The 72089-nt window shown below is 28.6% G+C and overlaps 1 protein-coding gene across 1 annotated transcript; it reads left to right on the top strand.

The window, feature by feature from the left end:
- Window positions 1–18774: 18774 nt before the first annotated feature.
- Window positions 18775–69157, top strand: LOC135963828 (uncharacterized). Its single transcript, XM_065515821.1, has 7 exons — window positions 18775–18958; window positions 32009–32710; window positions 55183–56036; window positions 60953–61190; window positions 61258–61469; window positions 61690–61795; window positions 69051–69157. Exons 1-7 carry the CDS (start codon window positions 18775–18777, stop codon window positions 69155–69157), a joined length of 2403 nt encoding a protein of 800 aa, XP_065371893.1.
- The last annotated feature ends 2932 nt before the right edge of the window (window positions 69158–72089 follow it).

Below are 72089 nucleotides of genomic sequence, written 5' to 3'. Positions count from 1 at the left end.
CATAGCTTCTTTCATTCGTGTCTCAGAGACAATATTTGAGTTAAAATCCCCCGAGATAACTATGTCTCTGTAAGGCAGCGTTAGACTCTCAAAATTGGATATAAGATTAGTGAAATCCATATGTCGGCCCGGTATATAGACAAACCTAACAAGCAATTTAGCTTCGTAAGAAGAGATTTCAACCAGAATAAATTCGATTTTATCTTCCTCATTATTTTTGGAGATTATTCTGCAGGATATATTATTTCTTACGTACACAGCAACGCTACCTCCGCTTTTAAGTATTCTGTCTGACCTAAATACCTTATATCCATCAAGACCGATAAGTTTATCTGGAATTGAAGCTGGAATCCAAGTTTCAGAAACACATACAACGTCGACACCAGAATTTTTAAAAATAAAGCCAAATTCATCAGTTTTGTTAATTAGCTTTGTGCATTAATGTGACAGATCTGAACACCGTTTTTCTGCTTGGCCAAGATTCTGACCATATTAAAAGTAACGTCTTTGGAAATTCCACGTAGATCATTATTATTATCTTGCATTAAGATTTTAGATCAAAATACAATAATCCAAACAGGCAACGCTAGATGCATTTACAAACAAATTTATTTTAACTAATTTGAAAAACATTATATACATATTTACTTTTAGATATGAAAGATAATAGATATAAGCTTAAAGATATAAATAAAAATAAGTTGGAAAATAATATCTTCATATGAATTTGTAATTCCGCTGGCAAAACTTTCTGATAAACTTCATCAGCGTTGCGAAAGAAACTCTTTAGCGCATCAATATGTTCGACACATGTTGGCTTATCTGAAGTTAATAGTTTTACATAGCAGGCCACGATAGCAGTATGCTGATTGGAAAAAATTCTGTTTTTTTAAACGAACTGGGGGCAAATCACGGCATTCGATATCGAGTGCACGTTCGTGTAGAGAAAATTTTCGATGGCTGCAATGCACATAGGTCTGGCGAACCAAATTTTTTGGCCAAAACTCAAAACTCTTTTTCCTATATTTGTTGTTAGGATGTAGTAGCAAACACTTCAGATAAACAAAAAAAATATTTTGTTTTTACAAACTTCAATTAACCCTTATTCTATGAAGGGAGAAAGTTCAATGTTTTAAGTGCAGTGGTAAACTGAAACACGTGGTGTAATTTTTTGTTTTCTTTGAGTCACATATTACACGAAAATAAATAAACCTTTTAAGTCAGTTAGTTATGGATATTAATGACGATGGAAAGTAGTTAAATTTTTAATAGTGAAATATTCAATAAAAATTATGGTAATAATAAATTACATAAAAAACTTTCATAACCTAAAAATCAGTGATTTTAACTTTTTATAAAAAAAAATAGTTATAACTTATATAATTTCAACCGATTTCAACCAACCAAAAACGCACAAAATTACAGTGATATTTTGTGCTTACGAATCATCAATAACTTTCTGCTAGTTTTTGCTTATTTTGAAGAAATCAATTTTTGTTTCAGGAAACTTTTGCTTCAAAAATTATAATTTACTCATAATTATATAATGTATATAACATACATAATTTCAACCGATTTCAACCAACCAAAAACGCACAAAATTACAGTGATATTTTGTGCTTAGGAATCATCCATAACTTTCTGCTAGTTTTTGCTTATTTTTAAGAAATCAATTTTTGTTTCAGGATACTTTTACTTCAAAAATTGTGATTTACTCAGAGTTTGGCAGAGTGGAAGTGAAAAAAATAGAAAAAAGTTAAATTATTAAAAACTTAATAAAATGTATGTTTTTTGTTATTAATTGTATCATTTGTATGAATTTATGTATATAAGTGAATATTTTAGTTTTGGCCAAAAAAAGTGGGTCGCCAGACCTATGTGCAATGTTTTGGATCACGGTAGTCAATCGTAATTTATATTACATACTACTATTTTTTACATTGCTGAAGCATATGACAATAAGAAAAACAAAACAAAAAAGGAAAACATAATAAATATATTTGTGATAAATTGTTAAATTGTGAAAAAAATGCATAAAACTTTTAATACAAATGGATCTAAATGTTTTTTTGTATTCCTCATCATCGGCCAGTGGCAAATTTCTGAATGTTTTTTACTTTGATTAGCACAAAGTACCATGTGCAAAGTTGTGAAAAACGTAAACAAAATACAAAACAAATTGTAGCCCAAAATTTTGCAATTTTAAATAAAATATTTATATTTTTTACACTAATTTTGAGCAAATATCAGAAAAATACGTATATTTTTGTTTATTTATTATTTTACTTCATTGTTTTGGATGATTTGTTTACTTTTAACACAAAACGGCAGTGTTTGTTTGTTTTCGATAAGAGATTACCAATCGAGTATAACTTCGAGTAAATACGTTTCGATAACGACTGCCGTGATCCACGTTAACTACATTTCGATGACAAAGTACTCGATTTCGAATGCGGTGATTTGGCCCCTGCTTCACGGAGTATTTTGAAGTTCTCATTCGTTATATTTTCATGGATGTAAGTTTTATTATGATTACTGCAGCCGGCGAGTTATCATTATATTTATTATTTTTATTTTGAAGACGATATATGGACTGTATAGGAGGTGTAGGTATTTTAATTTCGTTATAGATGATTTCAAAAATGTTGTAAAGGTTTTCACCGATCTCAAAGGGAATACCATTGATGCGCAGATCACACGCAACAAGAGAATTAGAATGCTTTTGTGATTGAATTTTTAATTGCTTAATTTCGTTTTTCAGCACAACAGTTTCATCGTTCACTGTTTCAAGCTTAGTAAAACGCTCTGAAATGTCATTTAACTCTTCCCTTATATCACAGAAACGTTTATCGAATTCATTTAATATACGATTTTCCGATTCCTGTATTAAGGTTTTTAACATATGTATCAGTAATTCTCATTTCACTTTCTCTTAAATGATTATCAAATTTAGAGATTTGATCATTAATATTTCGATTTTGTTTAGATATCCGCTGCCGTTGACCATGAAATAACTGCAATGTTTGCCGAAAATCACCTGCCAACAGAATCATCGCACCACCAAACCGGCTTTGATTGTTTCATAAATCTTGCAACGCTTTGCCTAATCCTCCAAAGACTTTTTATGCGCTTTGCTGCAAAACTTTGCACCATCGCACTGTTCTTGGAAATGTTGCATGTTGGATTTTCGTTGATTCCAAGTACGTATAAGATATTGGCATTTCGGAGCATGGAAGCGTTAGGGCTAATTCATCATTGCAGCTCATTTCAAAAAATCTGGTCAATGTTGAGATGGCGGTCGATCAGTTCGTTGTAATATATTCGCTCAGTAAAGTACACTCTTTTAATATTTTCCAGATGTACGGCTAAATGAACAAAAGTTGGATGTCTTTTATGAATGGCAAATGAAAAAATATGCCAAATTACTTCGGAATTCTACGCACTAACTCCAATCACAGCCATGTCACTGCCATTGGTAACATATTTTCAGATGTATTTGATGGATTTCACGGAATGGCAATATTCGACGTTGATATGTGCTTTGAATACTTTGGAGAGTAGTGAGGAGAATACGGAACAATCCAACGGACAAAATTACCCGACGATTTAATAAAAGTGTGCGTATTAATGGGCGTGGACAATTTTTCTTTCTGTAAGAATCAAAAATTTAGCCAAATCGCTCTAGGCTTTCTTCTATTTTAGATATATCAAAAAAATTGGGCGTTGTAAATTTTTCTTTTATTAAAAACTTAAATTGGATTGCAACGAACATTTTAAAAAAATCAGCTAAATCTGTGCAGCCATTTTCTGATTTTAGATAAATCGAAAAAGTGGGCGTGGTTAATTTTTCTTACCGAAAAAACCTAAGTTGAACTATGACAAACATTTAAAAAAAATTGTCCAAATCGGTTCAGCCGTTCTCAACTGATGCAATTACCAACGAACGACATTTGATTTTTAATTATATAGATTCAGACGGCTAAAGGTAAAATTATTAATTTTTTTATCTAAATAAATTTCCTCTATTATATTATTGGGCTTCAACTAGGGCTATAAATTAACATTAATAAATTTAATTGATATGTTATTAAAACAAGTAATTGAAAGATTCAAAAAAATGAAACTACTTTAAGCCACCAAAAATGATTAAATACGTCATCATGATTAAGCAATTTTTTAAAATGAAACTACTTTAAGCCACCAAAAATTATTAAATACGTCATCATGATTAAGCTATTTTTGAAAAATAATTATTAAATTTTATGATTTCTATTATTTAATTTATTTTGAGAAATTTTAATTTTTCTGTATATTTTTTCTATTAGACTGTCAGAATTTAAAATTTTATTTTTTTGATTTATTCAAAATAAAAATAATTGAATTAATTAAAAAATTAATTAAAAGAAAATTAAAACTGAAATAAAGTTTCAATTGAAAATATTTTTTTGGGTATCAAATAAAAGACGACAATCTCTAGAAATGAAAACAATTTTTTGTTGTCAGTAAGTAAGTTGTGTAAGTGTTATTATTTTTTATCAGATCCCAAAATGATTTCTGTAAACTTATCCAAACCTTAAATCTTATCAAAGGATACTATGTGTGTCCGTGGAATATATTTATCAAAATACTTTCACTTAACTAAACATTCAACATTAAATGCAAACCAAAAGTTGACATGCGCCTGGAGAATACCAAAGAGAAAATATATCCCAAAAACAAATGGCAATGAAACGAATAAAATTTTTTTATGGAAACAGCTGGCAGCATCCTAAAATCACAAATGATGTCAAAGATGATTTTACTCCGAAAATCTTGAAATGCGCATTCGAGCTTTATTTACAATACAACATGTATTGCCAGTTTTGTTAATGCTATGGTTTGGAAAACACGTGCCTAACTTATGAAACGCGTAAAAATTTCAAACCATTAACAAGTCAAATAAATTAATTTACTTGAATCTGAATAAAAAATCTAATGTTCTTAAATAGATGAAAACGGAACGAAATGTAACATTTTTGTAACCAAGTGCGATGTACGGACATAGTGTTTGGTGGCTTTATGAAAGTTAAAAATAAATGTTAATCTAAGCATACTGTGCCAAGTGTAACAATTAAATACAGCCATATAAATATATGTATATATGAATTAAAGAGCAACAACTACAACAAAAGTTATTTAAATGTTAAATGTCAAGTATTTAATTGCAATGTTAATGACATCAAACAGATGTTAGAAAGCAACACCGTAAAAAATTAAATTAAACAAAGCAAAATTTTATTCTAAACAAAAAAAATAAATAATTATTTTAAGCATATAAATTGCTAGCTTGATATTTAAAAATTTACACAAATAGAAGCCAATAAAAAGTTATAATGTGAAAAGTGTTTTTCAAACAAAGAAGCTAAAATTGAAAAAAAAAATCATAAATTTAGTAAACTTTGCATAACAACAAATTTAATGCAACCAATAAGGAATCAAAATATTGAGTACAGTGAAAACTCTTAATGAAAAATTAAAAAATATATATAAATAAAATTATAAAACCTACATTAAATAGATATTTATAGGTAATTCCATAAAATATTCTACATGATATTAAGAAAAATATAAATTTAACTAATCAAATAAAATCAAATCATGTAATAGCATAAAATATCATCATACTCAATATCATTAATATCACAATGTAATATCTCAAGCTTCGTTGACACCCTTGCGGCTTTTGTAATGTATTAAAAACGTATAAATCATTTTAGCTGGTTGAACAATTTCAACTGGGGAAATTATCAAAAGTGTTGTAAAAAAGGAATATAAAAAAAAAATAATAAAAAGTAATGGAATTTACAATTCCAGTAGAAGTGTGCAATGAAAAAAATATTATGTCACATTAAAAATATGAAAATGGCAGTGAATTTTGAAATGAACTTTGAAAAAAAAATAGAAACAAATTATTTTAATTTTAATGCTGTCAATTTTATATGAGAAAAACTAATGAAATTTGTGAAATAAATGAATGAAACATTTTTTTACTGAATTGTACAAAAAAATGATTAGTTTTTCATACAAAATAAATAAATTTTAAAAAATTCTTTTATACGAAAAAAAGTTTGTGAAATACGCAAAATTAGTGGAGAATAAATTTAATTTTAATTTAAGAAATAATTCAACAATTTAATGGAATACTTAACAAATAAAAACTACTTTACAAAAAAAAAATAACTAGAGTGGCCCTTACTTTACCCTTTTTGGGTCAATGCTCTTAAGTTCTAGAATTGTTCTAAATCGTCTAAAAACCAAATGCTGCAGCAAAATTTAAAAAATAAGTGTTTTAATAAAATGAATTAAAAATTGTTTTTATATTTTATTTACCAATAGATGTTATAACTTGATATCAAAAAAAATCATAAATTTTCGTGCATTACCCAAATCCAAAATTATGCATTTTCAAAATTTTTTTAAAGAAAATTTCAGAAAATAACGGCTTAAAAATTAGTAACGTTTTAATGCATAATGCATTGGGATCGATTTATATTTTTGGTCACAAAATTTGATAAAATTATTTCTTAAAAACTTTTTTTTGCCAATTTTCCAAATTTATTTACGTTTTTCCAATTTAAAACTTTTGACATCTGGGATCAAAAAATTATTAAAAATAAAGATAAAAGCTATATTATAGACTACATATGGTGAAAAATTCAGCTGCGAAAAAGTGCGAGGTGAATTTATATAATTTTTTTTGGGACGATGTAAAATCTCGTACTAAATTTCATCCTTTTTTTTAAGATTGTATATAAGAAGTGCTATTGGTAATTACATTATATAAAAATGAAATTTATGTAATTCTAACTACTTACAAGTTGCTAGAAACAAATGCCCATATACCAAATTTGACATAAAATTATGAGTCCTTTTAAACATTTGCAAAGCGTTTTATGTCAATATTAATATATTTGTTTTAAGGCTGTGTATATCCACATTGTCCAGAACTTTTTTGTAACATATAGTATGAAAATGATGGTTTTTTTGTATTTTCCATATGCTTAGTGGCCATGTTATGCCACTCATACAAATTAATAAAAACACTTGTTGTTTTGTCAACTGTTCAACTTAGGAAAAAGCTTATAAAAAAGTTATAAGCTGATAAAAATAAGTAAGAAAGTATGTTCGGTCAAGCCCGACCATCATATAATGAAGATTATTTCTGTTTCATTCTATGTTTATACCAAAATTGTTAAGAGATTTATGCTCGTTAAAGTGAAGCGAGCCTTATATGGGAGCTATGACTAATTATGCACCAATCATCACCAAATTTTATCGCAATATCTTCAAAATTGCGACTTGTACTTTGCGCCAGTCATATAGAAAGGTACAATAAAATTAGAAGAAAATTTGAGGAGCAATTTCATTCAAATGAAAAAAGTGTTCAACAATCAGGTAAAAACAGGTCAACAAGTATATATGGGTTTAAAGAGGACACTTAAAGAGAGAAAGGCTCTTGGTAGTAAAATATGTTTAACCGCTTTTGACCCTAAGGTCAAAACTGAAATTATAATTTAAATAAAATATAGTATCTGAGAAAAAATTTAATAACACAGCAGGTATAAACCTTACGGCGACACATCATACGAGTGCTTAAAGACTACTATCCTACAAACACAATTGCCGATAATAGTTTGCGAGTAATGATAATTTACTTCTTATAAAATTTACAAAAATCACACTTTTAATAAAATAACATAAAATATTTGATTTTAACACCATGCCACATCCACAATCGCATATTTTTATCTAATTTTTTTACCTTAGTTTCAATATGTTCACTAATGAATAGCATTACAACTTTTGAAATCGGAGTTAACAAAAAGTTGGACTTTTGGCCGATGAAATTAAGTTCTGAGACACCGTGCGCCGTACATCCCCAAATATAATGCATTCCTGAATGGCAGTTACGAAAAAAAATTTTGACAAAAATATTGATATATCATAGTCTAAGATCCAACTGTAAATGCCACAGATATAACGAAAAATGTAAAAATGCAACCCCAATGTTCGGCAAAAAAATAAAAAAAAATTATTCCGAATAATGCATTGCAGTAATACGTTACGTGTACGGGGATTTTATTTTTTGAGGTACGATCTAATGTACATATATATACTGGAAAAGTTTCATTTCGGTCTCAAATACTTTACTTGTTATTGAATTACATTAAAATTATATCGGTGCCCTCGCTAACCCTAAAAATGGAAAACCATTAAAGTCTGCATCTTTAATCTGCTATTAGAATCGAACAAAAAATTTATTAAATAACATACAAAAAACTATTTATAATTAATATATTACTACTTTCACCCAAACTTGAAACTTCAAATAAAATGTCGAACCTCTTAACAATATCCGATTTTGCTCATATTTTCAATATTTGATTTTAAACTTTGAAAATGTTTAAAAAGAAAACTAAGTAAGTACAAAACATACATATTTGTTCAAAAATTAATATTAATCCAAAACAATTGAAATGTGGTGGCATATAAAAAATGGGTAATTTGTACAAACTAAGACAATTCAGTGAAAGTTTGAAGATATAATTTGCTAAAATTAGTAGTTTATTTGCCATACATGTAATATGACCACATAAAAAAATTTAAAAGCAAAGCATGTGAAAGACTACTTTACGTAAAGCAATTATTGTAAGCATATCAGATAAGTAATAAAACTTCAATAACAGTTTTCTAAATTATTTAACTGTAAAATTTGTGAAAAGGGACTTGTTACGTTTGCACACTATTAGTGTTGCCAATTCATAGTGAGCAAAAAGGGCTAAATACTTAGAAAAAAAAGGCTAAAAAAGGGCTAAAAAAAGGCTAAAAAAGGGCTAAAATTTTTAATTAAAAAAATACATACATTTGACACAATAAACAACTTAGAATGTTACATTTGGCTATGCCGAATAGACAAACAAAAATGTATGAATATAACACACGTTCAAATGCAAGAAAATAAGAATATTTATTCCTGTATGTTGATCATATAAAATAACTTAATATGGGGCCACACGTATATCATATGCCGATGTTTTTAAAGCCTCGTATTTATCACCTGGCCTGCAAAATGCTCCTATGCTAATTTATTAATATGAAAGACAAATTATGTATAAAGTAATCCTTTGTGATAACTTCGATGGAGAATATTTTGATAAGTGAATATATTGCAAATATGCCTCTCATGTAATGCAGAAAAAAATATTCTAAAAATTATACACGTCGCCGGACAGAATTGATTTTCATTGGCAAAAACATAAATTTTGCCATTAGTTAGTAAACATATCAAAACTAAGGTAGCCAAAATATGTAAACATAAATATTTAGTTTAAATTTGGAAAAAGTTAATTTTCTATATTTGATCAGATAAAAATGATCATACCTAAATTATTATCGATAATGAACTGAATTTTTCTTTCTAAATTGTTTGGATTGTAGTCTTTGAAAACGGTATACTACATGTCATGTGTTATAAAATATTTATTAAAGTACTATATTTACTTCAAGACATAGCCCAGATAAAGTTAAAAGTATTCTCTTTAACCCTATATATGATTTTATAAACGCCCGGACTCGCGCGTAAAACATTAACATATTTATTAACAATTTTTATTTAAATAACGTACATTTTCTCTATATTAGTTATGGCATTTTTTTAATGTATGGAAGGTCCAACCATTTGTATGTGCTTAAATAGTTTACTGGTTCAACATTTTTAGTTAATTTTTGACATAATATCCCTGCCAATTTTTTTGAACTGATTTTACTAATTTTCAACAGCAAAAATTTCAGATCATTAGAGTAAATATATAATTTTCATTAGAGTAAATATATATGGCTAAATGAAAATAAAAAAGGCTAGAAAAAAGGCTAAAGGCTAAATTAATTTTTTTGTGGCTAAACTAGATTGAAAAGGGCTAAATTTAGCCCAAAAAGGGCTAAATTGGCAACACTGCACACTAAGCTAACAATATATAAATTTTATTAAAAAAAATATTTTCAAAATACCACTACTAACTCAGTTACACTTCAAAGACATTTCTGAAGTAAGTTTGTAGTTATAAATTGGATATTAATGTCAAAATTTCATATTACTTTTAATTCTCATTATTTTGAGATATACGAGTATGTACGTATACTTGTTATAACTTACACAAATTATTCATACGCCTACGGAAGATGTGACACTTTAACGCATTGGTAGGCGTTCATATTGTTGAGATTACGAACATTGTCGTGAATTTACACGTACACAACCTGAAAGTAAACAAAACACACAGCAAGAGCGTAAAAAATACAAATAACTCATTTAGTTGCAAACAATAGAGCGTAAAAATACAAATATTTCATTCTGTTGCTTGATGTTGTTGCGGATTTTTTATTTTTAACCCATACATGCACACAAACTACAATTTCTCTTTTTGCGCTTCCCTACTTTAACTAAAGAAAATATCAGTATATTCGAGTACAGAGCTTTGAAAAACTGGCTGGATTTATTTCTTGATATTGACAAAAATAAACTACATTATTAAAAAACGTTTTTTTTTTAAATAAAAATCTTAGGAACATTTGATTTATATAACTTTCAGGAATTTAAAATCCGGTGCCGAATTACCGCACTCGTGATCGAATGAACTATCGTATCGAAAAATAATTTCGATATCGTAATTATAACAAAATGTACTAAATTTCATGCTCGATATCGACTGCCGTAATCTCAAATAAGAAAATTATGATCGATTTTACTCGATAGTGAATGCGGTAATTCGGCCCAGTTGTTATTTTAACCCTCGAGGGTTAACCCATTTGGAAATGAAAATCAACAAGTTGTTATATAATTGAATTGATTGATAATTTTAGAGTATTATAATTGGGGTATTCACACGGTCTACTATTTGGTCATATTGTCATAATCTCCTAATCTCCTGTTGCATTTGATAGAGGTTCCCTCTGATGGTCTGGTCAGATTTCTGCAGCACATAATCGATTTTTGTTCCCACCAAAAGTGTTCTATCCCATTGTGTCTTACCGCACGAACCATTTCTCTCACATTGAAACTGATGGAACACATTAACTGTAAGCTTTAGTGAGCAATCGGTTTTTTTCATATTAAAGAAGTAAAGCAAGACTTCCTGCATGTCGATTCGTTGGTGCAAAATAAAAAAAAACTTAGTTGTTTAAACTTTAACGATCAATAACTAAATGAGAATAAATAACAGATACGTACCATTCAAAATGACATATAGTTATTAAAATAAATAGCGTTCAAAAGATACACTATCCATTGCGTATCCCGCATTTATAAGTCATACATCAATACTTATAGAATAAGAACATTGACTGTTTATTAATATTTTGCATTATTCGAATTTTACTTATTTATTGAATAAAACAAACAAGGTTTGTATAGAATCACATTTTACATTTCTCGGAAAGGGTTTTTATTATGTCGCTTTTAATCTTCTTATTGTTTTGTTTATACATCAAAAAATTATTCATTAAAATCTGCAATGGCTTTCTGCGAATTGTATTTTATTCTATATGGCTATTTTGTCCTGTAAAAAATAAAAATAATTATAACAATTTTTTATACGAATTTCTGTGAATGATACTTTGCAGTTATAAACAAGTAAGAAAGCATGGTCGGTCAATACTAGGGTATTCATTCGACAAATGATCGTTCGATTAATCGAATAATTTCTTACGAATAATTATTCGAACAATTTAAAAATGGGCATTTTCGATTAACGAATAATTCGAATAATTTTTTGTAGAATAATCGAATAAATGTTCTTATATATTTAAATTTATTAAATTGCTTAAAATTTGTCATAATTTCAAATATAAATAAATAATAATGACTCACAAAAATTGTATTGTTTCTGAAATTCGAAAAATAACTAAAGACAAGGGGACTTTCGATCACTGTAGATTAGTGTTCCGTTAGCTCCTTCTATAAATATATAAATATTACTGCAAGAGGTTACGATTCTAAAAACAAATCTTTCAACATTTTTAACTTAGGACTTGAACCAATTAAAATAAAAGGTACGGAATAAAATATTTGTTATTTAGCTGGCGAAATATTAGCTCAATCGTAATTAATATTCAAAATATTAACTTAGATTAAAGTGGTGCTGACTGTGATGCAGAATATGATTTTGAAACGGTCGTCGAAAGTGATATTGAGGATGACATTTATAATGATTACATTGAAATAGATGAAGGCCATGATCTTAAAATATATGTATATAAGTGATGTTATTAACCGCGTACGTAAGTGTTACAAAATATTTAATAAATCGAATGATAAACACAAATATTGCAAACTAACGTTTTGTTGTAAGAAAAGCATGGAGTTCGTCTTATATATGATTTTGAACATCGTTTAACATCTTTGTCTAACATGGTAATAAACTTTTTGCGTATTTGTAAATGCGTCAATCATGCACTGCCTGTCTTCAAATTAACCACATTCACTGACAATGATATCAAACTTTGGACAGATTTCCTTTATTATTTAATTCCACAAGACCACTTTATTAAGCAAAGATTCGGTAACGTTGATATAGCTTGATGTATACTACCATTTGTTATAAATAATTTAGAAATAGGGAATAATTCATTTAGTAAAGAATTAGTTATTCAATTTAAAACCCCAATTAATGAACGTCATAAAAAAGTTCTTAATACTTTTATATTGTATTTGAATTCAGGATTATGTCCAACTAGCTCAAATTTGTTAAAGCATAGCTCCAAAACAGAACAAGAGAAAAATCGAATAATTCGAATACCCTAGACAATACCCTACACATTAATTTATTTTCGTGAATGTAATTAGGACGTGTGATTTATGTCTATATGAAACAAAATTTTTTAAGAGATTTTAGCTCGTTAATGTGATTTTTGTAGGAGGGCCTTATATGGGAGCTATGACTAATTATGTATCGATCATCATAAAATTGCGCTACATGACTTCCGTATATATACAAATTATTTGCGAGGACATTTGTATGGGACTAGGTAAAAAAATGGACTAATTTCAGCCAGTTTCAATAGGATTCGGCCTTGGACTATAACAAATGCATGTACCAAATTTGGCAAAATATTTTCAAACCCGTACTTTGAGCACAAGGTTTACATGAACAGCCAGACGGACGTACATTTTTTAATCGACTCAGAGAGTGAATCTGTGTCCACTTATGGTTGTGTAGGGTATACATTTGTATATAAAAATTAAAAAGACTAAATCTTTATAAAAGATATTATATTCATTGTGTGGCCTATATAGACTACGGGATTTGCGTAAAAATTTATTACGTTATACATTATATGTAGCCCAAATATTTTAAATAATTTCTTGGGCATAAAATCAGTGACCTAATATATCACAAATTTAAGATGAAAACAGTCATGAAATAACTGACAAATAAAGAAACTTTAAGAGATATGTAAATCAGCAAATTGCAGTTTTTTTAAACTTTTAGTTGAAGTGCTTAATATGCATATTTATGCAAGGTTCAGTTTTTATAAAAAGTCTGAAATATGCAAAAACTTACTTTTAAAGAAAAAAGCTTCAAAAACTTACCCTGGATTTGATTTTAATTATACTTGTATTAAACAAAAAAAAAAAAACGACCAAAATTTATATTCACTCAATAAAAAAATTTCCCAAGAGACTTGAATTTTTTTTAATCAATGAAATTGTTTGCCTGTTAATTTAAGCCAAACAGTAGTATGGCAAATTTAATAAAGTCGAACGTAAAAAATAAGTAAAAAGCCAAATACATAGAAAACAACATATGTACATACAACTTTAAAATATACATACATATGTAAATTAGGTTGGCCCAAACAAGATTCTTTTGCAAGGATTTATAAACTTTTTTTTCGTATTTGTTTTCGACAAAGTTAAGAAATAAAACTAAAGTTCGAAACATTAAGAAAATATTTTCTGTAGAAATATGTATATGTTGATTATATTGTGTGACACTTAAATAATAACTCAAACGTATTTTTTAAAAAATTGTTAAATTCTAAAATGTTTTCATATAATTTGATGTACATTTCAAAGATCTTGTATATCATCAATATGTGACAATGAAATACTTGTCTGACTTGTTTATGTCCAATTTTATTGCAATATTATTTATTACAATACATTTTTGAATGTTCAAGACATTTTCTGAGAGGGGCCAGGGACAAATGTTGCCAGATACAGTATAATTTCATATTTTTTAGAACTAATTTCTGCAAATTTTCATATTTATGACTTTGTATGGGCGTTAAATGAAATTATGGAACGATAGTGCCCATTTTCAATACCAAACAAATCTTATCAAAAGAGAAAATTTTAGCCAGCCAGTCGGACGGACATTGCTAAATCATCTTAGAAACCTATGAGGATTCATCATTTTTGATGATGTTTATAAACAAATTTCCTATTAGTTCGAAACAGGGCTAGCCTAATACACATGCGCCCCTTAATGGAATTTGCATACATTTGGGTATGGCGCAATATTTTATGAGCAAAATTAAATTAAAACAAAATAATATTTTTTAAGAAAATTGCTATATTTTTTCAAGGAATATGATAATTATGTATATTCCTGCAAAAACATTATAAACTAATTAGTTTATGAGGAACAGACTAATTCAAAAATATAAAGAATTACTTATTGGATTACAAGTATTTTATTTTAAAATAAATAATATTGGTTGAATAAAATGTTAAATAAAATTCTTATACAATACAAATCTTTGAATTTCAACACTAGGGAAAATTTATTGAAAACAAAGCAGACATACACAGAAGAAATTTATAATTGTAATGAATTTTTTAATAAATACTATTAATCGAACATGACTTTTTTTCCAAAAATTTTTTCATTCTGAATAAGAACATGTTCATAGATATTATAAAATTGTACATGACAAAAATGTTGGCTTTCTTACGTAAATTTTATGACATTTTATAACCAATTGAACCAATTCATTAGATAATTGTATTATCTAATGAATTAGTTCAAAAATCTTGGCATAATAGCCATATATTGTTCAATATTTTAAGATGAATCAAGAAAATCTGAAAAATAAAAATTTCATCCTCTTAAAAAATTGAGTCTATTTCGCTCATAGTTTTTCATTTTGTAGTTGAAAATCATAAAAAAATAAAAAAAATTCCAAGGAAAATTTCAAACATTTTTGAACAACATAAAAATATAAATGAAATTCAAATAATATTTTCCAAGCCATCTAGATTTTATTTGAAATATGAATAAAATCATACTATTATTTATAAATGTAATGAATTGAAATCAAATCATATTTATATTGAAACTACTTTCTGTGTATATTTTTGTAATACGTATATCGGTAGTAAATTGTTATAACGAATAAAAAAAAGAGTTCTTCTATGCTAAAGAAATTTAGTATAGGATTATAAATAAATGAAGGAAATTAACTAAGGAATTAATTAAGAAAATTGTTCTGTTATTCAAATGCAAGACTTACTGAGTGGTCATCTTGCACCATCTGTGTATAGTTCGGTTCTTTGGTGATGCAGTTAGTTTAAATTTTGTTATTATAGTTTGATGTTTGGTAATGTGGTCATTCTCCTTTTACCATCAATCAAGTTGAAGTTATAGATGCTTCATATTTGAGCTGTATTTAGATCGGCAGTATTGTCTTCAAAACATAATTTAATATTTTATAAAATAAAAATTTAGCTATATTATTTATTATTTAAAATATACATGGGGCATTTCCTGTCAAAAGAACCAACTTTTGAAATCGATTATTTTGTAACTCAAGTCATACAATTATTGACTTTTGTTTTGCAAAATCGAACTTTTTTCCAAAATGGGGAATTTTTAAATAGAGAAATCAGATTCGTGATAGCAACCGAATTTGTTGCCAATCGACTACAAAATTTTGGAAGGGATAACAAAAGTTTGGTTGCTTCAACCGAAATTCTTCTTTGTTAACTGACTTTCTCTTACTTTTGTGTGCAACCGAATCACTCGATTGGCAACAAATTCGGTTGCTATCACGAATCTGTTTTCTCTGTGTATATATCAAAATAAATGTTTTGTAACTCAAGACATACAATCTAAGCCATTGGTAGGCATTCATATCGTTGAGATTACGAAGATTTTCGTGAATTTACACTTACATAACCCGAAAGTAAACAAAACACACAGCAAGAGCGTAAAAAATACAAATAAGTCATTTAGTTACAAACAATATAGCGTAAAAATACAAACATTTCATTCATTTGCTTGATGTTGTTGCGGATTTTTTATTTTTTACCCATACATGGACACAAACTACAATTTCTCATTTTGCGCTTCCCTGATCTAAGCGTTTGTTTGTGCTAAAAAAAAATAAAAATAAAAAATGGTCCATTTTGAAAAAATAAGTCAACAAAGTTTTTGATTGTGCAAAAAAAGTCAAAAATTTTATGTTTTGAGTTATAAAACATTTATTTTGAGAGATACCGAACTGGCATCCCACTAAGCTACAAAATATGTCTTCAAGGAAAATTAGATTGTGGGCAACTAAGCGTTTGAAGGAAAATATCTAAGCTTTATTTTAAGAAAAAAAAAAAATCCATTTTAAAAAAAAAGTCAAAAAAGTTTTTGATTTGGGAACAAAAATAAAAAAAAAATTTTATTCTTTTTTTTAAATATTTTTTTTCGAAACATTAAAGAAAGAACTATCTAGACTATTTGGGACACATTTTTCTAATAACAATAGGTAATAATTTACATGGATGAGAAAAAACACCTGCTAGGCCAAAATGACCCCCTCTAACTTGTAGAAAAATTGTGTCTGAGTTATTATCCAATAGAACTAACCTTTCGTGGAATTGTCATCCCGATGGGAAGACATCGATTTCAAAAGTTGGTTCACTTGACATGAAATAAAACGCTGAAACTTTTAAACTGTTAAGCTAAATTTAAAATTATGAGAATATTTTGAAATTATTAACACAAAAAAAATGTTTCACCTCTTCAATTCTCCAAAATTTTTGATTTTCTTCATATAAAGTTTTCAATATGTGCAACAACGTAGGAGTATATTTGGTATAATTAATCCATTTTGCCATACGCTGGCATAGACAATGCGAAAAATAAAATTTTAAGACATAAGACAAAAATATTTATGTATAAAAAACAATTTTGGAAGGTTTTTTATTTATTTCGTAGAATTTATATAAAAGGACTTAACACATTTACACACTAAACCGAACATACATACATATATATTTGTCCTTGTACGTTAGATACGTATAAATATATGTATATAAGTACATATTATATACTATTCAACAGTCATTTATTTCATTCAGCAATCAAATTTATAAAAAAAGAAATAAATATTTCTTTGTGTATATTTTTTCGAAATAAAAACATGTGCAATAAAAATAACAAAAAAATATAAACAATAGAAAATGAAATAAAATTTGCAAATATATGCAAAATATTTCACTTTTTATACATGTATGTATAAACATTTGTCTTCAAATTAAATGTAAACATAATGGAATTTTTTACATAGTGGTTGTAAAAAGAATAAGCAGTAATAAATATAAACAGATCTGTTTGTTTTTTTTTATTCGAATTATTTTCTATTAAATTTAAAAAAAATATATGTATTTCAAAAGAAAAAGTGCCATCAAACAAAATCAAACAGAGGATGATATAGAAGTCTTTTGTGCTTGTACTCGTATGTAGGTGGAAATAAAAGATGTTTTTTATTTTTCTTCATCCTATACGAATTGGTTTACTTTTTACAACAACATTTATTGATATATTTTCATGAAAACAATAAATAAAGTTTTTTTTATCTAACACCAGTTGTATGTTCCAAAGTGCAGTACAATTTCTGTGTTTTGTGTTAATCACGCCCAACTTAAACGTGCTTGTAAATGTTAGTGTAGGCGTATTTGTTTAAAGTTTTTCTAAAAGATAAAGAAAATCCAATTACATGGAATTAAGAACAAAAACATATAAGAAATTCTATGCAGCAGACAAATGTCATATCAAAAAAAGAATCGAAATAGGTAGAAAACAAACAGTAAGAAAGAGTGTAAGTAAAGTTTACTTAAAGTCTCAACTAAATTTTTCTTGGGGCATTGAAAAACAAAGTAAACAAGCTTCTTTTATGAAGGTACTGCTGGCTGGTACTTACACCAACGTTATAACGCTTTATCAAGAATGAAAAAAAATATAGTCAGATTAGAGTAGTTATTTTGAAAGGAATGTGAAGACTGTTTCCATGACGTCGGCTTATTGCAAAATGGATTTGTTTTATAATAATAGCAAAATTTACAAACAAGGCAGTTTTGGAAAATAGTTATTTTCCTTCTACATTCCTTCTGTAAATATTTGTATTAAATTTATATTAATAAATCGTAGATTTCCATTATTCAACGAGTTTATTTAACCCTGCTGTTAGGTTAAAAAAAACTTACGAATCTTAGGTAAGGGACCATTTTGGTCCTCTTTGTATTTTTCATAAAAAATTTTACATAAAACTCTTTGACCAGACATTTTAAATATTTATAAAAGTGAATATATAAATTTTTATAAAAAAAATTAAAAAAAATGGAAAATTGACGAAATATTATCAGTGATATTGCCGAAATTCTAAATGAAATTGATTCAGATATTTCATTTTCGTCCATATTAGATGAAAATATTGAAAGAAAGTCATATTGATGAATGTGAAATGAACAATGGTGAAGAAAATGAAGCAGATTATGCTGTAGATGCATTATACATTGCGAAAACCAAAATGCAATGGATTCCTTTACCACGTCACATTGGAGCTTCAGCGGAGAATATTACATCATTACCACCAGGTTTAACGCTTTGTGGTGTGAAAATAATCATGGATAATACGAATAAATGTGGTAGACTTAAATTTGAAAGCAAATGGAAAGATTTATTGGTGTTCTAATTCTTGCTAAGATTTTGGTCTTGTGTATACGTAATTAGGTTATCATAATAATTTTATATTGCAGTGGCAAACACGAAGATTAGTTTGATGCAAGTTTTGGCATATTGATACAAGTGCTCTCAGCTTGGATGATGTTGTCAACAGAAGACAATAAAAAAGTAGTGACAAGTTTGAGTTATGGGACAATTGGGAAACTCTTCATTCAATGTTTTATAACATCCTGATAACAGGTGATAACTTCATCTTTTGAGTAAGATGCAAAGGAGACGGACATATATGGGAACATTTCGGGAAAACAAAACTTCCACCGAAATTGTTTATGTCCAAAAAAGTTCCTTTATATACATCCGCATTTGCTTTTAGTGAAATCGCAGCACTTGTTTGCTATATATATCGGCCATAAAACTAAAGGAACTATATTGATAAGCTCCATCAATAATCATAACAAGATACCTGCAATCGTTTCTTATTATAACTGTTTCCTTTATCTATCTTAGGAGGCGTTGATACTGCTGATCAAACGATTAGTTACTACAACACTAAAAGAAAATTAAATAGATGGTAAAATGATGTATTTTCAAATATAGATGATACATCCGAGTTTTTACGCCAGTTAGCTATGTGCCTATCAGAAGAATACGTTTTGAAATGGACAGTCAAACCTAAAAATCCATTTGCAGCAGAGCTATTGACTCAACAAAAAGCTTCGCCATCAAGAGTTGATATAAAAATTTCAGCTACTAGAAAATGGGGAATTTGCAATTGATGTAAGTTCAAATGTAATGCCAAATGCATTATATCCAACATATTTGTATGCAAATCGAATCGAAAAACAATTTTTTCATCTTGCTTCGAAAATAACAATAAGCCATAATTGTTTTTTCTTACTTTTACTCATATAAAGAATAAAATATATTGCATGGACCAAAATGGTCCATAAACTAAGATTTGTAAATTTTAATTTTTTTCTGTTCTATGTTATCCTATATAGCTAAAAACTAACTAAAATCATTAAAATAGAAAAATAATACCTGAGCAGACGTTTTAAGTTGATACGATAAGCCATTGCAAATTTATATAAAAAATAAAAAAAAATTTGACCAAAATGGTCCAAACCTAACAGCAGGGTTAAATAAATAAACCCATTTTATTGGGTGTATGACATACAAATGCGGGATTTCTAAAAATTGTAGCTTTTATTTTGATACGTTTGTACAATATAAATTTATTCAAAGAATTGCAACATATGGATTGCGAGCCAAAAGAACTGCTCATTTTTTGAAACCAAGAACGAAGCAAGCCAATATCGGATAATCAATTCTAAAGTGAAGCGTATCCAAGAGAGAGCGTTCTGCGAAACAAATAGTAGTCGATAGGGACACAGTCTGGAGTATAAAGCGGGTGAGGCAAAACTTCCCAACCACTTCATTCTAAATACTTTTTAACAGATATTCGAACATGTGACCGAATCGGTTGTGCTCGGTACATGTTCCCTATGATGGTGTGGTCAGATTTTAGCAGATCATAATAGATATGACCCTTTTGCTACCATCTTTGTCTTTCGTGTCAAAATTACCACTTATGAACCGCACAAACCATAAAAAAACATGTTCAATAACTAAATGAGAATAAATGACAGATATGTAACCTTCAAAATTATATATAAGTTATTAAAATCAAAAACCGAGTTCAAAAAGATACGGCAAACTTTAGTCAGATTTTGGAAAAAATTTTAAAATTTTGATAGAACCTGAACATCGAAAAAATTCCAATTTAGGATCCACCATAATATACATATTCAAATTACTATTTTATCAAAATTATTGCAAAGAAAAAAACTACAATTCTTTACTTTCCATTTTATTAAAATTTCTCATACATTACATCCATAACATTATAGATTCATTCCATTATTTTGATGTATTGAATTTTAAATTTATTACTTATATTTATTAAAATGTAATATATAGTAGTGCACTCGAATTGAATGTTACAAAAACACACACTTCCGCAATAATTTTACCACAAAGGAAACAACACTTGGGTTCGGCTGGAATTAAGCAAATAAATAAATTCACATGTATATTCACATATTTTTCATTTATATTGTAAAAAAAATGTCACAGTTTTCACCGAATTTCAAAGTGTTGGCAAATGAAAAGTAAAAAAATAAAATTTATATGGGGGATTTCATGACAAGTGAACCATTTTTGAAATCGATGTCACCGGATCGGGATGCTCCAAGGTTCCAATAGAACTGGATAGTTATTTACATACAATTTTTCAACAAGGTTGGCCGAGAACTCTCTGAGTTAGAGGGGGTCAAAATTATATATTTTGGTCAAGCAAGTGTTTTTTTTTATCCTTGTACTTATTACCTATTGTTTTTAGCAAAATGTGTATTGTGTCTGAGCTACTATCGAAAAGGATGAACCTTGGTGCAAATTTCATCTCGATCGCAAGACATCGATTTCAAAAGTTGGTTCAATTCACATGAAATCCCCCATGTATTTATTTATATAGTGTAAATTGTACACACAAGTAGTAAACTCGACAGTAAATGTTTTTTTTAATATTTTATTTTAGCTAGTGATACAATAAAAACATTGTTTATGTTCTCAGCATGGAAAGCAAATTAAAACACCATTTAAAATTTCATTCAAATTTAAATAAAATCCATTTAAAATTTCATAAAAATGTAAATAAAAACTGCAGAATTTAAGTATTACACAGAAAAAACTATTTCTTAAACAGTTTCAATTCAAATATTTGTCACATATTGAATTGGTTTCATTTATTTCATAACTGAATCAAGTATTCATGTGCTCAAAAACAAAATTTTCTGATATTTTCTATTGAATTTTGAGTTTTGAATTTGATAATTTTGATAATTGAATATACAATTTTCGTTATTGGATGAACTATGATACAACAACATAAGGTACATCCAGTAGAAAATAAATTCTCAATTATACAATTCTTGTAACGTCAAACAAAAGAAAATATGAAAAAAATCAAAATCAAAGTTTGACGCTATAGGGCTAAATATTGAAAACTCTCCCTTATTGTATCATGGGATGAACTTTAAATACAAAAATTATTGAATAGATAATTTTCGTAATTGAAAACACATTTTTCATCTAAATCGGCCCAAAAATGACCTTTTGACCTTCACTATTTAAGGGTTAACGTTTTCCGATTTTAGTAAAAGTTTCAGAGTATATTTAGAATTAACTGGACTATAATATTCTCAATAGGTATTACTTAAAATTCATAAGAGTAAGGAAATAGAGCTCATTGGCCTAAAACTAGCCAAATAATTGGTTTTTCTCGAAAATTTAAAAATTTAAATCGCAGGTACGGAAAAACTATAAGAGATATTTTCATAATTTTTTCACATTTCCATTCCCTATTATATTCTTAATAAATCCCAATGAGATGATAACAAATTCTGAAATTTGTTTAACAAAATTTTTAAAAATTTTAAAATGGAGTTTTGAAACTGCCGTTAAAAAAATTTTATTTTTTTGTTCATACCTAAGAATAGGTTAACGGTATCCTACGAAGACAAAAACTCATATACAAGTAAATATGGACATATTTTAAGTAAAAATGAGCTTTTATTTTAATATTTCTCAAAATATGTTAATTTTGTTCCTACATTTCTTGTTCTAGTGGCCTGAGACACGTTAATGGCCTGGCGAATTTTTAATAACTTTAACCATTTTTGTCCGATTTCAGTTTTTTGTATCTCATTAGAACGACAATTACGTACACATTTCTATTCTTTTAAATTAAATTGCAAAAGTAATTTTTAAATGGCAAAGTTTTTACAAAAACTGAAAAAAATGCATTTTTTCCCCTTGTAAATGCATCTCAAAACTTCAGAGGGCTTGCAGCACGTCTTAACCCCAACCGATTTACCTAAAATTGTTTCAGGATGATTTTTTTACTAATGTTCACCAAACTGGAGGGTGAGAATGACCAAAATCCAACTTTCGTTTATTAAGGGCCACCCTAGTGTTTATACACCAGTAGATCGTGACGTATGATTGTTTTTAAATTATAAGTATTTATGAAAAATAATCACTCATACCTTCCGCAATACTTTACCAGAATTTTTCTAAAATAAATTCAAATTACAAAAGAAATTTTAACAAAGTTTTTTTAAATAATTTTAGCTATGGCGTAATCTGGTCCATCTATTTTTGACATTTTCTTCACAAAACACTACTTTCAATAACTCATCTGATCATGGCACTGTGATTTCAAATTAAAATCAAGCAGGACAAACCCGCATCCGAAAATCAATTTAACGTGCATAAATCTCCTAAAAATGTTGGTATATACATAAAATTCAACACAAGTTTTATATAGACGTAAATAACACAACCAAATTTGATGGCGATCGGTCCAAAATTAGTCATAGCTCCCATATAAGACCAATTTCCGAAAATCACTTTAACGAGCATAAATATTTTAAAAATGTTTGTATACACATAAACTTCAACATAAATAACTTTCGTATAAACATAAATAACATGATCTAATTTCATGGCGATCGGTCCATAGTTAGTCATATCTCCCATCATAGCACTCTTCCGAAAATTGCTCACGAAAATAAATTATTGAAATTTTAAAAGAAAAATAATTTTGCTCATTTACTTAGTGTAGGGTATTATATGGTCGGGCTTATCCGACCATACTTTCTTACTTGTTTATGTATAGGGTTAAGATAAACAAGTTAGAGTAATATATTCGGCAGTGCCGAATCTTAAATACCCTCCACCTAAATATGATGATATAACAATTGAAATAATATAACAATTGTTAGAAGGACTAGCTTACACAGAAGATATTTTGTTTCAAATGTAAAAAATAATTATATATTTAATTCAGTAATTTATAATCAAAATAAATACAGATTCCTACAATTTTCAACAGAGTTTGTCATTTATTCCCATTATAAAGTATGAAATTTAACATTTTATATACTTAATAATTGGTTAACATTACGCTATGACCAATTATGGGTCAATCTTCATAAAATTCGGTTCACTGATTTTTATAGCATGATAAAGAGATTTAATAGTACTTAACTGATTTTCGGCTATGGTCAAATATGGACCGATATTCACAAAATACTATAGTATGATTTTCAAATATAAATTACGGATCTGTGTAAAATTTTGGTTCGATATTGATATTTTTTAGATATTTATGCCGATTAATGTGTTTTTCGGAAATGGTCCTTATATGGGAGCTATACAAAATTATAGACCGATATGTTATAGGCGAATATGTGATAATTAACAATTTTTTTTTTAGGTTGTCCCACATTTTGATTCATAACTTTGGTTCGGCTGTACCAATTTGGCTGATTTTCAATACCAAACTGCTTAGGACAATAATAAAATTTTTTTTTGCAACTTTGCTAAGTTTGATTGCGTATTTTGGACGTGAGCGTGTTTTCAGAGACGTGAGCGTGTTTGACAGACATACGGACATAGCTCAATCGACTTAGAATTTCATAAGGATCAATAATATACTTTGTTGGGTCTCAGATGAATATTTCTCAATGTTACACACGGAATGACAAACTTATAGATACCCTCATTCACCACTTATGGTGGTGGAGGGTATAAAAATTGCTAAATTACAAACATTATTTTTAAGTCAAAATCTTGGATATAAGAATTAAACATTTATCAAATATTTGTCTAAAAAATTTTGCTGTTTTCAGGGAAATTCATTCAAGTAGAAATTTTGTCGTAAATTTTGTATTTTCTTTTAAAATTGGTAATAAAATAAAACGATAAACGAGGTAGAATGCGATTTTATAGAGGTACATTCATTACCTATAAGTTGCCTTAAGTCCATTCGACGGACTTCTGCGGTCTTTAAAGGACTAAAATGGGAATAATTTGAGGAACAATGAAGAAAAAGGTAATGGTAACTATAATTTGGATTCTATCTTTTCCAGTTAGATTTGGGTTTGGAAACACTGTGAGTGTTATCAAATCCTTTGCTAATTGAAAATACTGAGGTTTATATCTGCGTTTCCTCTATTAATTTCTTCCGCTATTTGGAGGAAGGTTTGTTCATTGTTCTTTGAAATTTAAAATTAAAATTTGTTCTTTTTCGTAACTTTTTTATTTTTTTTAATTTTAAACAACGCTGTTAAAATGTAAATATTATGGTAACTGTTGGAAACCTTATGAAACCAATTAACTATAATAGCCCTAATAAAGATGATATACAAAAGATGATATACAAAATATTATACAATCTTAACAGAAATAACTATAAGTGTCTATTAGACCTTTCTAAAAAATTAATGAATGAAAATTCTAACCGAAAGTTAACATTAAGCAAAAACAAGTATTTGCAAATACACCTTTATAAAAGCACACAATTTCATATCAAATCTTAAACCTTTATTAAATCATTAATTTAAGCAATATCAAATGGACATAATTAAACATAAAAATTTAACTAAACATAACGTTAGAATAGGATAAAATCACTTCAACTAAATTACTTTTTTTTTTGTATCCTTCTATAAACAAGAAAGCTCTAGAAAAACAACAAGCATCAAACTTTTAATATAAATAATGAAAACTTTTTCTCCCAAAGTTCTTTTTTTTCTTTTTAGGTTTCTCCATTTTAGTTTTTTTTTTGTATTATTTATAGCTTTTTGGCAACATTTTTATGTGTCAGAAATTGTTTCTGTTTTACCTTGTTATTGTTATTGTTGTTTTTATAGTTGAAAACAAATACCCCCACATCCGCAATCATGATAACATTTTACTACAAATCACAAAATGTAAATGTATTTAAGTTGAAATACTTAAGCATTGAACAAAAAATAAATGCAAATTTTCCTGTATTTTTCGTTGGTGCTCAACCTAAAAACGTTTAATGTATTCGAATGTTATAGAACATAAGTAGACGAGTATCAGAGTGATTGTGTTGTTTTATGTAAATTTACGTTTTCTTATTTTCTTCCTAACACATTTAAAACTAAAGAAAAAAAGATAAAAAACCTTTTAACCCACAAACAAATTTTAGGAAACAAAAAATCATTGTGTTAAGGTCGGCTAAGCCGAATTGTATTTGATCTTAAATGCATTAGGATTGTACATTATACCTTATATCAAAAAAGGTACTCGATTGCTTGCGAGCATTAATTTTCTGACATTACGGTGGTAGGAACAGATATTTAGTGTATAAATACTAAAACGGGATACTTATGGTCAATGGATCGTAAAGCAGAAAAGTGGTTTTCTCGAGATAAAAACATTGATGTATTTTAATTATAGATCCGACTGAAAATACTAAAGATATATTGAAAAAGACGAACTATACATTCGACAAAAAAAAATAAAAACCATTTTTTCGTAACTGCATTGCCGAAATACTTTATATTTTTTCTTAAGAAATGCTTTATATTTTCTTCTAAAGTCTTTAAAACATAGTTTATTGGCATCTATTGGCTAAACAATTAAATTACTTGAAGACATCGTTTATGATTTTTTCAAAACTTTTCCCTCAGGGTGCTGTGGTTAGATAAATATATTGATTAGAAAATATTGCAAACTGGAGTTTTTTAAGACACTTTTACGCATTCAATAAAAAAATACAGAGTGTTTATTGTCAATCGAATTCTGTGTTACTTGGTTTGCAATTTCGTTGGTTTAGTCAGAAAATTTAGTGAAAATTATTAAGTTTGAAAAACATTTATATGATACGAAGATTTGTATCATAATTATTTTAAATGCCAACCGCCACTGCACTACACATAAAACCTTAAAGTGGGGTGGTTTTTTTATGTTTCTATTATTTTTTTCGTCCTTTTTATAATAAACTATCCTTGATTAAAGTAAAAATGCAATTGTTTTGATTTTAAATATATACACAAAAATAAAAAAAATACACATAAATTTCATTAATGCCTTCATATCTATTTGAGATATTTAAACATGTTTTAGTGCGTAGATGCCAAGCATTATCGATTTCAGATAGTCAAATAAAATTAATTTTAAAAAATTATTTATAGTGTTTTATGTTGACTCATTGTTGTTAGAATGTTTCTAAACACAAAACTAATTTTATAACACCCATTCGACTCAATATCACCTTCTTATTCCACTTAGCATTTCCGTCCGTCTGTCTGTCCAATCTTATTATAATGCTCCATGCCATATGAAGACATCTAGTATTAACCAGCTCACTTGGGTATATAACTTGGTCCCTTTGTGATACCCTAAGGATCATGCTCAGGTCCTCAACAGGTCCGTGCAAAAATGGACTGCCTATTGTCGCAGTCCGAACCCCCGATAAAGCAGGGCAAAAACAGAGGAGATGTTTAACAGTTTCCTCCTCGTCCTCTTTATGGCAACTTCTACAAAAGCCATTGATGAAGTGCTTAGTCTATTAGCATGCGCACCAATCAAGCGGTGCCCAGTAAGCACTGATATCAGAGCACGCAGTCTAGTCCTTGATAGCCCCGTGAGGGACAGACCTGTGATGTTCAAAAATGGGCCAAGTGAGCCTCGATATCGAGCAATTTGTCAGACTAGACCATCTGAGCTGAGCAGACTCAAATAATTTACGCAGGATAGCGGTAAACCGACCAGAAGATCGATCTCATCACCTGGTAGACGTGAGCCTCTTTTGGCCAGTTCATCCGCGATAGCATTGCCAGTTACACCAGAGTGACCCGGCACCCAGAATAACTTCAGGTTATAATGTCTCGCCATCTCATTAAGAGCTACCCGGCATTCATGTACCAATCTGGATGTCGAGTAGACACCAGACAAGTATTTGATAGCAGGCTTACTGTCACTACAGATTCGGATATTCACACCAAATAACCTATAGTTTTTCATACAGTGTACCTTTCTTTTAATTGCTGAGAATTCAACTCTAATTACACTATATTCATCGCGTAGCCTGAAACATACCCCGCTCTGATGATTGGGAATATCAGAGCGGGGTATGTTTGGATTATTAAGGGAAAATATTTGGTTTAGTGTAAGAAATTGAAAAAAAAAAATTGACGCATCTCACTATTCGAAAATTTTCGCATATTTCTACATTTACCTCCAAATTACTTCCATTTAATGTCACGTACGACATAGCCTTATCGTCATTAATGGGCTCTAAAACACATACTTCCCTTTTAAAGTAACAACACGTATAATACAGATAAGGGACCAAAAGGGTTTTCTGGATTTTACTTGAGTCATTATATTCAGATTTTTAAGATTTGTATAATAGCTTACTTTTTTTTGATTGTTTAAATGAAAGTTTATTAGAAAATATGCTATGTAGTTGGAAATAGTAACCTTTACCTTATGACAGATGTAGATTCATTTTCCCAATTGTATATACTAAGATTCATTACAAAAAAGAAGATAAAAAATAAATAATAAAAAATAAGATATCCTTTTTTTGTTTGGTTCAACATCCTGTGTTCAAAAAGAAAACGATTTTTAGGAAAATATATTCAAACTAGGTTTAATAAGCATAACTACGAGACCAATATTTAAACAATAGTTTAAATATTTTTGTATAAATGCATTTGAATAGAAACATTTAACGGATCAATCTTATACTAAGCTTATAAAAATTGGACAATTAGTTAATACATATAGCTAAATAAATTTGATCCCATTAATCGAGCTATAGCTCATAGTTAAGGAAATAATTGGCAGATGGAAGATATTGAGATATAATTTTTTCAAGTTAAATTTTGTATGACACATATATCCCGTTTTGATAAGAAACGGATTTATTGAAAAAAAAAACTTTAAAATCTACCATTAATTAGCTGTAATACACAGAGAAAACTGATTTGTTGTGATTACCAAATATGTAGCCAATCGAATGATTCGACTATATTCACAGATTTTTTCAGTTTTAGCAAAAGAAACTCAGTTGAGAAAGAAGAATTACGATTGATATATCAAAAGTTTTGTCACCCCAACTTAACACTTTCGTGGCTACTACGTCCCAGCAATTTTAAAACTTTCGTATTTTCATTATTTTCAATGCAATTTCTTATCTAAATAACCTCTAAACTAATAATAATAACCTCTAAATAACCTCATTATAATATTTGAATAAAAACATAATGGTACATGTCAGTGTATTCATGTAGCTTCATATACCCTACACCACCATAGCACATAGGTCTGGAGTATAGTTTTTTTTGGCCAAAACCATATACTTTCTTTTTTACGTTGAAAATTAATTGAGTACTTATAAGTGAGAGGTAGAAATAAGTTTTAGCACTTTTTAACCCTTTTGGGACCAATAATAATTTTGAAAAAAAAAATTTTTAATTAAATAATTTATTATTAATGTGCTAATATTTCACACTCAACACTTTTCAAGATTTCATTTTATTCTTATTTTAAAGTCTGTATTAAAAAAAATTATAACTTAAAATATAAATTTTTGAGGTAATAATTAGCTTAAATAATGTAAATTTTGCTTTAAACGGGCGAGTTATGGTACAATAAATTGATTGCAAATATTTCCTAACATATTAGATTAATTGCGATTTTTTAAATTTTTCTCAACACTTTTCAATATTGCGTTTTATTCTTAATTAAAGTCTGTATTAAAAATTAGAACCAAAAAATGTTTATGACCAAAAAAAATATATTTTTTGAGTAATAATTAGCTTAATTAAAACGGGCAAGTTATGGTAAAGTAAATTGATTGCAAATATTTTCCACCATATTTCTCTAATGTCGGGTTTATATACTTTTCTCAATACTTTTAACCATTTTGTTCTATCTTTATTTAAAGTCTGCATAAATATTCAAACTATATTTTTAGTGCAATATTTAACAAAACGGGCAATGCATGATAAAATAAATTGATTGCACATATTTTCTTACATATTGGTCTAATTTTGAGTTTTTATATTTTTCTCAACACTTTTAACGATTTTGTTTTATACTCATTTCTGTATAAATATTCAAACTATATTTTTTAGAAAAAGTTAGTCGTTAATTTGCAATTTTCATCAAAACGGGCAAGTTATGATAAAATAAATTTATTGCAAATAATTCCCAATATATTGATGTAATTTCGGTTTTTTATATTTTTCTCAACACTATTAACCATTTTGTTTTATTTTTATTTAAAGTCTATATAAAAATTCCAAAAAAATATTTTAAGTAAAAATTTGTTTTAATGTTTTAAACGGGCAAGTCATGACAAAATAATTTGATTGCAAAAATTTTCCAACATATTTGCCTAATTTCGGGTTTTTTATATTTTTTTCAACACTTTTAAGCATTTTGTTTATTCTTAATTAAATTTGAAGTTTTAATGAATATAAATAAAATTTTTTTAAAAAAACTACATTTTTGAAGCAAAACGAATCTTAAGAAATTGATATTTTTAACGAAACGGGCAAGTTATGGCAAAATATATTGATTGCAAATAATTCCTAATATATTGGTCTAATTTCGTTGTTTGATAATTTTTTCAACACTTGTAAAATTTTTGTTTTATTCTTAACTTAAGTCTGTATAAAAATAAAAATAATAAAAACAAATATAAAAAAAATTGTACTTTATCGGTCATAATTGTTTAATCTATATATGTATCTCCACAAATTCCGCTCCAAATAAGTTTTATATATACTAAACTCATATCACCAAATTTTGTTACGACTGGTTCTTAATTAGTCATAGCTCCCATATATACCCGTTTCCGAAGTTAACTTTCATATAAACATAAATCACACGATGGTGATCGGTCCATAATTGGTCATAGCTCCCATATAAGGCCACTTCCTAAAGTCACTCAAAAATATAAATTATTGAAATTTTAAAAGAAAAATGTTTTTGCTATTTTACTTAGTGTAGGGTATTATATGGTCGGGCTCACTTGTTTTATTTCGAATCAGCCATTAAGAATACTGATTGGGATTATATGTCCAAAATATGAATTTGAACTTACATAAGAACAAAACAAAAGGTAATATCAACATTTTAAGAACATTTAGTTTTGTACGCCCATGGAAAACATAGTATGATCGAACTTAGAAGTATAAAAGTTTAGAAATAAATTTTTTTATTGAAATTTTTCGTTTTGCCCCAATATGCTCATAACTGATGTTAGGGTATAATATAGTCGGAATAGCCTGACTCCATTACCTTACTTATGTTTTGTTGAAATGTAAATAAAATATTTTTAAAACATACTATTGGAATTAATTATCGCAAATAACTGCATGTAAATTCAAATGCCTCTAACAGAATGTTATGAACATCTAATGCACTTGATATTAATATATAAAATATTTTCCAGCTTAATATCATTCAAATTCCATGCACAACCATATTTACATAAGTATTTTATACTATAAACTATTTTATGTTCTGTAAAAAAGAGAAAAATCAAATATAACATCAACATGAAAATATATATGTATATTTTCTCCTTTTCTTTGACAGATTGAATACAAAAACTACTCCACCAGAAGCATACCTAAAGAAATAATAATATAGAAAAACTTGTGCGATATAAAACATACCAGCAGAAAGTTTTCAAGATCTCTAGCATGTTCTTGCTAGGAAATACACTAACAAAAAAAAAAACAAACTGTCTCCATTACCTTGGGGAATGAAATAGAAAATAAAAACAGAATATGTTTTTCAACAGCAAAGTGTGTACGTAAATATTGAAAACAAAAAACTTCCAACCACACAAACTCTAGCTCTATTTTATAAAGTTAACAAGCACATTTAAGAAAATAATAATAAAAAAAAAATAATAAGTGTTGTGAGTGTATTTGCCATACAAATGAATTTCAATGGAAATTTAACAAGAAAAGTGAAAATAACGCCGAAAACAACAGCAATAACAACAACATCTCCATCTCCATCATCGTTATCATTATCGTCGTCTTCAGCATTGGCAACAGCATCGAAAACCACTACAGTCACAAATGTTAAAACTACAATCTGAAATACAGCAGCAGCAACAGCAAAAGTTTCAACAGCATCAGTTGGTAACTACAAAGACGACGATACCATCATCATCAAGAAACATTTTATCTTGTCTTCTCTTCCTTCCTGCGCATCTTATACAATCTACTCCTCTTCAATGCCTACGTCACCGCATAACAAGAAAATTACTCAACTTAACTACTCCATGGGGATGTGTGAGTCAACAAGAACAACAAAAACATCAACAGCAGCAGCAGCATCAGCATCAACATCAGCATCAACACCAGCAACGTTATCAACATCATCATCAGCACATGAACAAGAAAAACAAGAACACCAAACACCAAGAACAAGGACAGCAAAAACAGACAGTACAGAGGTGATGTTACCACCACTTACATCAATGTCATCAAAACAAATACAAATACTAACGAGTCGGCTATGTATAATGGAAAAAGATGTTGAAAGTATACACGTAAAAACATATAGAGCAGACAAACCACTATCATCACTATTACCACCACTACAACCAACACTATCAGCAACAGCGGCAGCAGAAGCAGTAGCAGGAACAGCAACAACAGCTACAGTAAGAACACCAACTGCCTATTTGCCAACGCTAGCAACTGCAGCAGCAGCAACAATTTGTAGAAAACAATGTTGGAGCATTAAAATGCCCCTAAGACATTTAATACTAACAATAATGGCAGTTGCTGTTTTTAGTATGGGTAAGTACGACCATTGTGTTTGCGTGTATTAAGCATGTCCTTAAAAAATAGATTTGATTTCGATGGGTCTTATTTTGTTTTTTAGTAGCTAATTTTAGCTACAAAATTTGAGGTCAATTGGGAGGCGATGGCACTTTTTTTGATTTCTTAATAAATGCTCTAAAGTTGTGGTCACTTAAAATCTGGATGGATTAAAACAACAATAACTTTTAAATGACATGTTCTTATGTTCTTAAAATTTTAAATATCGCTCTCGTTCAACAATAGTGTATCAACTCAAAATTTTAAAATTTTCAGTAGAGGGCAAAAACTGTTTGTGATTACATTTTAAAAGAATTTGAAAATCCGAATACATCGTAGAAGCAAATTCCATTTGAAAATATATTTACATTGATTTTACTTCAAATTTGCAAAATAAATCTATTTTTTGAGTTACTACCATTTTTCTGGAACTTCTCGATATTTTTTTATTATTTTATCATCAAAACAGTATCAACTCAAAATACAACCAAATTTAAATAAAACAATTTGATTATTTTTAACTTGAAAATTTTTCTGTTAAAATTATCACGAAAATGGTTTCAAATGTGGGTTTCAAGATGAAAGAGTAATCGGAATACGTTGAAATTTTTACAGTAGATAGATAGATATTGATGTTGATAGTTAATTTCTTGTAAAAAGTGAATTTTTAAAAATTTTTACATAATACAGTATTGTTGAAAGAGTGCGATATGTCTTAACTTTTGGAGAAAAATAATCGTTTTAATCAGGTATAAAGCATTAACATCAAAAATTACCCATATCCCTCTCTATATATTCAGCAAAAAACACATTTTTGCTTTGTTTACCCAAACAATTATTTTTTATATGGAAATGTTGGTAAAATATGAGCAAATATGCTCATCTCTCTTCAAAGTGAAGCGTATCCCAGAGAGAGATAATTTCTGCATCGATCGAAACAAATAACAATCGGACAGGCCACGTGGCCAGATAAAGCAAAACTTCCCAAACACTTATTCTCGCATATTCTGGGCGTTTTGCGGCCAATACTCGCTTCAAAAGAATTAGCTGCGCTGGGTACAGGTTCCCTCCCTGTGATGATCTGGTCAGATTTTAGCAGCTCATAAAAGAGAATTACCTTAGCGTCATGGATATATGACTTTGGTGTCGTTTCTGTTATTGAAGTCGATATATTTTTTATCGCAAGTAATGATTCGGTGCACAAATGATTTTCTTTTATATTTCGGACATGAAAAATCGTCTTTCGAGGTCTCTTTCATTTATCTGCTTTTGGATGACTGCTGCTGCTCGAAATCGTTTTGAAATTGTCGCTTGAGTAGCTCCCAATGATTTTGCAAGCTCTTGTTGAGTTTGAAAACAATATTTATAGAGAGATGCCTCCAATGTTTGGTCATCAAACTTGTTTGGCTGACCTGGGCGATCTTTTTCTTCCATGCCAAAATCACCACTTCTGAACCGCAAAAACCATCTCTCGTACGTTGAAACCGGTGGAACACAATCGCCATAAGCTTTGGTGAGTAGTCTGTGTGTTTCAGAGGCAGTTTTTACAAATTAAAGAAGCAAAACAAAACTTCCCGCATATGACGCTTTGCTGGCACAAATTTCGACATTTTCGAAGCAAAAAAATGATGTTGTTTACACCATAATGTTCAATAATGAAGGGAGAATAAGTCATATATTGTAAATCCAGCATTTTAAGTCATACACTCAATACAACTTTGCTATTAAAAATTAAGGTTTTTTCTTGTTAGACAGTTAATTTCCTCTAAAAGTTAAGGTTTCTTTTAGATGTTTAAAACTTATAATTTAAATAGCTGGGGGAAGCAAAAGTTTTCGACAAGGCATCGAATCTTAACCATTCCTAATGTATTAAAACTTGGTACACAGGTTTTTTATTATCTTATAAAATTTAATATGCTCAAAAATTTTATATAGTTAAAAAGTCACTCAATTTCAATTGTATGTAACTGATTAACCGTTTATTAATTTTTTACAATACTCATCTCATAGTAATGTTTATATATTTTTTGAATAATTGAATATATTTTTAAAAGAATCCTTTTCTTTAGAACACATCATATTAAACCGTAAAATTGCCTTTGGACAAAAGATATTTTAAAAGAGATATTTTCTATTCTCTAGAGATTTCCCTCAGTTATAAAAAAATCAGAGTCTGACCATGAACATAAGAAACATTTAGTAAAAATGTCCATCAATTTCAAAGAATTATTCAAAACCATCTATCTTCGATTTTTATAAACTTAGTTTTATATAAATCATAGAGACTTCAATTTAATATGAAAATGAAAAAAGATAATGGATTTAATAATATTTTTTAAGGGCACTTCTATTAAGTTTTGTTATGTATTATACTAGCTCATAAATATCACAAATTTTTTTTTTTGAGTAATTTACTACCATTTTGACAGAGAGTAGCACATGGTGGTATAAATACTTATGCATGTACATTGTTTTGCTGTTGTAGGAAATTCGAAATTATCTTATTTCTTTTTTATGCCCACTTTCAAAAGAAATGGTAGTAAAATCCAAACTCACAACATAGAAAGAACTATTAATATTTATTACATTTTAAAGCTGGAATTATCCCTTAAATAGAATTGTGAAAATTAGAAAAATACCCTGTTTTATACAAATTCTAACATGGAGAAGGTAGGAGCTATAGCAAATCTGTCTGGGTCAAAAATAATTTTAAAAATTTAAAAAATCTGAACATAATTGGCTCTGTTAGTTTTTGAAATATAATTTAATTTAAAACTGATGAAAACACAGAGAAAATTTTCTCACCAAAAAATGTGAAAAGCTGGAAATTTCATTCAGAATAAAGGGTTAAAAAGTCGTGGTACGGAAGCACGTTTTTTCCAAACTTTCATAGTTATTTTGAATTTGTTCATGGTTATTTTAAACTTATTTTAGGTTCATTTGGATTAAATTTTATATAAAAATTAAATTAATTTAAATTTGATTAGGAACACGAAATACTGCACTCGGGGACATATAAAATTAGAACCTACTAACAAAAAATTGCTTTTAGATACCGCAATTTATGTAAGCAACAATAGCTTACATAAATTTCACAATACTCATTTATTTTCCTAAATTGACCTTTGACGCGTACAGCTGCCGCTCATCCAATAAATATGTGTTGGTAACAATGACAGGGCTTAGAGTGAATTTGTTTTGCAGACATTGCATTATGAAAATTTAAAATCCTCTTGATGAATGAACACCAATCAACAAATCAAACTAATTTGGTCAATTTCATCTTTGAATTTATATGTATTATGAAAAGTTATTTGTGAACAAGAAAATATGAATATGGAAAATTTTTAATCAGACGAAAATACATATAATGTGTTTGTCGTCCGAAGTAATACATATATATGGCTATTTAACCTTTATGTCAACAGCAGAACTACTTTACGCATGTCAACAGCAACATACCTGGGTATGTTCATACGTTTTGTATGGTGAATGGCTGCCGTTAGCATAAAAATGCTAATATCTATCTCGTTTAGAAATAGACAAAAGGTTCAAAAATTTTATGATAACCAGTTTTACCCTTACATTTATTCATTGGTTTTTGAAAAAAGTGGTTGTGTAGGTATGACAAAAATGCTTTTTATTGAGTTTTTGCAAAGATACAAATTTTTCAAATTAAAATAATTTTTTTATTTATCAATATTTTTTAATGAAATTTTACAGTTAAATAGACTTTTCTATTACATGTAGAAAAATAAAAACAAATTTTGAAATTTATAATCAGGAATCCTGTAATTCCCAAAAAAGTTTTGAATAATCCCAAAAATGGGATTCTTTAGTTATTTTTTTGCTATAATATCCACACCAGGAGCGGGGTTATCTGAACCCTTTACAAAATAATTAAGAACATATTTGGCCATCTAAAATAGGTTACCTTATTTTGATATGGACTATGCGATTTGAGAATTTTTGTCCTAAATTTGAATTGTACATAAAAAATAGGCGTTATTTGAATGGACCTGGTACCCTCCATATCAAGAATTTTTAATTAAAATTCCTAATACATCATCTTTGAAATTTTTTAGATAACTTAAAAATAAAAAAAGTACTTTTTTCCCAAAAACTAGAGAAAAATCGCCTTTTTAAATTTTTTTAAATTCGAATACATATAACTTTGGAGTCCGTCACGATTTTTAAATAACTCATTTTTTGTTTGACATATACATTTATTCTTAGTCCAATAAAAGAAAAATGGAGAAAATCGGGTATATTTGGACCCGCTGTTATCAAAAATTTGAAGTAGGGTCGGTAAAAACGTTGAAAAAACTCTATACTTTTCAATTTTATCATTATATTTGCATGCGTTTTACAATGAATACCCAGGTATGTATGCTGTTGACGTAAGGGTGCAACTTTGTAAATGGGCTTTATCTTCCAAACGGGTGATCCTATCCTAACCAAACTTGGGACAATTGCGAAAAACAGTTTTATTTTTTAGATGCTATTATCTAATTCAGAGCTACAGCATTTTAAAAGTGCAAAACATACCCAGGTATGTTGCCGTTGACATAAAAGTTAATCCCCATATGCACAAACAGTTTGTAAATTTATCAAAGGTTTATAGAACAAATTTTATATGGAAATTTTGTTTGATAAACCTTTGATAAATTTATAAACTGTTTATGCATAAACCCCCATATGCAGACCTTTAAACCTTATATTATGTAAATAATAAGACATTAAATGAAGACTTTATGTAGATGTACATACATAATGACTGCAGCACTAAGTTTTTATAAAATTATATATTTCGAGAATTTACGGATATTCGGGAACTTACAAAAAAATTTCCCGATTCATGGGAATCAAAAAATGTCGGGAAATTAAAAACCCCAGGTGTTACAGATAAAAACAATATATCAGTATCAAGGTCAAAAATTAGTTCTAATAAATTTTGTATTATTAATTTATTATTTATTCACTATATTTCTCAAAGTGATATAAATGCTATTATAATATTAATAATAAAATATTTTAGATAAATCTGTTCTAAGACCCGCCTTATACCGGTCGACTAAGACTCACTTTCTGAGTAGATTAAGCGATGTCGTCTGGCTGTCCATGTAAACCTTGTGCGCGAAGTATAGGTCGCAATTTTGAAGATATTTCGATAAAATTTGGTATATGTAATTTTTTGGACTGATAGCGATCCATTATTTCACCTAGCCCCCATACAAATGTTCTCACGAAATTTTAATTCATCGGTCATAAATGTTTAATTTAGATAGGTACACAAATTTTAGAATTTATGTCACCTAATTTTATGATAATCGGTCCATAATTAGTCGTACCTCCCATATAAGGCCTTATTCCGAAAATCATTCACGAAAATAAAATGTTGAAATTTTAGAAGAGAAATGTTTTTGTTCATTTACTAAGTGTATGGTCAAGCCCGACCATACTTTCTTATTTGTTTTTACTTGAAAAATGTTCCTATTAAAAAATAGTAAAATTTCAGTGAATTTGTCAATAAGAACTAAGATCGAAAAATTCTTAACATACATATATGTTAATGAAAATGAAAACCATTAAACTTACAGTTTTGATTTTTTTTATTTGATTGAAATTATTGTTACAATTTAAAAAAAAATGTATTTTAATATTTCTAATCACTAGTAATGTAATTTTGAAACTTTTTCGGAAACCCTTCCATTATGATTTTTATCTACGTTTAAAATCTACCACACTTTTTTAACAAGAGCACAATATCTCTTCACTGGCCTTTGATGGATTTGCCTCTCTTGGTACAAATGCCACATTATTGTTCTTTTACCACTCAAAACCTTTCTTGCCATTGCCTGATGCCAAATCAGGCAAAAATAAGTGGAAACATTAAGAAGTCTTATAAATGGAAGCATCATTTTTTGCAAACATTCCAAACAAAAGTTTGGCTTCTTTTGCTGCAGCAGTATATTGCTTGCCATACCATGAACTTTTTGAAAAAATTATCTGCTTTTGGGTCCTAAACTTTTCTACAACATTCCCTCGAGGATCAGCGACATAAAAATATTGACCTGGAAGCTGCAAAAAATTTTACATACGTACATTTGGTAATCCAATATGCAGCAGATATATTTTTTTAAAATATTTGATTTCAATTTCCGTGCTCTGTCTTTAGACTCTAAATTTTTAGCAGAGTTGCTGTTTTAAAACCTGCATTGGCTTTAACTCTTCGTACCAAATAGTCCGAGTACTGAGCTAACCAGACTGCTTTGCTACCGGAAGTGTTGGAAGCTCTTTTGAAAATGCTTTCTATTTATTTGCTTTAGAAACATCATGTGGAGCATTCCTTCTACCTGAACCAGATTTTTTATTAACGGGCAAGTTTTCCTGATGATTTAATAACATTGGAATGAGTTTGACGGCAGACCTTTGATTGTTTGTGCCAACTTTTTGTAGGACCAAGTTGGGTTTTGTTAACAATTTTAGTATGCACAAATTATTTTTTTTTTCTAAAATTGATATTAAAAAATATTTTTTATTTTTGAGAATATTCTTTATTATTCTCTTATTTTACTACACTTACTAGAAATGTGTTCATTCAAAGTTTATATAGATATGTATGTATTTACATATATTTTTCACGTACATACTTTTTCCAAACAAAATTATCTGCTTTCTCACATAATTACAGATATAAGTTTTATACTAAGTGCCCATGTAAAGAAATAACTTTTTTATATAGTAGGCAATGACTTTTAACAAAAAATACATTTTGTTTTCCACATAGTGCTTTTAAATTTTCCATTATGTCTGCAAAAGCCCAAAAGTCATCCAGACCAAATTCACCTGGGATATTTCAGTAGACAATTGTCATATTTTTGTTTGTTTTTATGTTTACCTACTAGTCTCCTTAAAATGTTTCCCTTAATGTGATAATGCATACACCACAAGAATTAAAAAGCCACAATTGGAAAATGAAACAATAAACACATTTACAACATCACAGTTTACTACTGTCTTTGTGCATCTTTAATTTTATATGTATATGAAGGCAAACAGCAGACCGAAACGATTTACTCTCAGCACTGAAGTCACACAGTATGATATGGTATATTTGTACATAAGTATAGCATGGCTGTTAAATATATATATGGGGTTGAATATGCTGCAAGTATAATTTGTTTCTTAGTAATGGAAATTAAATATGGTCGTTTTTTTAATTTTTTGCTGCAATTTTATACATATGGGCAATACCACGAGAAAGACAACGATTGAAAAAACACAAACCCTTGAAACTTTTTTTATTTAAACATTTTTAGGGCAAAAAGAATAGTTTAAACTAACTATATTAAATGTTTAAATTTTCGCATATTTCTACATGTACCTCAAAATTACTTCTGTTTTATGTCACGTACGATATAACCTTATTTCGCTCGATATTTTGGACAATGTTTCGAAAGAACTTATTATTTTTTTAAATTTGGTACCCTCTACATAGAACATAAAGACTAAATTATTTTTCATATACTCTTATTTATGCAAAATATGTTCCACTCTATACGTTGCGATGATATGGAATTACCTATATGTATCTAATGTAGGAAAAACCCAGTCTGGAGAATATTAAATTTAAAATTGTTCAGACTAACAAAAAATGCAACACAAACGAATATGTTGACTTAACTCGTTAATTTGTTGGGCCTTGATTCTTCAGACTAACCAAAATCGCAATACATACCAACAAAGCACTGTACACTTACATATCAAATGTAACTTTTGAATTTAAACACATATCGCACACCCAGTTCAAAAGTAGCTCAACTCAAAATTCATTTTTCGGTTTTATATGCTTTAACTATGCACAATACCCTTGTTTATCTATAAAAAATATCAGTCTATTTTGCTATTGTTAACTGTTGCTTGTTGCTAAAAAAAACAGTTATGTCTTTCATTATGTTTCAATTGGTATATATTTTTTTTCGATTTCTGAAAAAGTAAAATTTTGGGTTGTATCCTTTTTGAACAGGGTGTGCGATATGTACTGACTTAAAAGAAAGTTTAGTGTAACACATTTTGCAAGAAATATGTGAAAAAAAGTAAAAATTTTTCAAAGGGGCAAGTTTGTGGAACTTCTGAAGAGTAAATATAGGCTTTTTATTTAAGTGTTTGATATTAGTGAAAACCTGAGGATTGATATTTTAGTAAAATTAAATAATTTTTATAAATTTTTGGGACGACATTTTGCTTAAAAACTAAACAAATTATAAAAATTTTAATTAATGTTAAATTTTAAAGGTTAAAGATATCACAACAAAATTTGGAACTAATATAGTCTCAAATGTCTCATTCGAAGTTTTGACATTTTTTATTTTTAAATACCGAAATTCCAAAAACGGGGAAAATGAGTTAAAAAACTGAGTTTTTTTTAGAAAAGTTCATACTGCAAAGTTATTTACCGTGTGATAGTAAAAAATCTTCGTAAGTGTTTAAGAAATATACAGGGTTAAACCTTTTTAGATTTCTTACTCAAACTTAATTTTTTTAATTGGCCAAGTTTAGATCGGTCAGCGGGGTGTTGTGTCCGCTTAAGTGAGCCAGATTTTACCTTACTCGTTTTTGCAATAAAATCTCTTTCCGGATTATATAATAATTATATGTAGTCCCGAAGAAAATTTGTTTCTACAAATGAAAAAATATATGGGCTTCTTTGGGAAAAAACCTTAAAAATACGGCCCTTTTTACATGTTACAACTTTGGAAATTTTTCTTTATTTTATTTGGAATTTTTTCACCAATACAGCGGATATTTTAAAAATAAAAGATCGAGCAAAATTTAAAAAAAAAATCAATAGACCTAAATATCTCTTCAACTAATAGAGATAACCTACACATGTAAGCGTATTTTTTGTAGATTTTCTCAAGACATATTTATATTTGAAATCATACATGGATTTTTTCCAATTAAAAAAAAAAAATCATACCCTAGGTGACCAATTTTGAAAGGCCCCCATTAGAGCTAGGAAGCTGGTCGAACGTAGATCAACTCGAAAACAACCCAGCTCCGACCATGTTTAATTTTGTAACAATATCTCCTATAGTTCGCCAGATACCGAATTGTTTCCAAAAAAAAAAAAAACTTTTCTAAACCACTGTGCAAAATGTGTATATGTTACATTACCACTTTTATTTATAAATAACTATAAAAAAATCGAATAGAAAACAACTTTTTAAATTTCGTTGAAAATGTAAAACAGATACAAATATGAAAGTAAATATGAATATTAATATTTTCCTGATTTCTTTCTAAAATTACTTTTCATGAAACTAAAAACTAAATTACCAACTGTACTCGAATGTAGTTATGTCCTTGGCAATCAGAATGTTATCAATGTTTTAAATTTGGATATTTATTTTTCATATATAAAAGCATTTACATGTGTAGAACTATGAAAATGTAGTAACATAAGGACTTATGTCAATTAAACCAGAAAAGTAAATCCGCTTATTGCACGGAATGCAAATTTAATAGCAACATATTTCTGGGAGCCTACGAATTTCGCAGTTTTTTGGACTATTAATCGGATGGACATTTGTCAAATGCTATTTTCTGGTGAACCGATTTTGCTTATTATCAATACCAAACATTTATGATCCATAGAGAATATTGGTGAAAAAATGCATCTATCTATGACCTATTGTATTTTCAACAGACAGAGAGTCGGATATTGCTCAATCATCTTAGTTGCTTCAACAAATCAGGTGTGTTGCGGACCATGTTTGACGCTTTTCGGGTATTTTATGACGCTTTTTTGGTCACGTTTACCTTTTATTTTTACTAAATACCTTTTTTTAAAAAAGGATATTTTTTGACGCTTTTTTCATATTTTGTGGCGCTTTTTGTTACAACGATATAATTTTTTAACAAATCAAACTTATAAAACATCTTAGTATTTCATTAAAACCGTTTTGTGGCCCGGTGATGATGATTATGAAACACATGTATTTGAAAATTTAATTGTTTTTCTATAAAAAGGTGTCCTTATATTGTTTTTTATTGAACTGTTATTTGATTTTAAGTTGTTCACTCCAAGTTAAATGAATTAATTTTAGAGATTTTTTGTTATTTATTAATTACACTGTCATAATTCAAAGAATACCACTGAAAATAAATTTGTATGCAATCCGCAAATGCAGGGAAAAAATTAATTTTCAGTGAATAAATGAACTTAAGCCAAAAATTTAAAATTTACTTTCAAATTATATTAAATGTATTAATAATATAACAAATCATTTAATTAAAAATTTTAACCTCCTTTTTATATTTAAAGTTTTGAAGGGGGACCATATGCCACTTTTTTTGAGGCGATCTCAAATTAAAACCACAATACATATTCTTAATTTTTTTCTTATTTCGGATACTTAGATATGTTGGCTTTAGCTTTATTAATTTCAATCTTACCTATCTCATCTTAATATACAGTGGTGGCCAGGAATTTAAGACAAAAATTGTTTACTAAATTCCATGTAATTGTCAATTATTTTTTCAAATATTTCCACAAATATGTATGCATGAGGACTGTTTTAACACACAAGTGTGTTTTATTCGACTGTGTCAATTCATACATATTCACCATGAACACATAAAATTTTTCTACAACTTGACCAAACAATTTTTTTTTTAAATAAACATATTTTCTCACATTTATATCATTATAATTTTATTATTATAAAATATTCGGACCAAATTTCGTATTTTTAGTTCCATTAGTTTCGGTCATATCATGTTATTAATAGCGGATGTTCGCTGAGGTGTGTCAACGTATTTCCACATATCTTTGTCCATATATGTTTTACCGATTTTTTTTTTGTTTTAAACATTTTTCAGAAACTAGAAACATTAATAATAAATTTCATACCCTTACAGGTCCTTTTATTTTGGCTCTATCGCACTTAAAATTCAGTTCATGAAAAAAATTCAAGTATTTGTCTTAAATTGGTGACCACTGTACATATTTTTTTAACATTTCAATACTGACCAAAAATGGCGAAACCACCCCACGCATGGTGTAAATTCGCCAAAGGGATGGGGCAGATTTGTCATTTTAAAAATAAAACAAAAAAATTCAAAAATATAGACGTATTTTACTGTTTTATACCTTACTTCACAAAACAAAGTATAATAAACTAGATATTTATTTTTTATTTCACATAACTTAAGAAAAAAAATGTAAACAAATTGTGACTGATTTTTTTTTTATATTTTATCAACATTTTGCTATATCATATGGATTCCTTGTATCTGGCGAATGTGGAAGTTTTAAGGTTTAATAAAAAATTGTTTCTTACTTCAAATTAAATGATCGAAAAAACTATTATCACCAACCAATATAATTTTTGTATCACAAAAACTAAAGAAGTTAGCAGAAAAAATTCGCAGGCTAAAATATTTTCACAGCTTTATGAAAACAATTAATCGCGTCTGCCTAACATCATATGTAAAATTAAACTTTCCAAATTACAGGGATGGTAAATAATCGATAAACGAAAACATAACTTGATAATGTAAAATAATCGATTAATCGCTTTTTAAGTTAGTCAGTGTTGGCAGATGTGCCCCTAAGGCGAATGATCTCCCTTCTACCCTACTCATTACTAAAATAGTTTTAAAATATAACGTAAATATGATGAAGGGACAAAAGAACAAGTAAGCTTTTTTGTAATCAAAAGATCTAGATAATTCATTACAAGAAAATATAATTTCAGCTTGCTAACTAGATTCATGCATTTAAATGTTATTGGGAACAAAATTTGTATAGTGTTAAGTTAGAAGAAAAGTTTTTATACATTTTGATCAAAACCTTTTGACTTGTTCAACCTATTTTGTTTATTTTTGCACACAAGTTACCATTTGTGACAATTTTCTACATCTCCTCTTATAGGCCTTATCGTGTTTTAGTGGTTTTTAAAAAGCAGTTGGACGGACATTTTGAAAAAAATTTTTTTTGATTTTACTGATTTTGTTCACTTCCAATACAAAACATAACAGACCATAACAGATCATAACAAATAACATTTGGGGAAAATAAAATTTCAACTGACAGAAAGACGGGCTTAGAAAAATCATCTTATAATTTTATGGGTTACGACGAATTTGTATATGTGTAACATAATGATAAAATCAATAAACACACCATATTTTCAGTGATGGATGTGAAAAATGTCACAATTTTCAGTTTAGGAATAACTTTGTTCCGATATTTTTCAATGTTTTTTTTATAATCATTCATACTATATTATATACTATTATAGAATGAAATGCTGTTCGAAAAATATTAGAGTTATATTACTACTATCAAATTTAGCTGTTCTCAATCCTTACATATTTACTGACTGGCATGTAGTTTATTATATACATAAATACATATGAATGTTATTACATTTGGTTAAAAAAATGCTGTTGATAAGAACTTTTAATTTAAAAAGTTTTATATTTTTTGTTTAGTTTTTATCTGGACATATTATTCCTTTTACGTACATACTTTTACGCATTTCTAGGTTTACTTACATAAAATATGGTCAGTAAGAAATAAAATTCTTCTGTACACAAATCTATAATATGTATGTACACTGGGGTGGCCCCAAAAAAACAGTGGAAATTCCCAACTAAAACAAAAGTTTAATTCTAGTTGAGGAGCCGCAGAACAAAAGGTACTTTTTCGCATTTTTTGGAAATTGTTTTTTTTTTTGTATTTTTATAATATTTGGGAGGAAATCTTCTAGAACAAATCAAGTTAGCATATTTTTTTTTATATTTTTTTTACTAAGTTAATGAGTTCTAAAAAAAACTGGTGCTTTACAGAACGTACCTTTTTATTTTTTTTCCAACAGCACTAGTATAAAACGACAAAAATAATCACCCTTATCGCGGTTGGCGTATATGTTTTACGCCTACGACAGTTTCTTACTAGATTAAATAAACAGGTTACATTTTATCTTTAATCTAGTACAAAACTGTCGTACATACGCCAACCGCGATAAGGGTGATTATATTTAATTTCAATGTGTAATCTCTTATATATTAGATCAGGTTTTTTTAGCTTTTATTTTGAAACATTTTTACAATATAAATTTATTCAAAGTATTGGCCATGGTTAGCTTGAACTTTTCCCATCTTTCAGGCAACATATGGATTCCGACCCAAAAGAGCTGCTCATCATTTGAGGTCAAGAACTAATCCGGCCAATATCCGAACTATGTTCTGAAGTGAATCGTACCCCAGAGTGAGCGTTCTGCATAGATCGAAATAAATAGTAGTCGGACGAGACACGGTCTGAACTATAAAGCGGGTGAGGCAAAACTTCCCGACCAATTCATTCCAAATTCTTTTTAACCGTTATTTCATCATGTGGCATATTATTTCATGATGGAACCCAGTGTGCAACATTTCGAGTCAGTTCTTTTTATCGAACTTATTTCGAATTAAAATCGAAAATATGAATCTATTATGATGCTCTATCCAATCTACATTTTTTAGAATATCGTATTTTAATATTTTATAGAAATGGCGAATAATGTTCGAGTTTTTTTTTTAATGTCAAATTTTATTTTTGCACAAATTGACAAATTCATATACATACATATTATTCTTTTGTCAATTTGTGAGAAAATAAAATTTTATTTCTTATCCTATCAATAACATATTCATAAAAATATAGTTTAACACGAAAAATGGATCAAAGACGTCTTAAAAGAAAAGCGCAGCCAATTATTGATGTTGTTTTTGACAATTCGAATCTCATAATCAGCAAACATCAGAAATATGTGCAGAGTTTATTGCATTTGAAAATGAAAACACATCTAACGCAACATTATTGGATAATAATAAAGGTATTGAATATGCATTATTTCAAGAAGAAATTGCTCGATGGTATAAAGTATACGAAATTGTTCATATATTTAATCGAAATCGAATCAATTTAGAACATTTTTAATGCCGAAAAAGGTATAGTATTTCGATAAAAATTAGAATCAGAATAATAAACGATTTTCAACTCTTTATCGCTCTGCACTCTACTTAGGAAAACACGCACATTCTCGGCATTATATCGAAGTCGATATCGATAAAATTTTACGAAAAAATGATTCACTTTCGATATAACTTGGAATCATTTTGCATACTGGGAATATTACGGTTTCATGTCGGACCGCATATTCTGGGCTTTTTTCTGCCAATGCTCGCTTTAAAAAAATCTGTTGCGTATGGTATAGGTTCCCGGTGATTGTTTGGTCAGATGTCAGCAGCTCATAATAGATAGGACCCTTTTGGTCTCACCAAATTTAAAGAATTAACTTACCGCCATGGATATTTGGCTTTTGTGTCGATTCGGCTAGTTGGCCGGGCTTCAAATACGATGTCTTACGCTTTAGGTTATTGTAATGGATCCATTTTTCATTGCTAGTAATGATTCAATGCAAAAATTCTTTTTTTTATAGCGTTCAAACATCATTTCGGACATACAAAATCGTCTTTCTAGGTCTATCGGCTTTAATTTTTATGGAACCCAATTTCCCCGCTGTTGCATGAATCCGGCTGCTTGAGTAGTTGTCAATGATTTTGCAAGCTCTTGTTGAGTTTTATAACAATTTTTACGGAGCTATGTTTCGAATTCGTGGTCTTAAAACTTTTTGGGTGGCCTCAAAGTTTATACAATTACCTTTATTTTGCTATCCATAGTGTGATATGCCTATCGGTAGATCGAAGATTAAATAGATTTCGATAAATTCAAATAAAGTTCGGACTAGATCGAAAAACGAAAAAAGCGCTTGGGAGCATTTATATGTAGTTCATAAAATTTTTGCAAAAATTACAAAACTTCAATAATTTTTTTAAATTAGATACGTCATTGAATGTGCATTTCAAAGACATTTCACAGGATACCAAAATTACATATATTTCCTTTGCCCTTGATCCATTTCACCAAATACTGACGCCAGCACAAAAAATTCAAACAAACTAAACTTTAATTTTAGTTGGGAACATCAACGTTATTTTTCCTCCTTATAAGCTGGGCTACCCTAAAGTAAATATATTGTCATTAGAATATGAATGTAAATACCATGCAAAAAATATTAAAACTATTTTATTTTTTTTATAAATATTTCTTCTATACTATAATTTTGTGTGTTTATATTTTATGTGAGTTTTAAATATGTAAATAATATACGTACATATATTTCTTAAAAAAATGTTTTCACATAACGAATGTAATAACTAGTTATTAACTTTTTCAAAATAGAACAATAAAGAGTATAAAGTCGGGTGAAATTGACCGTATAATTAATAGCCTTCATCCGATTCGATCTAAATGAGTTAAAATGTTTTTTTATATACATATATATAGCAATTATGGTCAATTGGATTAATATTAAAAACCATTTTACAGAATTTTATGTTCATTTATGTTATTTTCGGAAAGCTTTAGTTTATGAATAAATTCAGTAGACAACGGCACAGAATATTTCAACTTAACCAATTGAATTGGCTCAATTATTCTACTGTTTCTCAAAACGAATTATTGTTGAATTTTTTTAAAAATCACTGGTAACTACGGTTAATAAATATAGAAAATAACAGGTACAATTAATACGTTTTTTAAAATTTTACACCATACTGTTAAATGTCGTTCTTTTATATTTTTCAACATTCACTGGTAACGTTTAACATATAAATTTTCTTACATTTTGTTCGTCTTTGCTTAATTCTGTTATTTTCCAATGTTTTTATTAAAATAAGTTTTTAAATCGGCAAAAAATTACAAAAAATCATACAACTTTGTATAGAAACTCCTGTTGCCCCTCCTGTCTTAACCCCAATCGATTTACCTGAAATTTGTTCAGGATGATTTTTTTTACTAAATTTCCGAATATTGAAATATTTGACATTTTACCTTCCAATTTTAATAAAACTTTCAGAATATATTTAGAATTATCTGGACTATAATATTATGAATAGCTTTTACTTAATTCATAACACCCAGCAAAAAATGGTGCTTCTTCGGAAGCAGGTTTGTAAGGCAGAGAGCACTTGTATACTGCTACCACTTCGCATGAAAGATTACATGATATTTATATGGGATTCCTCGTGTAGAGGCTCTGCATAAGGAATCCAAAATAAGCATATTTCACAGCTTTAAAATTAACCTGATTTCATCGAATTAAATATGTGCAAATAATTGTGCACATAGATTTTAGAGCTGCTGAGAAGCAATAAAATCTTGCAGACCCAGTGATTGCCTAACAAGAAGCGCTGATTTGTTCACTAGTTCTTCACCACCTATACGAATAGCTTAATATATCGAGCCCTTAGCGCCAAATTATCGTAAGCGACATTTTTAAAATTTTTTTTATTGCAGAAATTAAAATTTTATGGACCGACTGATGTTTTAGCGTTCTCAGAATATCAAAATTGTTAATAACTTCAAAAATATAGGGGGAACGATTTTACCGTAAGTCAATGTTTACATTTTACAGTACACACATTTTATCGTAAGCGACACACAGTGGTATAGAAAAAAAAAGGGAAATAAATCTGTAACTTCTATATGGTTAGATTGGTTTGAATGAAGTTCCACATGCACAAAGATGAAGTGTTGTCGAGTTTAAGTTTTGAACGTGGACCTCATGGGCCCACCGCGGGCGCGACCAAGGGCCCACAAAATAGGACACCTCGGGTATGTTACATTTTTAAAACGATATTATTTCTTGGTTTGAGTTCCGATTTCAAAAAAGTTACACATATAGAATACAAAAAACCTATCAATTATCACTTATAGCTTAGGAGATATTCGCATTTGAAGATTTAATTTTCAACATGTTTACCCTCCCTACTCCAGTTTTTTGATAACAGCGTATCCAAATATTTCCCGATTTCCTCCAGTTTTCCTTTATTGGACTAACAACACATGTATGTGTCAAATAGAAAAAGAATTGTTAAAAGAATTAGTGTGCTGAATTCCCAATAATTGATAAATTCACTGAAATTTATTGTTGGGGAATGAGCTAGTTCCTATGAGCATTTCACTGGTTACTTAGGCCAGATCATCAGGAAACCTTTTCCCAAAAGGCTTTAGAAAAACTAAAGATATTACACAAATAAATACTAGAGTGAATGATAATTACAGACACTCAAGCTTTATTTGTAAAAATATCAAAGCTTAAACAAATCACAAACAATAAACAGTGAGTTTATCTTTAATTACATCCTACTACAATTGGTTGGTTTCTTTTCAACTCAAACTAGTCCAAAGTTATATGCATTTGAATTTAAAAAATTTTAAAAATGCGATTTTTCGCAAATTTTTTGGGAAAAAAGAATATTTTTTCTTTTTAAGTTACTACTTTCTGAAAGCTAAGTTTTCATAAAATATTTTAAAGGAAAACAAATTTCAAAATTGTTGTTACCGAGAGGACCAGTCCTTTCAAAAAACACCTATTTTTTATGTAAAATAAAATTTAGGGCAAAAATTCTCAAATCGCATATTCAATATCAAAATATAGTAACCGATTTTAGGTTGCCCAATATGTTTCTAATTACTTTGTAAAGGGTCCCGATAACCCCGACCCTGTTATGGATATTATAGCCAAAAAACTAAAAATTTCAAAATTCGTTTTTATTTTTCCATTTTAAATAGAAAAATCTACATAGCTGTTAAATTTCATCGAAAACTATTTATAAATAAAAACTTAATTTCAATTCGAAAATTTTCAATAAAAACCATTTTTTGTCATATTTTTCAATAAAGTATTCCATGAATTTTTAATTGTCAAAAGTTATAAATATTTTTGAAAAATAGAGAAATAGCTTGAACGAAATTATATCGCACCATAACATTTTTAATTCTATGTATAAATTTTAAAATAATCAAAAAAAAACTTCTCCTGTAAAATTTTGTGTTTTGTCGCTTACGATAATTTTGCGTTAAGGGCTCGATATGCCTTCCAAAATCATTTTTGTAAGGCAATAATTTTAGGATGCAATTAATGTAGCAGTAGAAGATGCAGTAATCATATTTATTGCTTCCAAATTCAGAATATAGGGCTCATTCGCAAAAAATGGCCAAATAATTGGTTATTCTCGAAAATTTAAAAATTTAAATCGCAGGTACTGAAAAACTATAAGAGATATTTACAAAATGTTTTCGTATTTTTATTCCCTATTAAGGAGTGAGATCGAAAAATTCTTAACATACATATATGTTTATAAAAAAGAAACCACTAAACTTACAGCTTTAATTTTTTTTTATTTGATTGAAATTATTATTACAATTTACAAAAAAAATTATTTTTATAGTTTTAATCACTAGTGATGAAATTTTGAACCTTTTTCGGAAACCCTTCCATTAACGTTTTTATAGTGCTTTCTGTCACTTTGCTCGAACATGTAGTCCATCTCCGTTTAAAATCTACCACACTTTTGGACACCTTTTTTGTACTCTTCAATTCTCTTTTAACAAGAGCCCAATATCTCTCCACTGGCCTTAGCTCCGGGCAGTTTGGAGGATTTGCCTCTCTTGGTACAAATACCACATTATTGTTCTTGTACCACTCAAGGGCTTGTTTGCCATAGTGACAGGATGCCAAGTCAGGCCAAAAATAAGTGGACACATTATGAAGTCTTATGAATGGAAGCAGCCTTTTTTGTAAACATTCCTTGATGTAAATTTCGGTATTTATAGAGCCCGTTGTAACAAATGAGTGGCTTCTTTTGCCGCAACTGCATATTGCTTGCCATACCAAGAACTTTCTGGGAAATTTTGTCTGCTTTTGGGTCCTAAACTTTTCTTCAACATTCCCTCGAGCATCAGCAACATAAAATTTTTGACCTGGAAGTTGCGAAAAATCTGCCAGAACATACGTTTCGTCATCCATTATGCAGCAAGAATATTTTTTTATAAAACTTGACTTCAATTTCCGTGCTCTGTTTTTGGCCTCTAAATTTTTAGTAGCGTTCCTGTCAGGAACTTTTTGAGCCTTGTATGTTTTTAAACCTGCATTAGCTTTAACTTTTCGTACCAAATAGTCCGAGCACTGAGCTAACCGGGCTGCTTTCCTACCGGATGTGTTGGGAGCTCTTTTGAAAATGCGTTCTATTTTTTTGGCTTTAGAAACATCATGTGGACCATTCCTTCTACCTGAACCAGGTTTTCTATCAACTGACAAGTTCTCCCGGTACTGTTTAATAACATTGGAAACAGTTTGACGGCAGACCTTTGTATGCTTGGCCAACTTTTTGTAAGACCAAGTTGGGTTTTGTTGAAAATATTTAATAATTTCAGTACGCACTTTTTTCTGGTCACTCATTTTAATCAGATTAACAAAAAAATTAATATAATTGACATTACACATAATAACTGACATGTTTTTCAAAGGTAACTTGATCAAAAAAAAATTCAAATAATACTTGGGTTAAAAAATGTAATGAAAAACGTGTGTTAAGAATTTTTCGATCTCACTCCTTATATTCTCAATAAATCCCAATGAGATGATCAAAAAATTTGTTTAACAAAATTTTTAAAAATTTGAAAATGGAGTTTTAAAACTGCTGTTAAAAACATTTTATTTTTTTGGTCATACCTGCGAAACTCATATAAACGTAAATATGGATATATTTTAAGTAAAAAAGAGCTTTTATTTTAATATTTATCAAAAGGTGTTAATTTTGTTCCTAAATTTCTTGTTCTAGTTGCCTGAGACACGTTAATGGCCTGGCGAATCTTTAATAACTTTAACATTTTTTGACCAATTTCTGTTTTTTATGTCTCATTACGTACACATTTCTATTCTTTTAAATTAAATTGCAAAAGTAATTTTTTAATGGAAACATTTTTACAATAACTGAAAAAAATGCCCTTGTAAATGCATCTCAAAACTTAAGATGGCTTATCTTAACCCCAACCTATTTACCTAAAATTTTTTCAGGATGATTTTTTTACTAATGTTCACCAAACTGGGGGTATATAGATATATACCTTCTATATCTCTCTTCTTGATCCATAAATCAAAAATTTTGTCAATTTTAAGCATTAATCTTACAAAAATATTAATTTTATATTCCCGTAATAACTGTTTTTGATTTAAGCATTAAAGTTCCAGCAACAAGTAAATTATTAGTTTCAGTGCTCTAGTTCTCTACTTTTACTGGTCAACCTAATTTTATCTATTCATAAAATTAATAAAAAAAACTTTTTAGTGTTATTTTTTAATGTTAATTATTTGCATTGTAAATAGAAAAGCGTATTAATTAAAAATGTGAACAAAGTTTTGTAAAAAAATGGACACCATTATATTTGTGGTCATTAAAAAAGTTAAGATAAATAAGAAAAATTTCAACATTAGCCAATACCAATATCTACTCTACTTACCGAACCCTTAACGTTTATTTAATTCTACGCAACATGCTGCTAGAATAGCTATAAAATACATAAAAATATATGTTGTACATTAAAGTATTTTTTCCCTATCTATGTTGAGTTTTTTGTAATTAGGTTAAATTTTGTATTCAAATAATCATTAGTGTTTTAAGGTTTAATATATTTTTTTATGAAATTTAAGTTTTAAACTACATTATTTCAAAAGTAGCACTAATCTTAATTAGATAAAGACTTTGTTTTAGCAGTGGCATTGTCAACAAATATATTGAATTTTTTTAAGATTAATTTAATATAAAATGAACATTTAATTTCTTTCAAGAAAGTGGCGACTGAGGTAATATGACGATGAGTTTATTTTGATATTTGCCTCTGTCGGTGAAAGACTAACGTTACCCGATTCTTAAGTTATAATATTCTGAATTTGTTTTACTAAAACTAGTTTAATGACAAAAGTTCCACTTTTTCTGAATTCAATCCGTATGAGGGGCGAAATTAATAAATTTCGCAAGATCAATTCTTATATGTTTAAAATTTGCTTAAAAAAAATCATTAAAAGTCTGGATTTTTAAAAATGATATACAAAATTTAAATTTTGTGGCCACAGGTGAAAATTGTTAAACGTGATTATAGTTAGATACAAATTTATATCAGAGCTTTTACTAATCTTAGAAAGGTAAAACTAGTCTTACATTATTAAATTTCTAAAACTAGTAAATCCATATTTTTTTGTTGAGATAACTAATTATATTTGCAATAAGATTGAAACTACATTTTCACCATTACTGTTTTTTTACCAAGTGTTAAAGAAATCTGATTACTAAAGTAAATAACAACACACTATTGGATTTTTAAAATCACTATCTGAATAAAATCACTTCTGAATAAGTTTTGATTGTTTTCATCTTAATATGGAATATGTATTTTAAAACACTTAAAACCATTTAATTGTTAATAAATTATACATAATTTCCACTTATGAATATTAATATATATTAGGGTATACCTTATTTTGAAGTTTAGCGATATTCGATGATCCCTATGTCTACAGTTATTTTAAGAATCAAGTGCTGAAAAATTGAGCAAAATCTTGCAAATGTAGAAGCTAGCTCCTATGCGAATTTCACTGATTGCTTAGGCCAGATTTTCAGGAAACCTTTTCCCAATAGACTTTAGAAAAGCTAACACAATAAGCACGAAACACCCAAATATTCAAGCACTTGAACATTTTGTTGGAATTAGACTTGAATGCAAATATACATAATTACATATGTTTGTTTCAAACTTGAAAGATATTTGAAAAAATTAAATATTTTTCAATCAAAAATCATATGGCTTGACTTTGTGTTTCCTTTTTACTGGAGAACGTTATTGATATAAAGTGTAATACAAATATACTTCAATTGGTTGACTGTAATTCAAGGCTTGAATTACAGTTGCTTTTAACTCTAGAATTCAAGAATTGAATTACAAATAAGACTAGTGTGAATAAGAATTACAACCACTCAAGTTATAAATAAATTTAAAATTTAAAAATTTTAAATCAGCAATCCAATAGAGCAATCTGAAATTAAATATTAGAAAATAAGCTGAGAAATGTTGCTTAAGAAATAATTTGATAAATTTCAACTCTGTACCCACGCTACGAACCAAAACACGAAACTTTAAATAAAATGAAAAAACTATATTCGATTTTGGTAAAATTTTCAGCGTTTGATTTCAAGATAACGTATAACAACTTTAGATATTGGGAGCTTCGGAAATGACAAAAGTGCAAAATAAGTGCCATCCTAATATACATATAAGTATATGATATTTTTACAAATATCTTTAAGCATTTTCGTACAAAAGTTCAGGGACTTATTGATTGAATGTTTAACCTTAATTTATTACACTTCTCTTGTGTGAGTTTGTTTGTATGATTTTGCATGGGCATTTAAAACAATCGTATTAACAATTTATTTTTATTATCTCTTTCATGTTTCGTTTTTGTTTTCTCTGTTTTCTGATTTTTTCCTGGCAGAATTAACGATATGTGCTAGCGCAATATTGCAACAACAATTAAATACAATGACTTTGCCGAATAATACACACCTGCCCACAGCAACAACCAATAAATCTACAAAAATCGACGACAATTTACAAAACTTACCTGTCACATCAACAACAATCACACTAACAGCAGCATCATCTGCAACATCATTGTTATTTCCATCATCAGTGTCACCGTCATCAGCGGCTGCAACATCATCGTTTTTAACGCCATCATCGTCATCATCATCACAAGCATCGACAGATACCAGACCACCTTTAAAATCCATGGAATCTGCTGCTTTAGTAGAAAAATCACCGCCAACATCATCATTAACAACAACGACATTGGATGATAGCTCTTCAAATCTATGGTCATCCCTAACAGGGACAGTAACATTAATGCATACAGAGTCACCAGCACATTCATCACTGCAATGGGAAGAGGATGACAAAGATGGTTCTAGTGAATTATCACTTTCAACGTCCATATTAAACACATACGATGCCAGTGATTTACCACCACTCAGTGAAGCTGAACAAGCAGCTAAAGATTTGTTAACCAAAGGATTTTCGATACCCACATATTTGCCACCATTTCCCGTGTTTGCTGTTGCTGATTTGCCAGCATATTTAAATACCATATCGACAACGACTACAGAATCTCCAACATCCAATCTCCGGCCATCAGATGGTTATGCTGCAAATTCACAAGAAAATCTTTTATATTTCGATAATTTACCAGACCATCAACTCCATGGACAGCAGATATCTAAACGAAACACAAGTATGGCTTCGGCCAATGTGACCGTGCAAGTGGGCAGTCATGCTTATTTGCCATGTCATGTGAGTACTACTTTAGTTATTAGAAATTGTGATCAACACATTTATGCTTTCGTTTTAAAACTTGTACTTTACATTCTAGTTTTTGTTCTTTTTTTTCCCTAAAATTGCATTTAAAACTTTATTAGATTTTTGAGCTCTGGTAATAAAGTGTAAGGTCGTTTTTCAATAGACAACAAACATAAGAAAATATTAAAAATATCTGCTAAAGAAACAAGAATGAGGTTAACTAAGTATTTTTTATTCTGTGTGTACTACATAGAAGAAATATGTTGCCACTTGCATTTAAAAAAAGAATTATTTCTCTGAAAAAATCTTGTTTATACAAAAACATTTCAGAGGCGAATAACAAAGTTTTTTTACAAACAGATTTACATAACGTGTGATTAGAATATGGAAATTTTGCATATTTTATACTATACATACTTATATAATCTCAACTACATTGGGAAAAACTGCGTATTTCAGTGCCAATTATATGTATGCTTCACAAACATAACACACGGCAACAACATCGAAAAAATTGCAGAGGCTTTTTAAATCACTACACAATTTTGATGAAATGTGGTTCCAGTTGTACAAATATGGTCCAAATTTAAAATTCTACGGAGAGTTTTTTTTTAAAAAATGTTTAAATTGTGATTTTTTTTGACGTCTCTCCACATAATTAATGGTTAAAAATTGAACCCGTTTATATATTGCATTTTAATCGGCTCAGTAGTTTCGGAATTATAATAACAAATTGAAGCAAAAAATATATTTTTTTCGTGAAAATAGCGAATTTTTTTGTTTTAAAAAAAAATATTGAAAATCGAAAACGGCAGAAATTGTTCAGATTTATTGTTTTATCGCAAATAAACATGTATTAGGAACAAAATGAGATTTCGATCATAAAAATCGATGGATTCTTTTCGAATTTATTCACAATTAAGTGAACTTCATTTTCACAAAATTGTATGTGCTTACAAGTGTGTACTTTGAGTGTAAATTTTACATGTACTTTTTTATTATAACTAAATTTGCTATTTTCTCGTAAAAAATATATTTGTTGCATCATTTTGTTATTATAATTCCGAAACTACTGAGCCGATTGAAACGCAATATATAAACGGATTATGTAAATCTCAACTTTTCTAAGTTTATTTTTATAACATCTGTTTGAATTATAATTAAATTTCATCAAAATCGGTCGAGCCGTATTTGAGCCCATTCGGAACATACATACAAACATCCATTTATATATATGGGGCATTTCATGTCCAGTGAACCATATTTTGAAATCGATGTCTTCCGATCGGGATGAAGGCACCAAGGTTAGTTCTCTTGGCTGGTAATCAAACACCATTTTTCAACAAGATCGGCCAAGTAGGTGTTTTTTCCTATCCATGTAACTTATTACTTATTGTTCTTAGCAAAATGTGTCCCAAATAGTTTAGATAGCTCTTTCTTCAAACTTTCGAAAAAAAATATTTTAAAAAAACAAGTAAGAGAGCTATATTCGGCTGTGCCGCATCTTATATACCCTTCACCAAATTATACTTTAAAATAAATTTTTTTAAATATTTTTAGGTAAACAAAATTTATTTTTTTTTTTAATTGTTTTTCAAATTTTTTTTTTTGTTTTTTAATTTTTTTTAAAAAAAGTTTTTTTCCAAATTTTTTTTAATTTTTTTTTTTTGGAAAAAAATGTGAGACAAAAAAATTTTTTTGATGAAAAAAAAATTCGGGTTAAAAAATATTTTTCCCGATTTTGGCCCATTGTAGGTCCAACTTACTATAGCCTTATCTACATCGTTGCAATGGACTTTGAAATATCTATCATTAGATATCCATATTGTCAATATTAATGACTTAGTAATCCAGATATAGATCAAAAATCGAGGTTGTCCCGGTTTTAAATAGCAAACTTCTCGAAAGCATGTCTGACAGAATTATTGAAGATTTGGATCCCGAAGATATCTGGGGTCTTCAGAAAATTGATTTCAACAGACAGACGGACATGGCTTAATCGACTCTGCTATCTATAAGAATCCAGAATATATATACTTTATAGGGTCGGAAATGAAAAATGTAGAAATTACAAACGGAATGACAAACTTATATATACCCTTCTCACGAAGGTATAATACAAAATTTTTAATATTTTCTTTCCGAAATCAAAAAAATTTAAAAAAAAATGTCAACAAAGTTTTTGATTTTGCAAATAAAGTCAAAAATTCTTCAATCTTCAATCTTTCGAAAAAAAATATTTAAAAAAAAATAAAAAAATTTTAATATTTTTTTCCGAAATCAAAAACTTTTTTGACTTTTTTTTCAAAATGGGCACTTTTTTTTCTTAAAATAAAGCTTAGATATTTTCCTTGAGGACCTATTTGGTCCTTTAGTGGGATGCGAGTTTGATATCTATAAAAAAAAATGTTTTGTAACTCAAAACATTGAATTTTTGACTTTTTTTGCAAAATCAAAAACTTTGTTGACCTTTTTTTTCGAAATGGGCCCTCTTTTTAATTTTTTTTGCTTAACAGAAAGCTTAGTGGGATGCGATTGGAATATCTATCAAAATAAATGTTTTGTAACTCAAAATATGCACTTTTTTATTTTTTTTTTTGACTAAATCTAACTTTATTTAAAATGATCACTTTTTTTAAATTTTTTTTTTCGCTCAAAAGAAAGCTTGGGTCTATTCCTTTAAGACCTATTTGGTTGCTTAGTGGGATGCGAGTGGAATATATAGCAAAATAAAAAAAATTTTAAAAAAGGGCATATTTTAAAAAAAGTTAGATTTTGCAACAAAAAAAGTAAAAAATTGCATATTTTGAGTTAAAAAACATTTATTTTGATAGATATCCCACTCGACAAAATAGGTCTTCAAGGAAAATACCTGAGCTTTGAACAAAAAAAAAAATTAAAAAGAGCCCATTTCGAAAAAAAGTCAACAAAGTTTTTGATTTTGCAAAAAAAGTCAAAAATTCCATGTTTTGAGTTACAAAACATTTTTTTGATAGATATCGAACTCGCATCCCACTAGGCGACCAAATAGGTCCTCAAGGAAAATATCTAAGCTTTATTTTAAGAAAAAAAGCCTATTTAAAAAAAAAAAAGTTTTTGATTTCGGTAAAAAAATATTAAAAACTTTTTATTTTTTTCCGAAAGATTAAGAAATAGCTAAACTATGGATTAGAAAAATCACATGTTTGACCAAAATGTAAAATTTTGACATAACTCCGAGAGTTCCTGACCGATCTTGTTGAAACATTGTTTCTGAATTACTATCCAATAGGTCAAACCTTGGTGCAAATTTCATTCCGATCGGAAGACATCGATTTTAAAACTTGACGTGAAATCCCCCGTAGGCTAAACGAGCCTGTTGAAAACACGATATGGCCGAAACCAAAGGAGCTAGCTCTCTGAAATTTTACACAAATACTCTGTACTAAAAATCCTGATATAATTTTGCACAAATTAATTCTACGGACTCTGAAATTTTACTGTAAATTAAGGCGAAAATCCAACATTTGTCCATAGTCACCATTTAATGTCCACCTCAGAAAATACCTTGAACATTCATAATTGTCTTACAATAATTAATACCTTTATTAAATTGGATATATTGATATACCACCCATATCAGAAAACTATTTTATTGTCACATACTGACGGAGGGATTACAAGATTTGGTACACCGGAATATAACACTCTTAATTGTATTTAGTGGAAGTTGTTATTTGACGCTAAAACTTTGGTATTAATAATCGCTCTACATAATTATATTCCGTATGTCCAAATTTGCTTTATAACTGTCTTAAACAATTTGTATTTGCAGTCGGAGAATAATTAAGCCAGATTAAAAACTCATATAGATACCCTTAGCTTCAATATACCGACGTAAATTATGACGTCTGTTCAAGTTATGTGACTTTCGGTCAGACTGCGGGGTATTCATGTTGTCAAGTTTGACAGATGAACAGTTTCCTATCATAAGTTTAAACATAGCGTGTTTACTTTTGAGATCATTTAATTGTATACCGCAGTAGTTTCCACCAGGAAAAAGAAAGACAGATTTGACTTTAGTTTAAATTATGTACGACTTTTGGCAAATCGCTGTAAAGGACATGTGCGACATCTTAAAATATATTTCCACAATATTTTTATTTTATAATAATCATTTTATTCACGATCTATAATAATGACAAATATTGTTTTGCATTTCAACTAATGTTATAGACACATAAATATTGTTTCCAATATATCTATCACAATCTATGCCCAACAATTTTAGAGCATTTCGCTCCTTCTAGTATTTCGATTGTAGTTGCAAACATTTTTATTATTGTCAACATCATGAAAATGGAAAATAAATGATTTTTTTTTTCGTTGATTGATTTTACTATTGGGACGGTTTATTTATACAGTGCGATAATTTAATTTTCAACAAAATTTGAATTCTAAGAAAATCTAATAAACATTTATCAATGTCAGCAAAGTCACAGCATCGCAAAATAGAAATAAATACTTGAATGAAAAAAACATTGAAAATATTTAACACACATCAAATCATATTAATGAATGAAATTAAGGTGTCAATTACACATTCGCATATTATATGAACTCTGGAGGGTATTTTAAAGTAAGCTAAAATTCTAGGTATTGTAAGCAAATTTAATTGCTGTCAGTTTTTGGGAAATGCATCACATAGGAGGGAAAAGTTCAACATTTTATATCATTCTAAATCATGTTTGTGATTGATTTACACTTTATTTTAAAATAGCCGAATTCACAAATTATGCAATAAAGTAACATATTATTGTAAAATTAACAATTAAAAGCAATTTTTATAGCAGGTGTTAAAGTTTTAACTTGTTATTCATATATGTTATTTTAAAAACTTCTTATTGAATAACATAACTTTTATTTTTCAGATACATCGTTTACAAAATAAACCCGTTTCCTGGGTACGCTTAAGAGACGGTCATATCATATCAGTAGATCAAACGACTTTTATAGCAGATCAAAGATTCCAAGCCATATTTCAAGATGACAAGGAATTCACCTGGTCATTACAAATCAAATATGTCCAGCATACGGACGAAGGCTGGTATGAATGCCAGGCTAGTTCAGAGCCAAAAATGAGTGCCAAAGTTTATCTAAGGGTTATAGGTAAGTTAACGATTTCCAGCTTTTATTATAGAATTCATTGTTAAATGCCTGCTCAATTTCAATCTAGTACCCATAACCGAATTAATTGGTGATCAGTCACGTTTTGTTAAGGCTGGCAGTAAGGTGGCACTTCATTGTATTGTACGTGGCACACTAGATCCTCCGCAGTATATTATTTGGTTTCGTGATAAATCCCAAATCAGCGAGGACAACAAAATGGGTTGGTATACTCAGCTGGATCGCAATATTTTTGGCAATAGTGGAGATAATCAGAATACGGTAAATTTAAATGATAAACTAAAACTATAAATAAATGAAACAGCAAACATTTATTTCTTGCTATATAAAAAAAACTTAAGTACTTAGCTGTAAAAAAGGTCTCATTATAATAGAATTTTGTATAACACCATTTTTCTAGACTAAAAATATCACAATTTAACTTAATTTAATTCCGCTTTTTTTTTCTTTTTTTCCTTCTTTTCGTTTTTAATTTTTGCAGATTGGCTCTTTGATTATACCGTTTGTACGCAAAATGGATTCTGGTAATTACACATGTCAGCCATCAAATAGTGCATCTGTGTCAGTTGATTTACATGTTCTCAGCGGTAAGTTGCATTCTGATTTTGCGTTTTTTTAATTTCTAACACAACTTCTACCATGAGTTGAAATTAAGCAGTTTAAGTGACTGTTGAAAGATTATAAACAGAATTGTAAATGAAGGTTGTGTAATAACATTTTAGGTGTGTTTGTGTGAGTGTGTATTAGTACTGCCCTTAAAAAGTTTATTTGTTTTGCTAAATTTGAGTAAAATCGAATAATTAGAACCCGTGCGGAAATCGATTGTAAGTAGCACTGGGTAAACAATGGTACCTTTTGGACAAAATTATCAATATTACATGATTCTCGTTTAAATTTAGCTTCAGATAGTTTAATATACTAAAGAACATAATAAGACCCATCAAAAACAAATCATTTTTTTTAGAGCAAGTCTAGTGTGTTTGTGAGTGAATGTGTTTGTTTCTAAAAATGAAGAATTGTTTATCCCGGCGAAAAATTTCATTACTAAGTAATGAGCTAAAATGATAAATTCTTTCTCTTCTTGCACTATTTACACAATAGCATTTTAATCCATTATAAATATGAAACATCCCATTTGCCATGACTAAATTAGGCTGAATTTGACAGATGGCAAGTTATCTTGGCTTTGAGGACCGTTAAGGTTTGAGGCTTATTTACATAAACCGATGTTGACATCACCACCACTTGAGATGACCATGTCCTCAAATCGCTCGTGCAGAATGTCCAATGTGGTGACTCAGAACTTGATTTCATCGGCCAAAAGTCCAACCGATTTCAAAAAGTTTAATGCCATTCAATAACCAAGGTAGCTAAATAATTAGATCAAAATATTGCCAATTGTGGGCGTGGCATGCCGTTAAAGTCAAATATTTTCTGTCATTTTATAAAAAATGTGATTTTTGTAAATTTGATCGGAAGTAAATTATTATTACTCTCAAACTATTATCGATAATTGGATGATTTTTTTGATATGTTGGTAGGATAATACCAACCCTAAGCACTTTTATTCCACTGAAATTAAAATTTGACTAAAATATAGTAGAGTAACTTCGGGTAATGTGCGTTTTGTTTTTTCTAAATTTTGGCCACAATATATATGGATATTAAAAAGTTGTGAAGCAATAAATTAGCTAATGTATTCTCTAATTGTTTTTACAGTTGAAAATTTTTCCGTCAAAGGATAAAAAATTTATGTGAAAATATTGTAAGGAACCCAAAAACCAGCATTAAAAAATTGGAGGGTAATATGGACCACTATATGAGGGTAATATGGACTAGTATTTAATACATAAAATTCATGAACCAGCTAGTCATGAATGATTAAAAAATTTAATTTCAATATATTTTTATTAATACAAACTAAAAATTCGCGTTCTTGGCTTAGATAGATTGCTTACAAAGTACATTGTTATTGTTGGGTAATATGGACCAGTAGTACATAATCAAGTAATTTAAGTGGTCCACATTACACGAACTTGGGTTGCAGTGGTAAAAAATTATTTTTACTTAATTATCTAAATGTGCTTAAATTCTTACTAATATGTGCAAAACTACGTGTACACTTTAACTATATAAAACAACCAAACATTAAATTCTACCAAGTAACTGTACCAAATTTTGTTTCTTTCTTCAGCCGAAAAAAATGTTGAGCACACGCATTAATTTCAATACAAGAATAAAAAGCCAACATATCAATTACTCATGAAAGCAAATGTGCAATTGTCGTTTCAAACAAATTGTAAAATGTACGACAAATCAGTTTAATCATACCTTCAATAGTTTCTGAAAAAAGACACTGGTCCACATTAGACGCATAGTCCATAATACCCGAAGTTACTCTACATCAGAAAAAATTTAATAACACAGCATGTATAACCTACCAGTATTCGAATTATTCGATTTTTCTCTTGTTCGATTAAAACGAATAATTCGAATAAGAGATTTTAACTTGTTCGAATAATTCGCTCACACGTTTAAAATTAATCGAATTATTCGAATAATTAAATTTTTTTAAAAAAAGTAAAGAATGAAGTTTTGATGAAGGTTTTTTGATATTTTATTGTTAAAGAAAAGCAAAAAAACGTTAAAGTTAACAATTTAAGTGTTGATAATGTTAAACAACATTCGAAAACAAAGTCCATCATTAAATTTTCATCAGAAATATTCTAATCGGGTTCTGGTATTGGGAAATTACTCAATAAAGGGAATCTGTCCAACGTTTGATATCATTGTCAGTGAACGTGGCTAATTTGAAGTCAGGCAGTGCATGATTGACTCATTTACAAATACGCAAAAAGTTTATTACGCGATGTTCAAAATCATGTATAACACAGTACAACATTTTTTAGTTCATTGCTTTGGGACTCAATTCTGACAATTACACGTGAAAGTAGCCCCAAAATTAAGAACTTCTGCATCATTAGTTTTGTCAAGTTGGCTGCCGTATTAATTTAATGGCCATAGGAATTTTTTTTCCTCAAGGTGGATTTTTATCACTTTTTCTATATTTTAGCACGGTTATATCTCGTATACCGTACGGAATATGTCTTTTGTGGCTGAAGCAAAGTTGTAGATATTCAATAGTAGAAAAAAAGTATGGAACACACCTACCCGAAAAAGGTGCATCCAGTGCCTTAAAAATCGCAAAAATGCCCATTTTTTTTAAAATTTTTTACCAATTTTTCACCTTTTTTGCTCAATAACTGGATTACAAATCCAATTATGGACTGATCACCATGAAATTAGGACGTGTGATTTGTGTCTACATAATGTATGTATACCATAATTTTTAACACATTTATTCACTTTAAAGTGATTTTCGGAAGCGGGTCTTATTTGGGAGCTATGAATAATTATGGACCGATCATAATAAAATTTTTTGACATGAATTTTGTATATATAAAACTTATTTGGAGCGAAATTTGTGTATATACATATATAAATTAAACATTTATGACCGATAAAGCCCAATTTCGGGAGGACATTTGTATGGGGGCTAGGTGAAATAATGAACCGATTTCAGCCAATTTCAACAATCTTCCTTCTTGGGCCGAACAAATTATATGTACCGAATTGGTTTATGATCGGTCCATAATTAGTCATAGCTCCCATATAAGACCCGCTTCCGAAAATCACTTTAAAGTGAATAAATCTGTTAAAAATTATGGTATACATACAAAATTCATGATAAATAACTTTTATATACACACAAATCACACGACCTAATTTCATGGTGATCAGTCCATAATTGGATTTGTAATCCAGTTATTGAGCAAAAAAGGTGAAAAATTGGTTAAAAAAATTAAAAAAAATGGGCATTTTGGCGATTTTTAAGGCACTGGATGCATCTTTTTCGGGTAGGTATGTTCCGTACTTTTTTTCTACTATTCAATATCTACAACTTTGCTTCAGCCACAAAAGAGATATTCCGTACGGTATACGAGATATAACTGTGCTAAAATATAGAAAAAGTGATAAAAATCCACCTTGAGGAAAAAAAATTCGTATGGCCATTAAATTAATACGGCAGCCAACTTGACAAAACTAATGATGCAGAAGTTCTTATTTTTGGGGCTACTTTCACGTGCAATTGTCAGAATTGAGTCCCAAAATCATGTGTTGTACTGTGTAAGACGAACTCCATGCTTTTCTTGCAACAAAACTTTAGTTTGCAATATTTTATCATTCGATTTATTAAATATTTTGAAATACTTACGTGTGCGTTTAATAACATCACTTATATACATATATTTTAAAATCATGGCCTTCATCTATTTCAATGTAATCATTATAAATGTCATCCTCAATATCACTTTTGACGACCGTTTCAAAATCACATTCTCCATCACTTTCAACTCCACTTTAATCTAAGTTGATATTTTGATTATTAATTGCGATTACTCTAATACTTCGTACCTTTTATTTTCATTGGTCCTAAGTTAAACATTTTGAAAGATTTGTTTTTAGGATTGTAACGTCTTGCAGTAATATTTATATATTTATAGAAGGAGCTATCAGAACATCCATCTACAGTGATCGGAAGTCCCTTTGTCTTTAGTTATTTGTCGAATTTCAGAAACAATACAATTTTTGAGAGTCATTATTACTTATTTATATTTGTAATTATTAAAAATTTTAAGCAATTTAATAAATTTAAATATAAATGAACATTTATTCGTTTTATTCGATTATTCTACATAAATTTGTTCGAATTATTCGTTATTCGAAAATGGCCATTTTTAAATTGTTCGAATAATTATTCGTAAGAAATTATTCGATTAATCGAACGATCATTAGTCGAACGAATACCCTAATAATTACAGAGTTTTGGCCGATGAAAAACGATCCTGAGCGACTATGAGCCATCTTGTAATCATCGACCTATAGTGCTCGCCGTTGACGGTGATGGCCTGGTCAACGTCGTTCGCAATGAAATATAGACCGATGACGCTTTTATATTTTTTATATTCACATCAAAATAAATTTTACCAAATAAGGGAAGTAGCAATAAAAGTGAGTTTTTACAGATTTACCAGTATTTATGTACTTATCGACAATTTTAAAATAAATATTATCTGCGAAATACTCAAAAATTGGCTAAATAATATTGCATTATTATTACAAACATACATATGTTTGCGAATATAAAAGTCAATAACGAAAACCACTTACTTAAATGCTGAATATGATGTAAATTGGTTCAGCTGGAATACTCATATCTCTATTGCAGCCTTAATAGTAGGTCGTTATTTTAAATTGAACTACAAACACAAAATACATATAAACTCACATGCAACCACTTTATTTGTATTACTCACTTAAGCCTCATTCAGTCATAACTACTTATTAAATCCTTTCTTTTTTCACCACTCATGTGCAGTTGAGTATTAAATTTTATGTTTTAAAACTGCTGAAATATAAAAATATTAATTTGTACAGTGGTGGCAAAAGGAATAGAAGGGATTTCATAAAATGTTGTGACTATAATATTAAAATATGTAGTGTTATATTATAATGTTATCAAAGACATAAGTTAATGCAGATTTGAGGAAACAGATTTTTATAGACGATGGTCTAGAAAATTGGTGTCTTAAAACACCAATAGCGTTAGATGACCTGTATTAAAAAAGTACTCATATGCTCCTTTTTAAAAAATACCATAAGATTAGACTTCCCGATTTTGATAAAAAGTTGAGTACATACATATGTATATATATATGAGTAGGAGAGATGCAAAACTCGTTCGTTACAAAAATTAAAAAATCGAGATAACCATTGATTCTGGTAGTCCTTTCGGAGCTTTATGGTAAGCAATATAGAAATTGTATTGATGCATGTTCTTTTCTATATTTGTACATGTCATAAAATTGCAGTTAGTAGCAAAACTAGCTTGTTCCATTCATCAGTCATTTTCAAAAGTCTCTCATTACATATTTCGTAGCAAAACTCGCTGGTTCAATGTTTTAATCATTCTATTTGAAGTGAGCTAATTTCTAAATTGTTAAGATCTTATCATTAAAAACTTATACGGGAATACAAAATTAATTGTTTGTTTAGTATTAGTGTGCTGAATTCCAAATTATTGATAAATTCACTGAAATTTATTGTTGGGGGATAATCAAGTTCCTATGTTTATTTCAGTTAGGTTGCTTAGGCCATCTCATCAGGATCTTAATTACTGAAGTTTTCCTACTGGAACCGAGGTTCCTATATATGAATGTAAAACTGCTCTATCGTCTGTGCTGATAACACCAGGTCAACTTCATTTTAAATTCAAAACTTCAAAGAGAATGATAATAGAAGAAACCCAGAAAGGACTCGGAGATTAATTACAGAACCAACATATGCACCCTAAAACCATTCTGGAATCGGGAAATGACAATTAATAAAATTTTTCCAGACCATCAGTGTTGAGATTAAAATTGAAAAGAAAAATGATGATCAAACCGCTTTGGAAAAAATTTAAGACGCTATAATGACCTACAATTTCATGCTATGATCTTGGATAATAGTAAGATTGATCATGATATGGAGGAAATTAATGTAGAATACAGTGAAGGTGACGATTTTACCTTATCAGTTTAAAAATTAAAATTTTTCGTTTATAAAATTTTTAAAAATTTACTTTAATTACTGTTTTACTACTGTTACCATAATTCTAATAATTTAAAATAAATATCAAAATACAGAAAAGTTTGTTTTACTCAGAAGAACACTGGCTTTAAGATTACTGTTGTCTAAAATGAAGATCTGAAAAACACACACGTAATAGTTGAAAAAGTTAAAAAAAAAAATCGATATTATTGGAAAAATCTCTTCATATTTATATTAATGGAATAGTGAAAGTGTATATACTTGGAAAGACCTCGTTCATTTTGAATGTCGTTTGAAATTTTAAAATGGGTTATATAATGACTGAGTTTCAGATGCTTTAATTTGCGGGTCCACACAAATATACTTTTGTCCATATCTTGGAAATTTGAGGGTATATTGGAACTTTTAAAACCGGTTTTGTAATACACTCACCCAAACCTACAACGTGCACTAGGTGATTTGCCAAGTTATTGCACAAAATTTGTATTTGTTGCACCTTGTTATTATATGCATATTGGCATACTGACTAAATTATTGTCTAAAATTGGGATTTTTAGAAATCCGAAATGTCGTATTTTTATGACTATTGTGGATAAATCAGTCTGAATTTAACTAATGGCATGGGTAATGTAGGCTAACGGGATCAAATAGCATGATCTCGGTGACCAGTTCACATCACCGCCACGTGCGATGATTATGCCCTCAAATCTCTCCTGCTTAATATCTAATCCAAATATCCAGGCCAAAAGAAATTGGTAATCATCGACATATAGCTCTCTCCATTGGCTTTGATTGTCTGGCCACTGTTACACAGTGCTTTGTTCAATAGACTAAAATCAAAAATAAGAGCATTTCTCTGATGTTAATGGAAATTATATTTTTTAATAGACAACTAAATAACACATTTCGAAGATAAATTTTTTTGAAAAAGTTAAAAAAAATTAAAAAATATAGTTGTATAACTATAAGGGTCACTCTACTGTGCATATATATAAGTGAATGTATGGTTTTGTGGATATCTAGGTGGAAGTATGCATGTGTACCTGTCATAACAATTAATATGGATGAGAATTACTTCAACAAAACCAAATTTATTAATATTTTTTACATATAAATATTGCTTTACCGACCTTGTTTTTATAAAAAAAAATTTTCAATATTTTTTTGTTTTCTTTTGTCTATATATAGGTGAATATTCTGCATCTGCCATCATGTCTGCAGCACGAACGTACACACTTAATGATTACTATCTGTTGCTGCTTTTATTTTTATTGATGTTATTACACAAGACGTGACTGTTGTTCGAAAACAATTCACTACAGCAATTAGTTTAAATATGTAGATCCATATACATATAGATACTTACACACATACGTATAAATAAACATACATAGATATTTATATAGTAAATTGTAATATTATTAAGGCCAAATGTCTCTCCAAACATAAAATAGAAATATATTAAATATAATAGCAACATACATATACAAACCAATTCAAACTGTAAATATTGTATTAGAAAATTTACAGAAATAATCTAAGTGACTTTAAAATTAAAAAAAGAAAAATTGTAAATTAAAAAAACATAAAACATATATAATAATTTGTATGGGTGAGATATTAAAACAATTCTTAAATTTAAATTAAAATATTAAACAAATTGAACTAAATTTAAACCTCTTGAAATAAACTTAAAGTTGTGAAATATCAATAAATGTTAAATTAGTTTAATAATAACAGTAACAATTATCAAAACAAACAAAAACGTAATAAAAATAAATCTTCTAGAAAGTGTTAATTTTTAAAAAATTAACATTTAAATAGATTTTTTTATGAACCTTAATAATATAAAAATCAAAATATTCTTAAAAATATGAGTGCATTTAAAACAAAAACTGAACCATTTATTTTAATATAAATATTAACTTGAACCTTCCTCTAACCTTTCGAATGTTTAATTTTGAATTTAATGAAAAAATGTTTTAAATTAATTGTTTTCAATCCAAGCTATCTTCAGGTGACATAAAGCTATGTTCTAGTCCAATGAAAATATCAATTAACATTTATTAACTATGTCATTTTCCTTGAAGGAAGTATGAAATAAAAATCGTGTAAATATTTTCTAACGTAAACTTAATAAATAAAATGTTAACAAAAATTTAATTTTAAGTAAATACAATGAATGTAATTCTTTTTCTCATAAAACAAATAAAATAAAACTACAAAAAATGTATTAAAAAAATCAACATGAAATTGTTTAATAATTTGCTAGTTTTAGATTAGAAATTCCAGGTGTAAGTATGTACTGTACGTAAGTATACCATATACCACCATGCTGGGAATAGTATTTAAAATTAAAAATTACTCAAATGGAAATTTTACCCCTTTTATTGCCCAAAATTATAATTAAATTTTATGATCATAGGAAACTAGTAACAAATAAAACAAGTAATAGAGCTATATTCGGCTGTGCCGAATCTTATATACCCTTCATCAAATTATACTTAAAAATAATTTGTTTTTAAATATTTTTATTTAAACAAAATTATTTTTTTTAAATTGTTTTTAAAAAGTTTTTTGGATTTTTTTTTTACATTTTTTTTTTAATTTTTGGAAAATAAATTTATGACAAAAAAAAATTTTTTATGAAAAAAAATTCAGTTTAAAAAATATTTTGACCCATTGTAGGTCCAACTTACAATAATCTTATATACACCTTTGCAATGGACTTTGAAATATCTATCGTTAGTAGTGTTTATAAAAAACCACTAATTAAAATCACCACTAAGTTTTTAATGAATCATTAGTAAGATTTAGCCTAAACTTCTAGAATTATGCGGAATTTAATTTTTCATAGTTTCATTGTATGTAATTGATTCTGAAAAAGTTTTTGAGGAAACTCATCGTACTCTACTATTTACAATTATTGTATTTATTAAACATTTTTATTGAAAGAGCTTTATATTGTATATCAGCAGAACAAATTTTTGATATAAATTGTATAAAAGCCTATAAAAACTTCATAAAAACATGGGATTTACTGATTTTAGTCCCAAATTTTAAAAACCGGTTAACCGAGTGATATAATCCGGATAAACCGGTTAACCGAAAATCAACATTTCAAAAAAACCGAGAAAAATCTGTTTTTCGGTTAACCGGTTATAAACACTAATCGTTAGATATCCATATTGTCTATATTAACCCTTATGTGTGTGACAAAAAAAAAACACCTTTAACAGGGTGACTGGGTACCCGCGTACCCACACATAGAACAAATGACGTTTCATATTATTGCGCAATATATGTGAATGCTCCATATTATTAAATGCAAGAAAAATGATTTAGTTTGGTTTAAAGTCAATTCAATAAATGGGTATTATCATTTATATACACAGTACTCAAATAAATTCAGCAAGTAGAAAGACTACTAAATATTGTGTTGTGAGCGTATGTGTCATATTTTCAATATATTTTGTATGTGGTACCCGGGTGTCCTGTCACCCTGTTAAGGGTGTAATATGATTTACCACTTCCTCCCAAGTCGAGACACAAAAGTGTCCATTATAAAAAATAAATACAACAAAAAGTTATGAGTTCTCAGAAAGTTTCAAGCGCCTAGGAATTCCACATACAGAGAAAATTGCAATTAAATTTCAAAAAGTTACCCGGGTAGCCTATCACACACATAAGGGTTAATGACTTAGGTCCTAATTTTATAAAACGCAACGCCTCCATTTTCTTTGCGTTGCATTAAATTACAGTTTGCAAATCACTGCGTTCAAGCAAGTGACTGCTCGCGTTGTTACATCTGATTCTTACGTTATTGTGATTGCAGTTGTTTGAAATTGTACATTTTATAAAACGCAACGCTTACTTTTTTTGTCACTTTGATTGTCAAATTTAACGCTTCAATTTTCTTGGCGTTAGTTTAAAAAGTGGTCAAATATTCTTAAAAAAATGACAAATATTTAAACATTTTGAAATATAATTGTTTCTGAAATAAACATACTTATGTAACTACTTTGGGTTTGGACAAACATCAAATGTCTGCCCAGTACCGCAATTCTGTAAGTTTTTTATATATTCCTACCGATGTCGTTAAGTAACGAAAAATATCGGTTGCTCTAACGAATTTAATATTCACTATTTGAAGTTAACGATTTCTCTCGGTAATACATATTAACGACGAATATAGTTAAAAATATAAATTTCAATATTTTTAAAATT

The sequence above is a fragment of the Calliphora vicina genome, chromosome 1, assembly GCF_958450345.1.
Source record: "Calliphora vicina chromosome 1, idCalVici1.1, whole genome shotgun sequence".
Classification (NCBI taxonomy): Eukaryota; Metazoa; Arthropoda; class Insecta; order Diptera; family Calliphoridae; genus Calliphora; species Calliphora vicina.
Note: the sequence above shows the minus strand (reverse complement) of the source record. Positions and strands in the feature narration are given on the sequence as shown.

Coding starts and splice junctions, on each gene's coding strand:
- LOC135963828 (XM_065515821.1), top strand. CDS start 18,775: ATGAACAATGGTGAAGAAAATGAAGCAGATTATGCTGTAGATGCATTA. Junction 18,959..32,008: donor GGATAATACGAATAAATGTG/GTAGACTTAAAT, acceptor TCTGAAATACAG/CAGCAGCAACAGCAAAAGTT. Junction 61,796..69,050: donor TGATTTACATGTTCTCAGCG/GTAAGTTGCATT, acceptor GTCTATATATAG/GTGAATATTCTGCATCTGCC.